The sequence below is a fragment of the Chionomys nivalis genome, chromosome 21 (assembly GCF_950005125.1).
Source record: "Chionomys nivalis chromosome 21, mChiNiv1.1, whole genome shotgun sequence".
Taxonomy (NCBI): domain Eukaryota; kingdom Metazoa; phylum Chordata; class Mammalia; order Rodentia; family Cricetidae; genus Chionomys; species Chionomys nivalis.
In genome coordinates this window covers 37,228,066-37,282,873 of record NC_080106.1, presented here as the reverse complement: position 1 = coordinate 37,282,873, position 54,808 = coordinate 37,228,066, and the positions used below count along the sequence as shown (strand labels likewise).

At 39.8% G+C, this 54,808-nt stretch overlaps 1 protein-coding gene and 1 pseudogene across 4 annotated transcripts; one reads left to right on the top strand and one right to left on the bottom strand.

The window, feature by feature from the left end:
* Positions 1-4,859: 4,859 nt before the first annotated feature.
* On the top strand, positions 4,860-53,535 carry Cyld (CYLD lysine 63 deubiquitinase). Of its 4 annotated transcripts, none has more exons than XM_057753533.1 (17): positions 4,860-4,927; positions 12,244-12,896; positions 14,025-14,327; positions 16,489-16,594; positions 27,087-27,185; positions 31,230-31,346; positions 35,723-36,102; positions 37,076-37,241; positions 38,057-38,198; positions 39,363-39,485; positions 41,289-41,380; positions 42,166-42,232; positions 47,207-47,339; positions 48,147-48,255; positions 49,002-49,120; positions 49,374-49,590; positions 50,941-53,535. In XM_057753533.1, exons 2-17 carry the CDS (start codon positions 12,393-12,395, stop codon positions 51,123-51,125), a joined length of 2,862 nt encoding a protein of 953 aa, XP_057609516.1. In that variant the 5' UTR covers positions 4,860-4,927; positions 12,244-12,392; the 3' UTR covers positions 51,126-53,535. The 4 variants fall into 4 exon arrangements, with proteins under 4 accessions (XP_057609516.1, XP_057609518.1, XP_057609517.1 ...); XM_057753534.1 differs by having other exon boundaries at positions 4,887-5,022; positions 35,729-36,102; XM_057753532.1 differs by having other exon boundaries at positions 4,887-5,022.
* LOC130863912 (40S ribosomal protein S7-like) lies at positions 29,036-29,613 on the bottom strand (annotated as a pseudogene).
* Positions 53,536-54,808: the final 1,273 nt, after the last annotated feature.

The following is a 54,808-nucleotide window of genomic DNA, read 5'->3' as shown; positions in this document are numbered from 1 at the left end:
TTCTTCCTTTATTGTTCTCTTTCCAAACTTCTCTTTACCTTAATTTTTTTTTTGACATTTTGTTATGATACCCAGGCTGGTTTCGAACTTGAGATCTTTCTGTCTCTGCCTCCCTACTGCTGGGGTGACAAGTGTGTACCCCCGGGCCTAGCTGTCTTCTATTTGACATCCTAGTTCCATGTGCCCTGATCTCTACCACTTCTTGTTCAGTACTTCCATTGCCAGGACACAGGGGTCCCTTGCCAATGGCAGCCTGGCTGGGCTCCTTGCTTCTGCCCCTGACCTGCAGATTGATCTAGTATGACCAGCACAAGTCAGATTAGCTACTGCTCAGCTCTAAGCCCTCTTTGACTTCCCACTTAGCGCAGAGTAAAGTCAGAGTCTCTTGCTGACCGTCCTGTGTCTGGAGTTCCCTTTGCCACTGACACCGTGTTCTCTGCTGCTTTGCTGAGGGCTTTTCTCCTTTCAGACCTGCTCACCTGCCTGATCATTCTTTTCTCTTTTTAAATTTTATTATTTTTTTCTATTTTTTATATCGAGCTATACATTTTTCTCCACTCCCCTTCCATTTTCCTCCTCTCCTTCTACCTTCTTCCATTACCCCCCCCCCCCATGCTCCCAGTTTACTCAGGAGCATTCTTAAGGTGCCATCATTCCCTGTGCTAGGCTTGCGCCTACTTCCTTATGCCCCCCCCCCCATCGCCTCCTTGAGGGAGTTCTTCCCTGATTGGTCTGCCCATTTCCAATCCTTCTCCTGCCTCGGGGCCTTCTCAGTGTCGACTCCTTATGTGCATTTGCCTCATTCTTCTTGACAGAGTTTGGATCTTGATATCCCTTAAAGTTCTGTGTTTTGAAGACCTCATTAGCAATACGTGGCTCTATTGGGATGCTGTGGAGCCTATGACAGTTGGAGTCTAATAGGAGGTCTTCTGTCATTTGGGATTGTGCCGCTGAGGGAGATAGTTGGACTCTGGTTCTCCCTCGTGTCTCTTTTAGGCTTCTCGACCACCTCAAGGTTAGCAACTGCCCCCTATGATAGTTCAATACCGTAGGCTCAAAGCCACTGGCCAAAGCAACGGAGAAACCCTTGAGCCAAAAGAAACCCTTCTTCCTTCCAAGCTAGTTTTCTCGGGGATTTTGTCACAGCAGCAGGCTTTAGCAAAGGCTGACGTACTTTCCCCGGAATGCCAGCTGCTTGGGAGCAGAGATGAAGCTCCCTCCAGTGCCCTCAGCCTGGGAAGGTATGCAGCACATGTTAGGTGTTCAATCTTTTTTCTTTTTAAACTAAACGAAGAGCTCACTTAACGAACTGCATTTAATGCGAGCAGAAGCCAAAGCTGGCACAGATGAGAAGAATGACTCTCCTTGCCCAGGGCACCACTAGAGCATCCTTCCCAAGAAAGGATGGCTATACCAGACACGAGGCACACTCGGTGCATGCGCTACCCCAAATGGGTCTCAGTGTGGCACAAATGTGTCAGAGGAGAGCACGGAACCTTTTCCTCTGTGTGCTTTAGAGTCGCCCACAGAAATCACTCATCACTACTAAGTACTGATAACAGCTCCAAGAGGGGAGCAGGGGCTCAGCTGGATTAGCTTAAAGATGTTTAATGCAATCCCTTTTATCTCATTGAAAGGAGCTCTTCGGTGGCCAGCGCAACAACTTCCAGATAGAGTGCTCAAGTCTGCCACAAGGCCCCTCCTCAGAGATAGATAGAGCTGAGGATACTCAGCTCCCCGGGAAGACACCATGCTGGGCTTCTGTGGAGAAAGCAATGGTGCCCTATCCTCATCTGCAAGGATACCTGGTCTAGGTGGCTTCTTGGCTCAGAACTCATTCTGGTTCAGAGCCCTGTTCACCGGGTTGGTGGGAACACAGCTAGATCCAGGGAGGCTGAGGGTGTGGCGGGAAGTCACCCATTCACTGTGGTGGTGGGGTATGGTAGTATCGCAGTGGGGCAGAAATACCATTTACTTTAGGTTGTGTTAAATATAGGTATGCATGAAATAAACACTGTGGGTATTTACTAAGTTTTTAATGAGGCATGGGGTAACCCCTGGGAGGCATAGTGCAGGGTCTATGTCGTGGCCATGCCAGCACTACTTAGAAATGTTTCCTTCAGTCCCCACGGTCTGTCTGAAATAGCTTCTAAAAAGCTACCTGGATTTACCAACATCTAGAGGGGGTGGCATTCAGCTCACTGGTCATGCATTAGGGATCCTGCACGTGCCTTAAGAGATTTGGGTAAGACAGCTTAGAATCGCGTTCACTACCAACCCTCCAGGGAGTCGCACTGCTGTGGGAATGAGGCCCTGCCTGGCCCTGACGAGTGTGCCACGCTGTCAGAGCCTTCTCAGTTCCTTCAGTATCTCATGCACTTTCTGTTCCCTTTGGGTTGCTCACTCAGCTTTTGTGACATTCGTCATTGCTCTCTTATTTTGCAGGAGCCTTTTCAGGCTGCCTCTGAGCTCACCCCTCCCTTCTTAGAGTACTTCTCAGGCTGTTCTTCTCCTAACTCTGACTGAGCTGTCAACAGAGACAGCACGGGGCTACCCTGTGCTCTGTGCTCCCTCCCTGCTGGAGGCAGGCACTCATTCCTCCTGTCCACTGATTTGACTCCTGCCAGCTCCTCAGCAGCTCAACCTAACCTGCGTGGAGCCAAGGGCAGGATGGGTGGGGCAGGCTGAGGGTAGGGAAGCAAGAGGTGAGCAGGCTCTGAAAAGACTTGGTAGAGTTTGGATCTAGGCTGGGTCCCTCGAGAAGGGAAGCTTGGAGGGATGATAACCTCTCAGTCAAAGAAACCATTTAAACACAGGTGGGGAGACAGCGTCTGTGCGACTGAGGGAATCCATTTTTTACCTCTGGACATTACTCTCCCTTCTGTAAAATGAGAGGCTGGAAGATAAAGAATTGCAAATAATATATAGGGTGATGACACCGTCTGCTCTCCTGTTTGAGGCTTCTATTTTTTTTTTTTTTTTTTTTTTGGTTTTTCGAGACAGGGTTTCTCTGTGGTTTTGGAGCCTGTCCTGGAGCTAGCTCTTGTAGACCAGGCTGGTCTCGAACTCACAGAGATCCGTCCGCCTCTGCCTCCCGAGTGCTGGGATTAAAAGCGTGCGCCACCACCGCCCGGCTTGAGGCTTCTCTTGAGCATCGTGTCAGCTCAGTTCTAACAGGGATGGTGACTAAGAGGAGCCTGGGTGTAAGGCTTGGCTTAGCTGATGACGAGGGCAGGCCCTAACCCCTGTTCGGTGAGCATATGGCAAGAGGAGTACTAAAGTAATTGTGTGGCCACTATGGCTAGGAGTGACAACCCAGCAAGGAGCACAAGGAGAGAAGATCTGAGGAGAGGAAACAATGGGGAGGAATTTGGCAAGATGGAGAAACTAAGAGTGCTTGCTTCATTAAAAGATCCCCCAAGTCCACTTCCTTGACTCCTTTCTCTTCCTTGTTGGATGGAAGGAAGCAAAACCAGTTTCCAGGCTGAAATGTTCTCCCACACAGCCAGATTGGATCTCCGGGTCCAGCCAGTGTCCTGGGAGAATCAGATCTATCAGGGAATGGTGTTGCGTAAGGCCACTCACTGCACGTCACTGTTGATCCGTATCATGTTGCTTCTTGCTAGAGCTCAGGAAGGTGGGAACAGGATGTATGTGTACCAGTGATTGAGGCTTAAGTTTACAAGTGATGTCAGTTTCACCGTGGGTGATTTCGGCAGAGAGAAATGGGGTGAGTTTACACTGTTGGTAATCACCCATGTGTCTGCCTGCTTTTATCTTCTCATTGGTTTCAGAAACATGCCACTTTCCACACTGGGGGAATTTGTGTCACGATTAACGACCACACACACACACACACACACACACACACACACACCTCCTTCTTTCTCAGTATTAATCACCTTCTCCCATAATTAGTAGTTAAAATGTCAAAGGAGAAGGAATTAATTAAGAAGACTATTCAGCGAAGCAAGGCATGTACTGCCAGGCTCTGGGACTGAATATAAAAAGAGTTTCCTTAAATATTGTGAGTACTTTTGGGAGTCAGAAGCCTCTCTTCTAATCGAAAGATCCTTAACTCTACCCCAAATCTGGCCGGTGGCCAGGGGTGCGGGCCTGGGTAAGGTGGAGGGTGGAAATCCCGTCTCTATCCTTAGGAGACTCTCTCCAACCTGGGACAGGTGGCCCCAGGGGTTCAGAAATAGCAGGCGTTCCGGACCCCATCCGAGGGCAGGAAGCGCCTCAACTTTTCCCGAGCGCCTACTGTTAGGGGATGCGGTGTGGCATTTCACAAGAATCTGGTAAGACAGGTGGTACTAACACCTTCGTTCTACAGATGAGGAAATGGAGGCTCAGCACGATCGGGAGTCCCCCATGTCACACGGCGAATAACTGAGAGAGAAAACATTGACTCTTAGGTGCGATTCTAAGCTTCGATCTTTCATGGAATTCTGAAAAACTATTCTCAGCTCTCCGCTTCCCACCCGAGTTTTGACAGCTAGGGCAAGAGCCCAGACTCGCGCAAGGGAGGTGGAGCTGGGAGCCCAGCGCCCCGCCCAGGTCTGGTTTCAGCCAATGGTGACGCGGCACCCACAGCCTTTGGTCCAATCAGCCTTCGCTCTTCGCCCCCATCCTTTCTCTTCTGTCCCTTATGCCCCGCCCCTTCGCTTTCCCTTTGGCTCCACCGAGCTTGACAGAGCGGAAAGTCCCTTCGGCCGACGCCGCGCCGGCTGCCATTGGAGGAAGAGCTGCTAAAGGAAGACCCAATCAGAGCGCGTACAGACACGAATCTCTGGATGCGATTGGCTGGCGCGGCGTCTGCCCTCTCCGCCCCCGTTCCTCCCTCCCCGCGGGCGGTTCGGAGGCGGGGCAGGTGGGGGCGGGCCCAGGTAGCAGGTTCGGCTGCGCGGGGGCCCGCGAGCCTGAGGTAAATACTGGGGTGGTGGGTGTGGGGTTCCGGGCCGGCCCCGGACACGCCGGCTATGAAGCCGGGGCCGGGGCGTTGAGCGGCGGCCGAGAAGGGTGAGTGAGTGCGGCCGAGTGGCAAAGGCATGGTCCTCGGCGTTGCTTCTGTGCCTCGGGGCTCCCTGAGCTGCAGAGGCGACCGTCGGGCCTCAGCGCCCGCCCGTTAGCTGCCCCGGCAGCTGAACCTCTGACAGCAGCCCCGGCTGCCCACCTCCAGCCTCCCGGGGGACTTCGAGTCGCGGGACTCCCGGGCCAGAGGGCTTGGGGAGGAGCAACGCAGGACTCAGTCTTCCTCTTTGGCCCGCCGTCGTTGACAGATGGGGAAACTGAGGCCGGGACCTTGGCTGGTCCCCCAGCGAGTTGCAGGAGGCACGGAGAGCCCCGGGATGTGGTACTTCATGCCTGTGCCGTTTTGGAGGCTCTTGGAGACTCCTCTCCCGGAAGAGCAGTCCGGCCTCGCTAATGGCGTGTTCTGCTTTTTTTTCTTTCAGTTTCCCTGGTCTGGGGTGGCGTGGGGTGGGGGTGGGGGAGAAAGGGGGGAGGAGAATGGTTTTGCACAGTTGTGTAGTTGGAAGGTGTGCCCTGTTGAGACGGATACCTCTCTTTCCTTTTATTGCCCATGGTCAGCTTTGGAGAATCGCGAAGTCGTGAATGAAGATCACGGTCTTGAGCTGCGTTAAGCTGGGTCAGCTGCCGGGTTGTTCATGTCCTTGGCATCTTTTTCTGTTCCACCCCTTGGCATTTGCATGTTTTAAGGGTTTGTCATCTAGCCATCAAGCCTTGCAATCTCCCAACCCCCCATTCTCGCCACCATCCTCTCTCTGATTTTCCTTGGAAGTTGTCTCCTTAGAGGAGCATTCATTCATACCTTGTTTTTTTTTTTTAATTTATTTATTTTGTTTTAGTTGGGGCTAATTAGGGAATCTTAATAAGATTGTTCATTTTTGTAATCGTTGGCTCCAGAGAAGAATGCAGGCGTCAAGGGGGTGTGCATTCAGGCGTCAGTCTCCTGCACACCCCCTCACACCTCAAGTAGGTTGAGTGGCCCCAAGAATTTAGCCTGCTGCTCCCCACTGGGTAGTGGGTGGATTTGCACTAGAACAGTATTAAGAGAAAATGACTTGCTGGAAATTCTTAGTGAGGTTCCTGTAACAGTACCCGAACATTCTCTAATGTTCTGCTGCAAAATTCTAAGGTATCTTTCAAAGAAATCCTTGTTTGGAGTGGTAACTTTTGAGATGAGCCGATAAGGCCAGGAACTTGTTATATAAAATACCATCGAACAGCAGATAGCTAAACTGTGGTTAAGTGATTTAAGGAAGTCTTTAATACACAAAGAGCAAGGACAGTAATTTATCCTGCTCCTCAAACTATACTAGTATTTTGTTCCTGGCTTGTATACTATCATCTTAAATTTCTTTCTTTCTTTTTTTTTTTTTTTTTTTTTTTGAGTATGTTATAGGTGGTGTGAGGCTACGAAACCAGTGTCAAATGAAGCTCAGAACAGCTTGGTTTCTTAAGTGTAACATTTCTCCTTGTTTATCCTTATATGTGTAGCAGTATACTCTAAAACTGATTGTGATTTCTTTTATCCAAAGAGTCAATGGTATTTTAGGTATTTTCCTTTTTCTTGATTTTATATTTTAACGTAGTAGAAACTTGAGTCACTTAAAAAGACAAGGATATAGTGTTTTGACTTTCACTGTTACCTCCTAAGCTAATGAAGTTTCCCAGCCTAGGCCCTGGGAAGACAAGGAGTGGGGTGGTCATCCTCCTGATGTGACTGTGTGTAGGGACCAGACTTTGTCTTTTTTTAAACCTTGTAAGACCCACTTGTTTTAGGGACTGTATCCTTGTGTTGTAAGTTATTCTGGTCTTGAAATCTCTGTATTTCTGTGTACTGTTTAGGCGTATAACAACTTGTTCTTTTAGCGAGGGTTGTTTTTTCTTAAACCGATAGTTATCCTAGCTGTCTTGAAGCATTTGGGAAAAGATGTGTTTCTTTTCTTGAGGATCCATGCCAGCCTGCTTACTTCTTTACCATTTATGGTTTGGGCAGTATTTAGTATTTCAATTTCTATGCTGATTTAGAAAACTTCCTGTGGTGTTTTAGAATAGGGAGGCTGCCTCAGAAGATGTCGGAATTTCCTGATTGACACCTGTTTTTGTGAGCCTCTTAGATGGTGCAACCTGATCACTTGAACTGATATCAAGATGTCTAATAGTCTAGAAAAGTTAGCAGTCACCATTTCTGGGTAACTGATGGCCATTTGTACTGTGTGTTTTAGAAGTCTGGTCTTTCATATTTGTGCTAGGACTTATATGTTGATCATCTTTTCGTTTCATTCATTGGAAATTGATCAACATTTCTATTTTCAACCCTCATTTAGTTTAATGGTTATTTTAATATGATGAAACCCTCCTTTACTCAACTTCAGGCCATCACTAAGCTCATATAAACAGATATGATTTCAAATCTCTGTGATTCTTTGCTGTTCCCTTGTCTCCAGTGTCCTCAAAAATAGAAAAGAAGAAGCCTCTGTTCATCCTTGTTTCAGGCTGAACAGTTTGAGGCAACACTGCTGTGTTCCAGCTCTTTGATACACTTCTTTGAATACTTCATTAATTTTCAAAATATACACGATCACTGTTAACCAGTCTAACCTGAGACAGTGTTTAGATGAGTTGTTCGTGAGATATACTCACTTTCACAGTGATTGCATTTGCCAAGGAACAAGAGAGTACAATTGAAAATTTCTCCCTTCATCTAACCCCATCCTCTTGACCATGGCCTTGGTGAGACCTATCTTCCTTCTATTACAGAAGTCATGACCTGTATTTAAAGCAGAAACTGAGTAGGTGGAAAGCAGGCATCATACTTAAAGTTGTGGATTTCAGTGTCTAACCCTGACTGTATCTGAATACTCCTCCTGACCTGGAAAGAACTCACAATGTGATTTTGATGTTTCTCTTTCTACAAAGAGAGAAGTCTTGAGGCTGTTCTTATTGCTTGGGGTTATAAGGCTTTATTTAACTACTATGAAGACCCCAGTGGAATGAGAATGTTAACATTATATTTATTACTACAGTGGGAAGAAAGATGTTAGTGCATTTCTTTTGTAATGCTGATATCTCGAGATGATAAATGATCATTTGGTTTATCATCAAGTGTATATCTAGAAAGAACCATAAAGTTCTTCATTCAATTTTATTATTTGTAATAAAGAAAATTAGCTGTAATGTGTTTCAAACCTATTCTTAATATGTTTCTTGTAAAGAGGGAAGGTCACGCATGTTTCATATATTTGGATAATACCTTAAAAAGTATTTTGTAATGTTTGCTTTGACTATTCTAGTTGTGACCTACCCTATTACTGAGTATAAACTCAGGTTCACTTGTGCAACAAGTTGGCAGACTTCATCACTCTCTGCTAGTTCACTTTAAAAATGGTGTTTTAAAACTTCTGTTTCCAGGAACCTTTTTACTAACCAAGAAGCTATCTTTTTCCTTTTTTTTTTTAACTGTGGACAACCTCCATTAATGAGTTGCAAAAGGCAATTTTGTAATCAAATTCATTTAAAATATAATATCGTAAAACAAATAGAATGATTTGTTTTGATTTGATAATTTTCATTAACACTTATATTTTTTATTTCAAGTTGCAGCATTAGTTGTTAAGTTAGAGAATCAATAGAATAGGCAGTTTCCAGCTTACTATTTAAAGATACCTGGTTTTAGAAAAAAATACTTTAAAAATAAAACCAAAAATTTTGCATTTTAAAGAGATCCTCAAACAATAACTCACTGCTTTTTACTGCCTCAACCTCTGGAAACAGTCTCAAGAATATCTTTGTAGCCGGGCGGTGGTGGCGCACGCCTTTAATCCCAGCACTTGGGAGGCAGAGGCAGGTGGATCTCTGTGAGTTCGAGACCAGCCTGTTCTACAAGAGCTAGTTCCAGGAAAGGCTCCAAAACCACAGAGAAACCCTGTCTCAAAAAACCAAAAAAAAAAAAAAAGAATATCTTTGTAATAAGGCTTTATGCACCTTCTATTTCAAGACCCTTCTAGAATTTGTCTCTTCCTTTTGTTTTTGTTGCTTTGCTTTTTCAGACACAGAAACATACCTCATCACCTCACTTCTTAGAACTGATTAGAAATAGTAAATTGGAAAGCAAGGAGGCCACAAAAAGAGTCAAAGACAGACTGCAGGAAACCACAGAAAATGGCTGATTGCAAGAGGGACAGTATAGTATAGACTATGATTTGTAGAAAACAGGAAAGGGAGTCAGAGGACAGGATGGAAAGCTTTTTAATGAAATAATAAACAGACATATATTTTGAGGCTCACTAATAATAATTTATATTCCTAATGATTCTTAGTGATTGAGAAAAAAGTAATTTCCTTTCTTGAAAAATGCTGACATATTAGTAGCATTTTAGTAAAACAAAACAAAACAACAACAACAAAAGACCAAACACTTTATCTTGGTGCCTCAGAGGCACAGAGCCACATTAAAGGGTTGTGTAGCTTCTTTGGTGCTTTTTTTGAGGGATTTTGTTTATGTGGGGCTAAGATTGAGGCGTCCACAGGTGTGTTATGTAAGTGGCAGTTATAGATTGATTCCGGTTCTGTTGAAGTAGACAGTGCCCTCAAGTGGAGTTAAAGACACATTACAAAAGGAAGCAGAAAGAGGAGCCACTCAAGCTGCCATGGCCTTCATCCATCTTCACCAAATATTGCACAGATGCTTTAAGTGATGGTGGATTGGAGGAGTGCTGACTTTATCCTGTCTTGGGTGATTTGTGGCTCTCATTCGGGCTTACAGAGGGACAGACTTGTGAAAATGTTACTGTGAAGGGACACTTCATCACCTAAAAGTGTTTTCTAAGAGAACTGTTACTGTGTGTTGAATTGCCAGGTTGCTTAATCATTGAGTCAAATAATGCAGTTTGATGCTTTAGTTTTAAGTTTATTTGATTTGAATTACAAGAATAAAATGCTTACATAGTATAATGTTATTAACTGCTGCTTATAAGCACGGGCTGGAGAAGGATATCTCTGTCTCAAAGAAGGATGAAACAAACAAGTACTGTATTTGGGAATCAAGCAGCTATATTCTTATGACAGAGATACATGGAAACCATTCTTTTCATGGAGATAATTAAATAAGTCCTTAATTTTAAGGAATGAAATTTAGTTTTGAAATTTTTTCTTTTCTTTTTTTTTTTTTTTTTGGTTTTTCGAGACAGGGTTTCTCTGTGGTTTTGGAAATTTTCTTTGGCAGTTAGCCTCTATGCCATGGGTTTCTGAACTGGTTTATAATACCTGGCATGGATTCCCTCTACCAGAGCAGGCCTCAAATTCAATAGAGCATGGTTGACTGAGTCCATCACAGTCTTGCCTGCTTGTTTAGTATTGTAGTCCATAGGATTCACAGCTGGACAAGACCACTGATGTCCTACTCTGCCTACCCAGCCTGTGTAGCACCTTTCAGCACTGTGAAAGCTAGTCAGAGGAGGACATGTCCATCCCAGCTCTAGCTTCATTTCTTGGCTTCTCTATATCTTACAGCTAATGAATGTGGTGTCTTAAGTAATAGAATCTCATCATCTAGTTCTGGTGGGTAACCAAGAGGACTGGCAAGAGTCTGGACTGTCTTGGGGGCATTTGGAAACTCCCTGCCTAACAATTCTTAAGGAGGTATTCCTACATCTGGCACTGGGATTTTCGTTTAATAATCATGACTTCCAGGGGTAGCATTATTTAGTCAAGCAGGATATCTTCCTTATAAAGCTAATTTTCTTTTAACTTATATTTCTAAATTGGCTTATGAAATAGTATATATATTTGACTGGGAAAATGGCTTAGTAGGTAAAGGTGCTTGCTGCCAACCCTGATGACCTGAATTCGATTCCTGGAGCTTACACGGTGGACAGAGAGAACCAATTCCTGTGTTGTCCTTGTACCTTTACATATGAACTGTGGTATTTGTGTGTAACAAGAGTGGACAACTTTGCCTTGCTCCTGATTTAGTGGGATAGCTTCAAACTTTTCTCCATTTAGCCTGGTGTTGACAATGGGCATGTCATTTACAGCATTTGAAATTATGTTGTTTTAAGTTATTAGTTAAAGTTGTCTTTAAAAATGAGGCTACAAATTGTAAAATTATTTTTCTAACAGTTTTAAATGCAAGTTAAAGCTGGAAAATAATCACTTGTATGTTCTTCCCTTTATACATAGTTAAAATTGTGGTATAAAGCCCACAATTTATAGTTATAAGCATCCATAATTCACTATAATTTATAGACATAAACATCAAAATCAGATTGGACTAAAAATCTTAGAGCAATGTAATATAGTCATATGTCATTATTGCATTGTCCAACTTTTGATGCTACAAATCATTTCCTAACATATATATGTGTATATATATACTCAAGATTATATTTAGTGCTTGTGATTGTAAGAAATTAAATAGTAGTTATAATTAGTATAGTTAATATCTCCTTGTCTAAGCACAAAAGGTATATGAAAATGAAATTGAGGGACTAAAGAGATTGGTCAGCAGTTAAAAGTGTGTACTGCTCTTCCAGAGGACCTGAATTCAGTTCTCTTCACCCATGGTGGGTGGCTCACAACTGCCTATAACTCCAGCTGCAGAGGATCTAACCGCCCCCTGTTGGCCTCTTGGAGTATACACATGTGCCATACAGTCACAGAGATACAACATATATATGTAAATAAAAATAAAATGTATAAAAAATAAAATTGAGGAGATAATGTTCCATTACCAGAATGAAGCATATAGATAAATGAATTGTGGATAAAGTTTTAGAATGTAATATTGTCATATTTTTAATTGATAAAAGATGTTCAATACTGTAATGTGTTACTTTCTAAGTTATATGTTTAGAAATAGCCTTTTTAATTTATAAGATTATGTGTGTTTTCTCAAATATTGCATCTTATCCATTCTTGTTAGACAAAAATGCTACTTTGTAAAGTTTTAAAAAGTCCCAGAGTCTGTATATTAGGGTAATCTTAAAGTTTTTGTTAGATTCTATCTAATTTTATAATTTTGGAAAAGTCGTTATTGTTTCTATGGATGCTTTGTAGCTGGAGTTCTTTAAAAATGCAGTTACAGTGGACACAAGTCATATGGGTCGTTTAGCTCATTGAGATATTTATATAGTCAAATGAGATTTTAAAACATCTTTAGTTTTATTTTAAGATTGTATTGAATAGAGTCTAAAGTTTGTTTTGCTTGTTTGCCAGGCACTTTGAATTGCTGTCTTTTTACAGCATGGACACCAGGTTGTTAACAACTTGCTTTGGGACTTCCAGTAACTTCATTTTGGGGGATTTTATGACAGATTTGCTAGTGGCTCCTTTTTGTGAGTTGATGTTCTGAAGTTACTGTCACAATGAGTTCAGGCCTATGGAGCCAAGAGAAGGTTACTTCACCTTACTGGGAAGAACGGATTTTTTATCTGCTTCTTCAAGAATGCAGTGTAACAGACAAACAGACACAGAAACTCCTAAAAGTACCCAAAGGAAGTATAGGACAGTACATCCAAGACCGTTCTGTGGGGCATTCAAGAGTTCCTTCTGCAAAAGGCAAGAAAAATCAGATTGGATTAAAAATCTTAGAGCAACCGCACGCAGTTCTATTTGTTGATGAAAAGGATGTTGTAGAAATCACTGAGAAATTTACAGAGTTACTGTTGGCAATTACCAACTGTGAGGAGAGGCTCAGCCTATTTAGAAACAGAATTCGACTAACTAAAGGCCTCCAGGTAGATGTGGGCAGCCCTGTGAAAGTACAGCTGCGATCTGGGGAAGAGAAATTTCCAGGAGTTGTACGCTTCAGAGGACCTTTATTAGCGGAGAGGACAGTTTCGGGGATTTTCTTTGGAGTAGAATTGCTGGTAAGTTTGATAGGACATTTGAGAGAGAGAGAGAAGGAGAGAGAGAGAGTGTATGAGAAAGCGAGTGTGCGCGTGAGCGAGAGACCACGAGCACATATTTTCCCCGTTATAAGAATTGTGTTTTCTGTTTGTTTGTTTTTAGTACAATTCTCAGGATGTACCTCAGGACCCTCTGCCTCTGAGCTATAGTTCAGCCCCAGAATTTATTTAATGATAAATTGAGAGGATATAAAGACAATTCTTGAAAACTTTAAAAAATTATCTCTTACAGTAGAAGCTTACAAGTCATTATTCTGGACTTCGTATCTTAGAAGTTTTTAAGTTACCTATATTAAAAGTTAACACTACCAATTGTAATTATAAACACTTAAAAAATTGTGAACTATCTTGTGATAGTACCTACAGGATTCCCAGTTCTTAGTGTATGCTACTAAGTATAACAGTTTAGAGGTAAAATTTTTGAAGTGTGTTGCAGCAATTTCAGTTTGTTCATGCTTATCCCCGGAATGTATAAACTGCCTTGGAACTTATGTGCCTTGGCAGCATATCTAAGAATTCTATATTCCAAACTGACTATTGGTTCACATTTGGACACTCTCATGAGTGGAGAGAGGTCATGCGTTATTTGCTTCTTGATTTGGCTTTTCAAGCAGTGAAATAATTAGGCTGTGACTTCCAATTATGGTATATACTAGCAGGGTTGCCAACTACTTAACCTACATCAAGTTCTCCTAATCTGTTCCTCATCTGTGAAGTGCTTAGAGCACACATGACTTATAGTAGTTGTACGGTAGATGGCTGTAGATGGTTACAGTTTGTTCTCAGTAAATGGAGCTGATGCTGCTGTTTGGTTAAAGTTGAATGTCTGTTCATGACAAAAGCCATGGTAGAACTATGTTGTAAATTTAATCCTCACTCTTTCTCAAAAGAATTATGATCTGAAATTATGAGTTAGTTTCATCATCAGATACAGCTTCTTTATTCTTTAAACACCCTAAACCCAACAGCAGCTGCTAGTCATATTTCATATTATGGATATAATTTAGAGTTTTTCCAAAGTAATTTCCTGAAATCTCTTTAATGGATAATCTTTTTTATATCTCTTTTTAAAAAAACTTTGAAAACTAGGAAGAAGGTCGTGGCCAAGGTTTCACTGATGGGGTATATCAAGGGAAACAGCTTTTTCAGTGTGATGAAGATTGTGGCGTGTTTGTGGCATTGGACAAGCTGGAGCCCATAGACGACGATGACAATGGATTGGAAAGTGATTTTGCAGCCCCAGGGGATACAATGCAGGCTGAACCTCCCCCTTTGGAAATAAACTCCAGAGTTTCTCTGAAGGTTGGCGAAAGTGTAGAATCTGGAACAGTAATATTCTGTGATGTTTTGCCAGGAAAAGAGAGTCTAGGATATTTTGTTGGTGTGGACATGGTAAGGATTTTTTGAGTTTTATTATTGTGAATATATATTAATTTTATTATCAATTTAGGTATAAATTGAACACTTTGTATTCTTTAAATGGACTAATTTACAGTATTTTAAAGAAGATATTCCAGTTTGTCTTTGATACAGGAACATTACAGTAGGAATATGAGCAGAAACAATACGTTTGCTACATTTTTTGTGTGTTTTAATTAACTGGGTTAATACTCTCAGTCTTTAAATTCTCCTTATTTTAACTGACCAGTAGACAAAAACAAAAACCAAACCAAAACAATAAAACAAACTGACATTTCTCTGACTAAGTCCAAATATATTGTATGATACTGTATTTTCCTTTAATTTAAATATACTTTTGATACTTTTTTGTATATTTGTTAAAGTTTAATTTTCTCATAATAATGAATGTAGAAAGTTATTAATAGAAAATACTCAGGAAAAGAACCATACTGCTTTTTGAGTTGACAGAGTATTCCCACAGGATTTTCACTGTCTAAAAACTGTTTTCTTATTGCGGCAAACTGTGTATAAGAAAGGTTCCAGTGTAACCATGGTTACACTAACAGTTCAAATCATTTGGCATATTCTCATCATGGCCTCTCCACTGTCTGTCTACAGAACTTTTTCACCATCCTGTGCTGTGCTCTGTTTCTATTAAATAAACTCTGCCCAGTTTGCCCATGCCAGGTAACTACAGACTGGGTGTTTGCCTGCTGTAGGTACTCAGAAGTGAGGTCATATGGTATAATATGACTCCTTTTGTTTGTGTCACTCATTTTATTACTGAATAACCATACTTGCTAACAATGGATGCATTCCAGTGCACATAATGAATTAACGTGGCCCTAAGAGAATGAGGAGAAAGAAGTTGAGAACATTTTTATCATAGACTGAAAGTATAGGCAAAAGTTCATTATGGATAAAGGAGATTCCTTCATAATTGTTCTTACCAGAGTGTGTTAGGAGAGGATTATGAGCAGCCAGACTCACACAGTGAATATTTTTAATAATCATTTTTATTTATTCATAAATGCTCTACAGAGATGGTTGGGTATGAATGTTCCAGTGTGTTTTTGTTGCCTTGTACTTAGAAATTGTGTAAGATGGCTCATTAGTTAGGTACAAAATAAGAATTTGCCAGACTCTCACTATGTGAAATTAGAGCCAGAGTGAGACCCGTGGGTCTCTCAGAATCGTTAATAATTAAGAACAAGAATTCTCTAAGTGAGAGTTTAGTGTTTCAGAGGAGTTGTAGACTGGGTAGAGAGAATGTTGGAGAAAGAAGGCCATTATTTTTTGGACTTAGTCTTCCCTTGCTATAGGTTTCTTGGCCCAGGCTTTAGATGTTACAGGAACTGTTTGGGTCCTCTCCCTTCTTAATGGTGACCTAGGGGGTCATCTTATTTAGCCCAGGCAGGCTGTCTTGAGACTTGCCTGCCAGCTCCACACAAGTTCTGTCCATTGTTTGATTTATGCGAGCATCAGTTCCAAACAATCCCGTTAGACTTATGGATAAGAAAGTTCGTCGATCCCAACTTTACTCATGGCTGTCTGTTTCCAGGGACACGCTAACATTCCACACTGGTTCTCAGGGCAGTTGTTTCATGGCCATCTGCTTGTGCCTCACGAATAACTCCTGTGGCTGGTGACACAGTAGAGAATAACTTAGAGAATCAAGACTTTCCCCATTTTTTGAGGAAAGTCTTGTATACCCACAGATAACAAGAGAATTCTGAAGTAACTGCTCTTCTGTTTATAAAAAGACTTACAGTAATACAGTGAGCAAAGTGCCCAGGGGATGCAGATGTGTGATTAACTTTAAGGGTAGGTTTCTGGGTAAACTAATGCAATCCTAGTAAATTTTCTTTTGCAGACAATGTCTCTTTAAACCTCAGCTGGTGTTATTACTGCAGACTAAAGTATGAAAAACACTTTTGATTCATTATTTTGTGTGTTTGCTGTAAGTTATTATTTTTATTGTAAAACGTTGTTACTTTAGCAGATATTTCTAATACAGCCTTTCTTTTGGGCAAAATAGTTAACATTTTTCTATGAAAGATATCTTAGGTAATACTTTTGAAAGAAATGTTGGTGTTCACATTTATATTTATTGACAAAGGTATATAAAGGTTTACTTTTTTGGCATTTCAAGGATAACCCTATTGGCAACTGGGATGGAAGGTTTGATGGAGTACAACTTTGTAGCTTTGCAAGTGTTGAAAGTACAATTCTTCTGCACATCAATGATATCATTCCAGGTATGTCTCCTTCATGTATTCAGAAGATAGTTTCTAACATGTATTTTGTTATGAGAATGCAAATATATACTAAAGATGGGTCTTTTGAAGTTGGCTTTATATTGTAGAATTGTCATTATATAGACTAACCTTTCTTTTCTCCCGAACCAAGGCAATAAAGGTTATTTCTAAAAGTATGTAAGTATAGTGAAGTTTATACATTATCTCTCTCTTTTTTTTTTTTTTTTTTTTGGTTTTTCGAGACAGGGTTTCTCTGTGGCTTTGGAGCCTGTCCTGGAACTAGCTCTGTAGACCAGGCTGGTCTCGAACTCACAGAGATCCGCCTGCCTCTGCCTCCCGAGTGCTGGGATTAAAGGCGTGCGCCACCATCGCCTGGCTCTATACATTATCTCTTACATTGTCTTCTCCTAGACATTCTAATAAAGAAAGAAATCCTGTCTTGTAATTGGAAGATTCAAAAATACAAAAAATGCTGTCTCTTGGAGTAAGAGATGAAGCTAGAAGCTTTTAAAAAAATTGTTTATCTCATCTAAACTCCACAGAGGATTCAGGATTCTTATTAAATGATGGCTGAAGTTCCTTTTTTTGTTGTTTTTAATTATTTTTTCATTTATTTTACATCCTGATCTCAGTTTCCCCTCCCTCCTCTCCTCTTGTTCCCCCCCGCCCCCGTCCCTGGTTGCCTCTCCTTTGTTTCTGTTCAGAGAGGGGCAGGCCTCCCATGGGTGTTAAAGTATGTCATATCAAGTTGAGGTAGGACTAAGCTCCTCCCTTTCTATTAAGACTGGGCAAGGCAACCCAATATGATGAATAGGTTCCCAAAACTTAGCTTAAGAGTTAAGGATCCCGCTGTTAGGAGTCCCACAAGTAGATCAAGCTATACAACTGCCACACGTATGAAGAGGGCTTAGGTCAGTCCCATGCAGGATCCTTCACTATTGGTCCAGAGTCTGTGAGCTCCTATGAGCCCAGGTTAGTTATTTCTGTGGGTTCCTCCCTTTCTTCAACAGGATGCTTGGCGTTTGGCCCAGTGCTTGGGTATGGTTCTCTGCATCTGTTTCCATCAGTTACTGGATGAAGACTCTCTAATGACAATTATTTATTACAAAATAATAATTAGGGCCAGCAAGATGGCTCAGTGGGTAAAGGCACTTGCGCGCAGCGTGCGCGCGCACACACACACACACTGCTGGGTATGTAACACAGAGTGTTTTACATTGGTATAATTGGTACAGTGGTAAAACACTTTACCATTGAGCTACAGCCCCTGAACTTAAAGAACAAATGAAAACAAAAACACCACCCAAAAATGAAAAACAAAAAACACCCCCCCCAAAACTTAAGAACCTTTTGTTTTGCCTCGAATAAGTATCTTCTTTGGCTGTTATGAGGTGATTGACAATGGTAGTAACACCAGCCACTGCTGTTAGAATTCCCAGTGATAGGGTGGTACATTGAAGCCAATAGAGGCATTCAGAAATAGGGATGTCCACAAGCCATAACCAGGGATGTGCCAGGCCTGGAATTAGATGGTTTATGCTATCTCTGTGTCCTGAACAGATTTATAAGATAGGTCAAATATATAAATAAATAAATAAATATATATATATATATATATATATATTTGCTGATTAAAAATACAAAACAGGGAGGTTGGAGAGATTGCTCAGTAGTTATTCAGTAGTTATGACACTGACTGCTTTTCCAGAGATCCTAAGTCCAATTCTCATGGTAACTTACAGCCATCTGTAGTGGGATCTGATGCCCTCTTTTGGCATAAAGTCATACATGCAGATAGAACACTCACATACATAAAATAAATAAATAAATATTAAAAATATATAAAGCAGAATAAACAGCAAAAGCAACAAAAGCAAAACAAAATAAAAAGCCTGGGGCTCAAATCAGACTTAAATTATCTATGATGAAAGTGAGTGGCAGAACCAAAGTCCAAAACTCATCTGATTATGAACCTGTGTTCTCTTTAGTCCCCAACAAATCCCGTATCCTACGAGTACTCTTGCATTGTGAACATCTGCATAAAAAACCTGTATTTCTTAGTGTCACATACTAGGGGATATTATTTTCATAGAGATGGAGATGTATTTCGTTTCTGGTTCTATAAAAGATGATTTTACTGTAACAAGAATTATAAGTGAGCAACACACTGTATTTTTTCTTCTAGTGTTTTCCCATTATTGGTAAGGTTGACAACAAAATGCTTTTGAATTTATTTCTATAGCTTATTTTAGGCCCTGAATTCCTTATTTCATAGAAATGGAAACTGAAGGCTCCTAACCTGTATTCTACCCTTCCTGTCTGCCTGTTGGTGTCAAGTCATAAATTGTTCTACAGTTGGAACATGCTTCCCACGCAGCTTTTAGTTTTGTAGCAAGAGGCATGAGGTTCATATGACAGCTTTACTTCAGATCTGCTCTGAAAAAGTCTGACATACTTTACTTTTGATTTCTTTTAAGATATATTTGTTATTGAGAATTTTCATACATGCATATAATGTATTTTGATTATAATACCCCCCCCCCAACTCCTCCTGGGTCTCCCACTCCTAATTCCCTTTCTTACTTTTTGGAAAAAAATGGTTTATATTCAGGGAAAACATATGTGTCCTTATTTTATTTAGTTGTGTTTACTTTTTCATCCATGTTTTATAGACAGCACAGTTTGGGATGTTTGTGAATTAAAATGCTTTTTTTTAATGTTACAATGAGTGCTTATTGTTTAAAATACAGCATTGTAAAAGCACCATTCATTCAGATAGTAGAAAGCCCTCACATAGACTTCTTTAGATATGGATATTTAGGAGGCAAAGCACATAAGCATTCTTGGGGTTGAGACTGTAGCTCCATGGTTAGAGTACTTGAGTGAAGCTGTAAGTTCCAGTCTCAGCACTGAACAAAAGTGATGATTAGGGCTAGCAAGATGGCTCAATGGGTAAAGGCACTTGCCCTCAAGACTGATTCCTGGAACTCACGTGGCAGGAGAGAATGACTCCTGCAGATTGTCATCTGATCTATACATGCATGCTATGGCACATGGGTGCATGTGCGGACACACACACAGAGTGATAAATTAACTAAAAATTTTTAAAATAAAGTAATTCCTGTGTAGAACTTTCATTTAATAAGTTGAAATATATAGTAAATGAACAGAATCTGTGGCCAGTAAGATGGTGATGAGGCTGGAGAATGGTCAAACAAGGGGTAAAGAAGATGGGGGGCTGCCCTGTCACATTCATGTGCTTCTACAGACCTCTGCAGGAGACATTTGAGCAGCACACACAAGAAATTATTTGGGAGCTGAATTAAGAAGGCCTGTTCTAAAAGTTGGAGAGTTATGCTGATTTTATAATGCTAACTCGCTGAATGGCTGGGAAGAAGCCCTTGTAATTCTTTCTTTTATTTATGAGTTTTTTCACAGGAGCCAATTCAGGGTAATACTGCTTCTCTCTAGTCATATCTCACTGATTTCACAATATCCCACAAATTTCACTTTAGTTAGCAAACAAGTATGTTTGAGCATTTTTTTAAGGATTTTTTTTTCAGGGAACTGTCCAATGGTGCTTTTGAAACCTTAAAACCTGTGACATTTTTGTGTAAATGTAATTGTCAATTTTTAGATATCTTAATTTGTGGTGGCGCAAATGAATGCAGACAGATTATATAGATATATACAGCTTTAATAAGGAAATAGACTTACAGGACCACAGGTTCCCGCGGAGCACAGCGGAGCAAAAGAAGAAAAAAAGGGGCTGCTGGGCTCACGCCGCCCGGCAGATTTATCCGTAAACATTAGCCCGAGGCGAACATGCCCCCAATGGGTGGGGCTATATCCCTACATCTCCCCCTTTTGTCTAAATAAGATAGAACTAAACCAAATACAACTATATACAATAATAACAAATAATAAATATAACAAACAATATTGAGAACAAAACTTTGTTAAACATTTTATCTCAAGGAGTCTAAATAACATAGAGAGTAACTACAATTATATAATCTTCAACTCCGTCAAAGATCTGAGAAGGGAATAAATATTACTTAACAATCGAGAGATATCCAAAATGTGTAACAATTGACAGAGACAACTAACTACCTGGGCAATCACCCAAAGTCTCGTTTGCAATGTTGAGTCAACCAACTTTGGCTAAGGCCTAACATAACTGGCATACCATTATTAAAGGCAAGGAACTTTCTTAGGACTATCCTACCCTGTCTTGGCAAGATAAGACAATCCTGTTTTATCCACTTAGGGATATTTTGTATCTTTGTCAGAAGTTGAGGTATGGGCTTTTTTTAACCCTAAGGCCAGTTCTGCCAAGAAGACAAGCTCCCAGTGGAGTGTCTTTGGTGCTCAACGTTCTCTCGGGAGTAGAGTGGTGTTGCCAGGAGTTAATTGCATTGTTTTGGGTATTACATTTTATAGCTGAATGAAGTATGTTGTGGGATTGGGAAAATCATTGTTAGTATAACCATTCAAGAAGGAAGAAGAGGGGCTGGAGAGATGGCTCAGTGGTTAAGAGCACTGCCTACTCTTCTAAAGGTCCTGAGTTCAATTCCCAACAACCACATGGTGGCTCACAACCATCTGAAATGAGATCTGATCCTCTTTTCTGGCCTGCAGGCATACACACAGACAGAATATTGTACACATAATAAATAAATAAAATATTAAAAAAAAAAGAAGGAAGAAGATTCCTGAGCTGTGAAGCCCAGGGATGCAGAGTTGGTTGTGTGTTTTCAGTCTTCTGTAAACTAAGGATTGATGTGTTCCCAGCTTTCTTTCTTTATATATGTATGTATGTGACTAATATATGTTTATATTCCAACTCTAAATTTGTTTGAACTTTAAATTGTCTTAGATTCTGTAGTAGCACATAATAAATAGAAAAAAGAAAAGTAAAACTGTTTTGGAATTGGGCTGTAACCTTACAAGGAAATTTTTTTAGCAGTACCCACCTTATAAACATTTTAATTATTTTCTATTTCAACACTGGTATAAAATTAAAATAACAAAAAACAAAACAAAACATGAGTTTCATGACTTAGGAGTCCCTTGTCAAGATCTTTAAGATTCCTGCTTGTCATTGATGTTATTGCTGGTTTAGAGCAGTGGTAAGAAAGGAAGAGAATGCTTTTTCTCTTTCATAGCTATTGATATTCATAAACCTTGAATAGTAGATAATTAAGAATGATACTGCTTTTATACACATAAATTACACGTATTTGCCAACAAAATAAAGCTTGCAAATAGACTTTTAAAAAGTAAAATTATTTAAATGAAAATTAATTTGGTGTATTTGAATAAGCCTTCATCTATATTTTGTATCATTAACATTCTTTTCTTGAGGGGAAAAAGTGTGATAGTGTCTCCTTTAGTTCCTTAGTTTATTTATTTTTTCTTGCCCAATTACATCCATTTGTGGGACAGAATTAACATTTCTAGCACGTAGGAAAGATTGTTTTTGGAGCAGCTGAACAGTTGGTGAGATTTGGGAAGAATTCTTCCCAGTGAAATATTTCTTACTGTTGGTATCTGGAAACCTTTGCTTCACCCTGTTGTAAAAGTGTCCCTCTTTGCGCTGCTGTTTCTGATGGTCCAAAGCATTAAAGCTGCTGTGACAGCACATCCAGGTTTGTAAAGTTGTGATGAAGTATACCAATTTCTGACACTCCTAAAGTATGCATTTCTTTGAGTAATGCATTGAGCTGTGTCTGTCGTTGTGAAGGTTAAGAGTATAATGCAACTATCAACAACAACACAGACTACACAGTATGTGCACAGTCACAGAAATTTGAAAAGGAAGTCATTTAATGGGACCCTTTCCTCCTGAGGCTGATCCCAAACTCATAATTTCTTTTTGTATCCTTCCCGATCAGTTTTTTTCTTTGTGTTGCATGGCTTCATAGTTTATAACCTTTAAAAAAGGTACCAGTTTTGTAGCAATATAATTGATATAATTGATAATATAGCCATAGACCAGTACATCTCAACCCTAAGAAAAGCTTCTTCCTGCAGAGGATGTCACACAGAGACCTTCAACTGGTTCAGGTGCAAAGAATAAGAGCCTGTGGAGTATGCAGCCTTAAGTGGGCACGTACGTTTGCACTCCTCCCACCAAGGCTCAGGGGCTTTGCAGAAGAGAGGGCAGAAAGTTCTTAAGAGCCAGAGGTAGAGGTCAACTTCAAGAAAACAGAATTTTCTGGATGCAGCAGGGCAGTTGTATATATAATCTTACAGGAATTGTGATGATGTGTTCACGACCTGTGCAGCTTCAGTCCAGACAAAATCCCAGCCTGTAGGGAGTGGGGAGTAGGTGTGAAACCCCACCACCAGCTGAAACTGTGGCTTCTGAAAGGAACTTGATCTACCCACACAGGGTACCACTATTTACAGTAAGATTTTAGAGAAACAGTTACACTGTTTTACAGCATGATTGTATGGTGTCACATAACCACTGGACATATATGAATGACCCAGTTTTTCCACATCCTCAGCAGCATATTCTCAGATCTGTAAAGGCACCTGAGGATCAGGGTACCTTTACCTGTCAGGGATATCTAAATTAGACATATATAAGTTAAATTTGGACATATAGTTTACCCAAACAGTTACATCTTACTAATGTTAGTAGAGGCAAGAAGATTAGAAGGAATATCTAGTTTTTTAGCTGTGGTTCTAAGACAGAGAGTATAATCCTAATCTGTAGAAGGCAGAACCAAGTTTTAACATTGTAAACAATTTAGTGTTTTAAATCAATATCAAGGGGTTTACTCTTAAGTTAAAAAATCTGACTGCCGGGGGCTGGAGAGATGGCTCAGAGGTTAAGAGCACTGACTGCTCTTCCAGAGGTCCTGAGTTCAATTCCCAGCAACCACATGGTGGCTCACAACCATCTGTAATATTTGGTGCCCTCTTCTGGCCAGCAAACATACAGACAGATAGAGCACTATACATAATAAATAAATAAATAAATAAATAAATAAATAAATAAATAAATAAATAAATAAATAAATAAATCTTTAATAAAAATAAAAAATCTGACTGCTAGCAACATGTGTTCTTGTACATGAATGTAGAGGTGCAGCCTTAATATCTCAGTAAATCTACATTGTTATAAACCTTGTTTTTTATGAACAGGACAGGAATTATACAGAAATACATTGTAAGTCAAAGCATATGGGAGAGGAATATTTCCTTGGTGGGACCAGTGCATGTGGATACCCTTAATAAGGATGGGACTGAGGTTTTGAACTTAACCAAAATGGTGGTTATCTATGTGTTTGTACTTTTTCAAAGCAGTTGTAATCTGGAGCTACAAGTTTTACAGATTTTAAAACATGCACACAAACACACACAGGCATAAAGCAAGCATACTGTGACCACATTATTTACATGTATTTATTAATGGATGATCAAAAAAAATTCCAGGAAACTGTGTCAGCTGACCAACTTAAAAATCCTAGAGTAGGCTGCAGGAGCTAGGCGAGCACACAGGTGGTCCCATTGAGGGCTAGATCAGCAGAGGCTATAAGGGAGAACAGAAACACAGCATAGGATGGAACACCTATGCAAGTCAGAGTAGTAGGGCGGGGGAACAGATCCGTGGCAGGGGGAACAGATCCGTTGCAGGGAGAATCCCAGCATGACCAGATCACATGCCAGGAATGAGAGACAGGAGTGCAGAGATGCAGACAAACAGCAAGAGAAGTGTGTGTGTGTGTGTGTGTTTGTGTGTGTGTGCGCGCGCGCGCGCGCGCAGTGGCCAGTGTCTCCAGCAACATGGTCGGGGCAGAACTTTCAGGATTCCAATTCCCAGATAGGTGGGAATCTGCAGGCGCCATGACCCTGGTAACTAAGACAGGTGCTGTGAGACACTGACCACTGAGGGAAGGGTGGGATTGCAGTAACCAGAAAGCATGGGCATATGGGAGTTCTGTCCACTGGTCCTCATGCCGGCAAAAATTTTTAGGCATTTAGGACATTGGTGTCAGCCCCAATTTAAAAAGATTTGTAAAAGGCAGTCCAATGATGTTTGGGGATCAGGCTTTGAATTGCAGTTGCCCATTTCGCAAGTCTATGCCGGGACCCAAAGCCTAATGCAGTGCATCCACTGTGGTAAGCGTTGGATCAAAAATAGGGGGTGTGGGAAATTCCCTTGAACAGAACGTCTTCTGAAAAAGGGGTCCCACAGGACAAGGCAGGTTCTTGTCCCGGTAACAGGTCGGGAGCCTGGCACAGCCATGTCTTTGGCAGGATACGCTGAAAATCGCAGGAGGCCCTGGGCCTCTAAGGCAGTGACTTGAAATGGACAGCTTACCCAGTCGAAAGTTGGTCTTAGCTGGCTGAGAGCAGGAGCAGGGGAGAAGGGTGTTTCCCACCATGAGGCCCCAGGTGGTGAGAAAAGCAGCCCTTTGGTGGAACCTCCAGATGCAAAGTTTCTACACCCCATAAGCCTTTCTACTGATGCAATAATCCAAATCAGACCAAATCAAACCGAATTAGAAAAAGCCCAGGTTTAATAGATACCATGTTCCCGGATGGCTTTCTAGTCCTCCAGAGAGGAGAAGGGAAAGAAAGACTAGAAAAGCACGTGTTTGTTCTCTGGGGAGCCGTTTAAAAACCCTGTGAGAGTGGTCTTGAGCATCTTTGGGGAGGGGTCATTGTTTGATGGGCTTTCTCAGGGGTGGAGCCTGTTCTGAGGCAATTGGAGGGGGAGGCTCGGGGTGGAGCTTCCATCTGAATATTCCAGACTCTTTGGATATATGGATGCTAGGGGCTGGGATGAAGCTTCCATCCAAACAGACCCTATTCCCTAAAGTCTTTAGTGGAGGGATAACTACAGTTTTCACACTCTTAGAACTTGGAGCATCACCTCTAGCATCACTAGCAGAGCTGGCATCATGCCTCATCCTTTTGGGGATAATTTGCTTGGCCATCTTGACAGAGTACAAAGGGAGGACCCCTGGCTGCATTTGTTATAATGACCCATCCTGTGTAATATACATATATTGTGGTATCCATATGGTTGTGGTCTCTTTTCAAATGGAGTTACATACTCTTAGTTACAATTGACAGTGGGCATTAGTTATCTTTGGTCAGTTTATATGCTCTAATTAGGAACCTTCCTCCAGTGATGGTTATTTTTTCTACAAAAACTGTCATAGATGACATTTGTAAATATCTGAATGGTAATGTCATAAAACATAGTATTTCTTTCATTGTATCATTTTTAAAATTATGGTTAGTCAGTATATTTTTAATTGAAATGATATCTCAGTATTCTATTTGATCATATTTTGAAGTGTTTAAGATATATAGTTTAATATATATTTTCCTCCTCCTCCAGTCATGAAAAGAAGATATCAAGCATTATTTACATACAGTTAATTCAGTATGACTCTTTTATTTTGTTACCTTTTATGTTTAAAATATAAAAATTCTCCTATTTTTTTCTTTTTGTCCTCAAAATTCCACTGTGTGTGATACTGTTTTGGCTGATAACAGCTTTATCAGGTATGGGCTCAGCAATTGTATTGCACTTCATGGATGTGCTGTTAAACTTCCTGAGGGGAAGCCTTTCATTTTGACTCTTCTGTTTTTATTTGATCAGTGTTATGAGTGTCAGATGAGTGTTACCAGGTTTTAATATTTAGGAAAATTGTTGAATTTAAAAGAAGTTTACCAGAATTTTTTGTTACCTGTGCTTTGAAGTGAAACTTGGAATGCTTCCTTCATAAAATTTAGTTCTGTGTCTCTGGCTTTCTGCATTATTGATTTGTGTGTAATTCTCTGCTTTTCCTGTTTGCATTTGTTTGTATACATATCTGTTATTCTTAATGCATGTTGTGTTTAAAGGTGGAAACATACTTAGTATTGAGTGCATTCCTAACTCTGATTTGTCTCCTACCCAGGTTTTTATCAAGCTGTGTTCTGTGAAATACACTGATCCAGCATACTTACTTGGGTGGCTGAGAAAGTTTTATCAAGTTAGTTTAGTGCATCGCATTGTTTAGAGGTTATCTAGGCACGTGGGCATGTAAAGGCTCTGGTTTTTACAGTAAATAAATTGTCCATGTTTATCTTGGCACCCTCCATAAACGCTTGAGTGTAAAACGCTGTAATGTGTAGGGTTGTGCTGGGCATGCTGATCTGGAAAATGTAACAAAAATTATGAATAAGGTTTTCTTTAAAGCTTTTTAAAACTTCAAATAAAATTGACTGCATCTGACTTTTCAAAAATTAAAGCATTTTGATAACTGATGATTATATTTTCTTACAGAAATTATATTTTTAAGTACAGTGTTGATTTTTTTTCACCTGAGAAATTACTTTTCAGTACTGTGGAGTCTTTAAAGAGAATCTGTAAGACTATAAAGATCGTGCTTTTTTTTGTTGGAAAGGATTTCTTTGTTTTTTTATGCTAAACTATGTTTCTTCCATATATATTTAAAAAGTATGTTTACTATTTCAGAGAGCATGACACCGGAAAGGAGGCCTCCCAAACTTGCCTTTATGTCAAGAGGTGTTGGTGACAAAGGTTCATCTAGTCATAATAAACCAAAGGTTACAGGTATGGAGGCCATTCTTGGTAGTTTACATGATAATATGATTCTTCAAGATGTTAAATAAGCTATATGTTATTGTGTGTGTGTGTGTATATATATATGTATATATATGTATACATATAATTTGTTCCTACACTTTATGTAAACTAAAATTTTATGTACATGATTTTAAGTGAGGATGTAGTAAAGAAACCACCGAAATGGCCAGCCTATGAGTTGTGGAGGGAGATTTTTATTTGGATAAGAGAGAGAACAGCTGGCGGTGTTACACGCCTTCAATCCCAGCTCTTAGGAGGCAAAGGCAGGCCAGCCTGGTTGATAGAGCAAGTCCAGCAAAAAACCCTAGAGGGGGAGAGAGAGAGGGAGGGAGGGAGAAAGGGAGGGAGGGAGGGAGGGAGGGAGGGAGGGAGGGAGGGAGGGAGGGAGGGAGGGAGAGAGAAAGGAAGGAAGGAAGGAAGGAAGGAAGGATTGGACATGACCAGGACTATCTGCAAGAGAAGTGAGAATAGTAGGGGCAGGGGGAAGTCTTGCCTTTATATGGAGAACAAATGGGTAGCTGGGGGTAGGGAAGCCCATGAGGTGGAGGGAATTTAAGGTAGGGAAGAGCTGAGAAAAGCTAGGATGGGCTGTGAAATGTGTAACAGGTACTTGTGATATTTGGTGGCGCCTAGAGGCCAGAATGTACTATTAGCTAATGCTAATAGATGCTACAGATAACCATGTCTCTTCTGCCAGTGATTAGGGAAATGACTCCTTTTGGTAGAGAGGAATTGACTTCACAGGTTCCTAAGGAGTGCTTTTTGTCCAACCACCAGAAATCCTATAGTCCTTTGGGGTTGGAGGAAGTAGTTTCCTTTGGACCTGATACTAGGGACATGGAGACCTGGAAAGTACTAAGACTTGCTAGCTATTACTAGCCAGCCAGCATGCCTATCTTAATTGGCAAATTTCAGGCTAATGGAGAACCTCTTCAAAAGAAAACAAAAACCAACAAGATGGCTCTTTAGGACTAACACACACACACACACACACCTGCAGACAAACCCACATGTCATACATGCAGAAAAGATACCTATAAGATCACTACTCTCAGATATAAAAAAGCTATAGATTTCTTGTTTGTGGATGAGCGCCTTGCTAAGTTTCCTTGCTGACTTTAAACTTCTGGACTCTGGTGATCAGCTTTCTGAGTAGCTGGCTACAGGTGTACCACATAAAGTATGAGTTAAGCTATGGGGTGCAGAGCTTTTTGCTTTCCATTAAAAATTCCAACTGATCACCAATGAAGTGTCTTTGTAGTTAATACAGAGGCAGGGAAGTATCTGTAACTGTTTGTGATGCAGGTGTAATTTCTCCTTATTTATCAGTCACCCTATAAACCAATGGTTCTCAACTTTCCTAATGTTGTGGCCCTTTAATACAGTTCCTCATGTTGTGGTGATACCCAAACATTGTTGCTACTTCATAACTGTATTTTGCTACTGTTATGCTCGTAATATAAATATCTGATATGCAGGATGTCTGATATGTGACCCCCAAAGGAGTTGCTACCTACAGGTTAAGGACTGCAGCTATAAACCTTTGAGGTATGTGGAAGCTAACAGAATGAGAATTACATGTTCTCTACTGGTATCATGGGGAAGTTTCTGGAAGAGAAATAAGTTTTACTTAGCGTTTTGAAATTCAGCTTGCATTACATCTAGTTATCAAGACCCACATAATTAATCTCTAGTATAATTTGTTCTGCAATAAATATAATTTGTGAGAAATTATGGTGCCTTGTTTTTTCAGACATGGGAAAATTATGAACTTTTATTATTATTGACTATGAATGACACTTTATTCACTTATTTTCTTATGACTGAAACTCTGGGAATTCCAGATTAACATCCTTGCCCGTGAGCTTCTAATACACACCAGAAAAAGTTTTGACCTGTGTTCTGCTTGTTCTGCTGAGCTTTGTCTAAATGAACCTTTAGGAGCTGACTACCATGCATTCACACGGAGTATCCACAGTTTCACTTGGGAAGAACAAGTCCCCAAGGATGGCGTCATGTACAGCTGCCAGGGTGCAGCTTTTGGGTGCTTTTGCTTATTTTTTTGTACAGCTTTTCTGAGTTGGCTTGGGCAGAATCTTCCTTGAGCAGTGAAGACTGCATGCTTGCCACTAAACTTTTTCTCTAATTCATGAACCAGCCAGACTTGGATTTTCTGGAAAGATTTCTGCTGAGAAACTGGTGCTAAAATAAGGATTGCTTTCTGACCATCACCAGCTTCAGTTTCCTTGGCTGTGGTGGGTGATACTGAGTTTCCAAGCTGTGCCTTGAGATCTGAGTTCATCTCCAGTTCGAGTAGTGCATGAGAGATGCTAGACTCGAAGTCATATGTCTTCTTGTCATTGGGCTTCATAGTCTTGGTGCTTGAGCTGATCATGGCCTTCTCCTGAAAGGAGGAAAGTACCACTGGTCATGTGGATCGTGGGCTGCATTGTCAGGCCGTTGACAGGCACAGGCTGAATATTCCACTACATCCCTACCGAGGGCACAGGGCCTCAGAGGTCCATCCTCCTAAACTACAAAGAACAATAAATTACGTTAATAAAATTCTAAGATGTTTATATTGTAAATCTAAAAAAAAATTAAATTATTTCTTTTGTAATGTTGGGGATCAAAGTCAACAGAACCTTATAAGCTAGGCAAGTACTTTATTACTCAGGTATTGTTACAGACACTGAAATTACTTTTATTTTTTATTTTTTTATTTTTTTGGTGCTTGCATCAAATCTAGCATCTTACACAAACTAATATAGGACTCTACTACTGAGCCACATACCCACCCTAAACCTGAATGTTTTCTAACTTAATTTGTTCATCAGTTTGTATTATCACATTTGAAGTTTATGAAGGGAAATTATAATCATGAATCACTTATTAATGGGATGAGTTCTGAGAAGAGCATCATTCGGCAGTTTGGTTTTTTGTGACTATTGTATGAGACCTCTTGTTTGTTCCCAGCTGCTCAGCTCCAAAATAATCACACAGAAACTATATTATTTGCAATACTGTTTGGCCAGTAGCTCAAGCATATTTCTGGCTAACTCATCTTAAGTTAACCCATTTCCATTAATCTGTGTATTGCTACGAGGTTGTGGCTTACGGGATAAAGTTCCAGCATCTCTGGTGGGGCTACATGGCTTCTCTCTGACTCTGCCCTTCTTTCTCCCAGCATTCAGTTTAGTTTTCCCCACCTAGCTCTGTTCTACTCTATCAGGCCAAGCCAATTTCTTTATTTACCAATGGTATTCACAGCATGCGGAGGGGAATCCCACATCATGTGACCATCATAGAATGCACTTCACAAACCTCGGTGAAAGAACTTTGTGTGTGTCTAGGCTATATAACACTGCTGGATGTTCTTTTGTTGACTGCAATGGGGTTTTATCCTGTGGATCGTGACCCCTTTGGGGTTTGAACGACCCTTTTATTGGGGTCGTTTAAGACCATTGGAAAACAAAGATATTTATATTACAATTCATAACAGTGGCAAAATTGCAGTTATGAAGTAACAACGAAAATAACTTTCTTGTTGGGGTTTGCCACAGTATGAGGTTAAGTTTGTAAGCCAGTAATTTCATCAAAGTAGAGGTGACATTGAAAAATAGACTACATGGAATGATTTTTTTTTTTTGAGTCCAGATTTCTTTAGATAGTCTGTAGTGCCCTGGAACTGCTCAATAGACCAGGATGGCCTCAAACTCAGATGTGCCTGCCTCTACTAAGTGCTGGGATTAAAGGCTCGTGTCACCACTGACCACCAGAATGGTTTCTTAGAGCTTTAATATAAACGGCTAACTTTATATTAATTTTATAACTCCTACTCTCTTCTGTGTTGACTAATTACCAAACTTTTAAAGCCGAAGACAATACAATACTATATATGTATATTAGTTGTGTGAGCAGTTGTTATACCATACACATGTTAATTTATTTATAAAATTTCTTTTTGTAACATATTGACTTTTTAAAAAAGGAACTTTTCTTGTTCCATAGGATCTACCTCAGACCCTGGAAGTAGAAGCAGATCTGAATTATTTTATACCTTAAATGGGTCATCTGTTGACTCACAACAACAATCCAAATCCAAAAATCCATGGTACATCGATGAAGGTAATCTATAATTTTAGTCCTCTTTATAATGATACCCTCTGTTTAATATGTAAGGGGAAATGACTTTTTCATCAATATTTGTTAATTTTGGAAACAGTGAATAGATCATAGCTAATATGACAATATTGCTGAACTAAAATATTAAACATAGTTTGAACTACACTGCTATCAGGGTTGAGGATACATTTGAAATATGTTAGTAGTCTGGGTTTTGTTTTGCTTTTGTTTTTTTTTTTTTTTTTTTTTTTTAACCCGAGACAGAGTTTCTCTGTATAAAAGTCCTTGCTGTCCTAGAACTTGCTCTGTTGACCAGACTGGCCTTGGACTCACAGAGACTCACCTGCTTCTGGTTCCTGAGTGTTGAGATTAAAAGTGTACACCACTATGCCCAGTAGTTTGTTCTTATCTCTTAATGCATCTGCTTAGGATCAACTGTTTCTAGAAATGAAGTGACTCATTTAAAGACTTGCATATCTTACTTTCTTTAAAACATACTACCTTTCCTTGTTTTCTAGGTATCATTCTCCTTTCATGTATTTATTTCCTTCATCTGTGCAGGTTAATTACCTGGAAATCCTTCTAGTTCCTCCAGTTCAGTGGTCTGACTGAATGCTCTTCACCTCTTAAACTGAAACCTTTCCTCCCGCTGTACTCACTTACTCTCTTAGGTTATGTGTCCCTGAAGTGTTTTTGGTTATTTGCCTGTATTTTCTATAAGTTCCTAGTGCTTCTACAGTGATTTGTATTCAGTAGATTCAGTAAACTAAATGAAAATATAGTGTTCTAAGTCTCTATGATGACTGCTCATGACATGGATTCAGTTATAAGCTAAAACACACAGTAAAATCTACAGTTGCATACTATAGGTTACATATATACTTACACAGAAAGTGACCTGAGTGGGTATTTGCCACATCTGATTCCCGCACTGAGTGGGGTTTTGTGAGCATAGGCAGCATGACCTGCCTCTCTCAAGAATTCATTCATCCTGGGCTGGAGAGATGTCTCAGAGATTAAGAGCACTGACTGTTCTTCCAGAGGTCCTGAGTTCAATTCCCAGCAACCACATGGTGGCTCACAGCCATCTGTAATGAGATCCGGTGCCCTCTTCTGGACAGCAAGCATACAGATAGACAAAACACTGTATACATAATAAACTAAAATAAATTTTAAAAAAAGGAATCCATTCACCCTTGCTCACATCAAGATGTGTGTCTAAATGGCGTTCCTTTAGGAGGAGGGCCTGTCTCCTGGTGTATTACTTTTGTTGGGATTAGTCTATGATACCAATTCTCAGCTCTCTAACTTCTGGAGAGTGTCTTTGGCCTCTTCAAATCCTGCTTGTCTCTGGATGTGCACGGGGACCATCCAGGATGATGTGAAGAAGAGTGGCCGTGCCCTGTCAATTCGAGCAGCTTCACAGATGTTTTCCAAGGTACTGATTGATTTTTAAGAGGCTTTCATAATCTAGACAATGTTGATTCTTCCAGTTTATGCTGTACTTTCATCTCTCTTTTTATTAATACAAATTCTGTATTGTACTAGTGTCTTAGTCACTATTCTGTTGATATGAAGAGACACCGTGACCAAGGCAACTCTTTTAAAAGAAACCAATTGATTGGGGCTTCCTTGCAGTTTTAGAGGAACATACAGCCATGACACTGGAACAGTAGCTGAGAGCTTTACATCCTGGGCTACAGGCGGCAGACAGAAAAAACGAGACTGAGGCTGGTATGAACTTTTGAAAGCTTAAAGTCCACCCACCATGACATGCCTTCTCCAGTAAGGCCACCCTAACCTTTGTCCTTCTCAAACAGTTCCACTTCATTGTGACCAAGCATCCAAATATATGAACCTATGGGAACCATTCTCATTCAAACTACCATGGCTAGAATATTCATAACTTCTTGATATACTAGAATCTAATGTATTGTTCAATGATTTCATAAAATAATATTGGTCCTAAAAGACTTACATGGAAAGCTGGATATAATGGTACATGCTTGTAAATTCAGCATTTGGGAAGTAGAGGCAGGAAGATTAGGAGTTCAAGTATAGCCTTAACTACGTAGACATTTGGAGGATATCCTGTGCTACATGGTACCCTGTTTCAAAATTTAAAATGCATGTATGTTGTTTTCTTCCAGCTCTTTCATTCTTTTTTTTTTTTTAAATTATATGGGTGCTTTGTCTGCATGTACATCTGCACACCAGAGGGGAGTGTCAGATGTTTGTGAACTGCCATGTGATTGTTGGGAATCAAATTCAGGACCTTCAGAAGAGCAATGGGTGCTCTTAACCACTGAGCCATTCCTCCAGCCCAGCTTTCTTTCCTCCACTCTCCTCTGCACTATTCCTTGAGCCTTAGAGGAGATTGTAGAAATGTCCTGTTCAAGGTTGAATCCTCAGCAGTTCTGCATTCTGCTTGTGGTGGGTAGCCATGAGTCTGCACTCACCCTTGCTCACTACAAAGAGAAGAGTCTCTGACAAAGGATGAGAATAGCATTGAAGACACGTAGCTTTTGAAATGACATCTCATGCTGGTTTGTACATTCACTTAACCTGTTTACTAGTAAGGGCAAGGATCTCTCATTGATTTATTGGTTACTTGAGTTTCTTCTGTGAATTACCTTTTCAGATCTTTCATCTTTATTTCCTGGTCTTATTGGAGTTATCTTTTGAAAAAAGTGTATTACAAGTATTCTCTTTGATTCAAGGTCACTTTAAGCTACAGCTCCTTTTCAAGAACAGGTTCTTAATTTTAATCAGATGATATTTGTTATCTTCCCTTACAGTTTATATTCTTACTTCTAATTACTCTCTTCCTTGAAGTCATAAAAACATTGTTCTATATTGTATTCTAGACAAGTATCGTTTGCCAGTCACATTTTTTAAATGCTCTCTGAAACTGACTTTTGCAGAGTATGAGTAAGATTCTGGTTTATTGGTCTGTTGTTATTGTTTGTTTTGTTTTTCCATGCTGGGAACTGAACTTAGGGCCTCACATTTGTCCTGCAAACTCCTAGTATATTCCTAGTCCCAGCATGTGCTTGTACTTGTGTAAGTTCATGTGTAACCCACACATGCAGAAGTCCACAGAAGCTAGAAGAAGGAATCAGATTTGCTGAAACTGGAGTTACAGGCAATTGTGAGCTGCCACGTGGGTGCTAGAAACCAGATCCAGGTTCTCTAAAAGAACTGTAAACCCTCTTGACTGCTGAGCCATCTCTCCAGCCCCTAATGTTTTTTTTTTTAATATTTATTTATTTATTAAAGATTTCTGCCTACTCCCCGCCACCGCCTCCCATTTCCCTCCCCCTCCCCGAATCAACTCCCCCTCCCTCAGCAGCCTGAAGAGCAGTCAGGGTTCCCTGCCTTGTGGGAAGTCCAAGGACCTCCCACCTCCTTCCAGGTCTAGTAAGGTGAGCATTCAAACAGCCTAGGCTCCCACAAAGCCAGTACGTGCAGTAGGAGCCCCTAATGTTTTTAAACATATGTATTATTGACTATCTCAACAATATTAAAAAGGTCATTCTTTCCTTCTGAGAAGCAGTGTGTGCCTGCCAGCTGCATTAGTCACTTATGGAAACAACTTTTGGCTGTTTTCTTTACTGCAAGTTTGTTTTTTTGAGTTATTTTCTTGGTGTTTATTTTGACTTAAGATTTTTTATTCTCCCCCCTCCCCTTTTTTTTTTGGTTTTTCGAGACAGGGTTTCTCTGTGGTTTTGGAGCCTGTCCTGGAACTAGCTCTTGTAGACCAGGCTGGTCTCGAACTCACAGAGATCTGCCTGCCTCTGTCTCCCAAGTGCTGGGATTAAAGGCGTGCGCCACCACCGCCCAGCTCTTTTTCCCCCTTTCATTCATCTTTGCTCTCTTTTTGTTCAGTCTTTCTGATATACCAAGCTATATGTAAGTTAATTAATACTTAACTTTTTGGGTTTTTTTCTAAAATTAATTGTCAATAGTTTTCTTTTAAAAACATTACTTATCTGTATTCCACAGATGTTCTTTTGGTTTCCTTTCTTTTTTTTCTTTATTTTTAAAACATTTTTCTCTTTTCTTTGATCCATGGGTTATTTAGAATTATTGTTTAATTTTTATATCTCTTCATACTAATTTTTAACTTAATCATATTATGGGAAAGAATATAATCTATGTGATACTGACTAGACTTAGATGACCAATGCCAGATTACTGAGACAGGAAAGTGTGGAGGTAGAGAAGAGGAGCAAGAACATTATTCAGAACCAGTGAGTTTACAGTGCTTTCAAGCAGACTTGTGATCAGTTAGACTAGAACTTTGTATTGTTTTTAGAGATGCAGTCATATTTAATGTTCTTGAACAGCCTTTTCTAATTAAGGACAATTTTTCATAGTTGCAGAAGACCCTGCAAAGTCACTTACAGAGCTGTCTCCAGACTTTGGACATTCATCACCTCCACCACAACCTCCTTCCATGAACTCCTTATCCAGCGAGAACAGATTTCACTCTCTACCGTTCAGCCTGACCAAGATGCCCAATACTAACGGCAGCATTGCTCACAGCCCACTGTCACTGTCAGTGCAGTCTGTGATGGGCGAGCTGAACAGCACGCCTGTCCAGGAGAATCCACCTTTGCCCATCTCTTCTGGTAATACATACGGCCTAGAGGTGGGCTCACTGGCTGAAGTGAAAGAGAATCCCCCATTCTATGGGGTTATCCGTTGGATTGGCCAGCCGCCTGGGCTCAGTGACGTGCTAGCTGGACTAGAACTGGTAATTTACTTTGGCTTGAAATCTACAGCTTTTCTTCATGAGTTTTAAAACTAGGTTTTCCTCTGTTAGATAATTTCTTGGGAAGTTATTTTTTCTCAAAAAAAAAAAAAATAAAAGCCAGTAGTAGAGGAAATATTATAGTATTGCTTACCTTCACCCTTTGCCATTCCTCAGGCTTCATGTTTGTTTGTGATCAAGGAATAGATTGATTATTAGGCTAGATCATGTAGTCACCACATACAAACAGAATGCAGCAAAGAAAGCAGTTCAGTGACCAGTTTTCCTTCTTATTTCTTAGCCTCCTCTCATTGCAGTCAGTTCAGGGATGTGACTGACTTTAAAATTAATCATCATGTTTGAAGTCTTTGGGAGAGGGGAAGGTTTTATTTTTGGGTCTTAAAAAAGTATATTGTGTGATATTTCATAACCAGGAGGGAGAACTTGAATAAATTTAGCTCTTACCTAAATATAGTTTTTAATTTTTTTTCACCTGTCTTCTTGCTGGTGAGGAACTAGGTAATTTATCTACTCCTACCCCTTGATTTTAATACTTTTGAAATGGCTCAGGGAAACTCAGTAAACCAGGGAAGTTCTAAGCATGTATTTTGAAAGGAAATGCATCAAATACTTCCCGGAGGGCTAAAGAATTATTATTTTTTTTTTTTTCCCCGAGACAGGGTTTCTCTGTAGCTTTGGTGTTGTCCCGGAACTAGCTCTGGTAGACCAGTCTGGCCTCGAACTCCCAGAGATCCGCCTGCCTCTGCCTCCCGAGTGCTGGGATTAAAGGCGTGCGCCACCACCGCCTGGCAGAATTATTTTCTTAAACCACCAGCTGAGGGCCAAAGCACCAGTTAGTCAGTCCCTTTTCTTTGGTGCTGTTCTGTTCAGAAAAAAATTTGAAAAAGAAATTCAGAAAGAGTGAAAATGCCATAGCTCTTCCCGGTGTAACACATACCCAACCTTTCTTTTTCAGGAGGATGAATGTGCGGGCTGTACAGATGGCACGTTCAGGGGCACGCGCTATTTCACCTGCGCCCTGAAGAAGGCCCTGTTCGTGAAACTGAAGAGCTGCAGACCCGACTCTAGGTTTGCATCCCTGCAGCCTGTTTCCAATCAGATTGAAAGATGTAATTCTTTAGGTAATTGGATACTTTTAATTTATTTACCCATCTGGAATGACTGTTTCTTGCTACTTTTCAGCATCTGAGGGTGACAGTGTTTAAATGATTTATTTACTTGACAGTGTTCATCAAGTTTTGAAGTTGGTAAAGATTCTTACTTGGTGCATAAGAGAGTTGTCCTAAGAGGAGATATGTTGAAAGAAGAGTTAGGAAAAATGTTTAGGATCTAAAGACTGAAAGGCAGTGTTTTTTCTTCTCTTTTATTGATTATAGACATTAAATTTTTGGCAGTGTGGGTGGTAGAAATGAAAATGTGGTCCCTTTAGCAATAACTTCCCCCTCCGCATCTATTTAAGTATCTCATTCCGGATGTCCTTATGAAGAAATCTGATAGTCTGGGGATGCAGTTGGCTTGACAGATGGAGGACATTTCTCATTGTCACTAGCTTGCTGATGCTGGCCTTTCCCTTAACAATAGTGAGAGTCAAGCAGGGGGAAATAGGGAAACCATCTTTATGAAAAACATTTTTCTTAATGTTGAAGAGTATTTTGGAAACTTGTTTTCTTTTTATACTTGAAAATGAAACATTTTGGGCAAGTAACAAAATATTCTTTGACAAATGCTTAATTGACTTAAATTTCTAAACTCTATATGACAGGAATGATGTTGAAAGTGAATAATCACATTTTTATAAGTCCAGATAAATATCCGTTAACTAAAGTAAAAAAATGCAGAGGATGCCAAAATATACTTTAAATGATATATATGTACATGCATATGAATATATACTATCATGATTTAAAAGAATTATTTTTATTTTTTATCTTTTCAGCATTTGGAGGCTACTTAAGTGAAGTAGTAGAAGAAAATACTCCACCAAAGATGGAAAAAGAAGGTTTAGAGATAATGATTGGAAAGAAGAAAGGCATCCAGGGCCATTACAATTCTTGTTACTTAGACTCAACTTTATTCTGGTAAGTTCCTGTTTTCTGCAGTAAGTGTAAATAGTGCTGTGTGGGGGAGAGGGGAGACAGGTATGTGTGTGTGTATATGAAAGAAGGTGCCAGATGCCTTTGAGTAGAGAAACTGACAGAGTTAGGAAAGATCATGAGATTTGGTCCTTAGTGACTAAAGAATTTCATATCCTATTCCTAGATCTAAAGCACTAAACTAAAAATACTGCAATGAATAATGAGTGAACAGATACTCTGAGGACATCTGCCTCCAAGGTAGATGATGGCACGTGTGCCAAGTAACCTGCAGCAAGCTATTGGCATTGCGTGCTGCGTGTGTTCTGGAATACCGAGATGGTCATAAAAATTCTTAATATTAAAAATTACTTTTCATGGGATCACTGTTGCCCTCCTTTGTGTAGTTTTCCCTAAAGTGGATCAAGTTGAACAGAAAGGATCATTAGGCTATGAAGATTGACTCTGAAGCCGTAAGGGTTGTGCACTGCCAGTTAAATTAAGTGGATCTGCCACTCTGTAGGCTGTGCCACAAGAGTTGGGAAGTTAGCATGGATGTTAGAATTTTAAAAGTAGAGAGCAGAATAAAGGTGGGTCTTTTCGTTGGTGGAATACTTTTGATTAAACAAACAAGCAAGCATTATATTATATAATATATTAATATCTATAATATATTATAGATATTATAGATATTCCTTAGATTTACTGATAAAAATTTATTTTAACTAAATTTATTTTCTTTGATACCAGCAAATTTTTATTGCTAATCACTCACAAGTTATTATAAGGAAATGTCTACCTTATGATAATGAGATGAATTTGTCCTGACTAGTCTGATCTGGTCTTGACCAGTTTCTGACTTTCTCCCTATATTGTCTGTGTGTGTGTGTGACCGATTTCCAGGCCTCTCTTGGTTTATGTAAACAATCTTCATTCATAATATTCTCTGGCATGTTTTCAAACTTCACGTGTGTGGTGCAGTCTTGGTGTTTCTGGTCCAGATCTGCAGGGTCTCCGGGTGCTGAGCACAGGGCCTGTGTGGTCTGTCCATAAGTTCTTATACCAGTGGTTCCCTACATTTTATCCCTTTGCCTCTTCCTACTCCTTTAAGAATCTTTCTCAAATATTATTGTTTTTATAACATGAGGAAAATATTCTTTTATTTTGCAGCTTATTTGCTTTTAGTTCTGCCCTGGATACTGTGTTGCTTAGACCTAAAGAAAAGAATGATGTAGAGTATTATAGTGAGACCCAGGAGCTACTGAGGACAGAAATAGTTAATCCTCTGAGGATGTAAGTAGAAGACATGTGTTCTGTTTACTGTTTTTTTGTATAGTAATTAATTTATGCTCTGTACTCACGTAGTAAAAAAAAAAGAAGAAAAGTTAGTTCTCATGAAATACTGACTTTTTAAAACCTTTATTCTTCGTCCTCTGCTTATGTGTTTTTTAGTCTGGGCAGTGTAGAGAACAGTGCGTTCTGTAAAATGATGGGACTCATTTGGAATTATGCACTACAAGGTAGCAATGACATTGCACTAGAAACAAGTGAGGTATATTACAGTGACATGGTATTTTGTTGTTTAAAAGAATTATTTAGGTCTTCTTTTACTCTTTTACTAAGGTAGTTGTAAATGTGCAGAAGACCATGTAGGAAGACTTTGATACATGATGGTGATGTGTGATGACCTCACAAGGCCTTTATGTGATGAAGAGTTAGGTTTCCAGTGATCAGGAAACAGGTCAGGGGCATAGAGAACAAACTATACAATTTAAAGTCCAACTGTGATCAATTTAAACTTTGTGATACACTTTTCTTAACAATGAAAATAAAAATTAACTTAATATATTTAAAAATAACAAAATATGGAACTATAAGGAGTATTCCAAATGACGTACTGTGACACATAGCTAAGAAGGTAAATTAAAAGAGAAACAAATTTCTCTAGATATTTGTTTGCCTTACTTTTCTAATCATCTTATCCTTTAATTGTGTGCTTTGATTTTAATATTAATTATTTTGTCTTACATAAATTTTAAACTCTCAGATTTTTCTTTCCCTATGTAAATGACACTAGAACAGTACAGGTCAAATCTTAACTACAATGCATATTATCACAACCTTCCTTCTTTTTAAAATACTGTCAGTCCATCAGTAAACGTTCTTTGCACACGATTGCCCAGCTGGTCCAGATCACAGTTGCCCTACTTTTGTCACCAGTCTATAGAAACACTTGCTCCATGGCCCATGAGACCAAAGTGCATCGTGCCAGGCATGGTGGGATGTCCCTGTGATCCCAGCACTTGATAGCTCAAGAGGCTAGGGCAAGATCAGTAGCTCAGAAACTTGAGATATATTTCTTGTGTCTGCAAATGTCATATTTGTTGTTTGGACAGAGGTTTCGCTTTCTGTATTGGAAGCACCCACAGGCAGAGATCCTGTTTTGTTTATTTGTTTTTTGTTGTTGTTAGGTTTCTTTAATCTCCTTCTGTATTTCTGGTGCCCTACATAAAGCATTACACAAGTGGTAGGTGTTTAGTGTTTGCTGATTGCAGAGAGCTACCAAGTAAGTGAACAGTCGCTCTAAAAAGCAGGTACACAGTATGAGTAGCCGGCTCTGACTTGTTCTTATAAGCCCATGGTCTCCTATAGTCAAACAAAGAGAATGTCGTAATTATGTTGACTGTTTGATTTCAGACTTTAGATTTTTAGTATCTCATCAGTTCCCTTTTCCATGTCCCTTATCCTGTGTATAAGAAGGGCTTTCTAAAATTTGGATATCCTATTTTATAAAATAAGTGTTTTAATATAATAAGCAAATGCCGTTTAAAAATCGCTTCACCCAGGCTTCATAAAAAGTTCGAAATTGTATTAGTACATAGTAGTTATTTTTAAGGTGTTTGATAGTATCTGGAAATAATTCCGATTCTCAGACTTTCACTTTTCAAACTTCTGTAAGAAGCCTACAGTTGTTTCTTAAAAATAAATGCCTTGTCTATTGTTTTTTTTAACATGTTAGAATTGTATGAAAAGTGCTTGATTATTAAGATGTGTCATATAACGTGCCAGTGTCAGTTAATTTATTTTTATCAACAGATATGGATATGTGTGTGCCACAAAAATTATGAAACTGAGGAAAATACTTGAAAAAGTTGAGGCTGCATCAGGATTTACCTCTGAAGAAAAAGGTGACCCTTTTAATTTATAATGTATGCATTGAAAATAACTTGAAAGTTTATCACTCAGTAATATGCTAAATTATTTCCTGAAATATACCTATTTAGTTTAGAGGATTAAATTTAAGTTAGAATTATTTGAGAGGGCTAGGCATAGTATACTCAGTGGTGGAGTATGTAAGAGGCCTTGGGTTTGATTCCCAGCACTGCAAAAATATGAAAAAGTTTCTTTCCTATGTGACATGCATATTCCTCCTGATTTTGTGATTCTTCTAACGTGATATGATGTGAAAGAAGTCTCTAAGAGGCCAACCGGCTGGCTCTACAGAAGATGATCGGGAGTGTCCCCAGCACTCAGTTTCTCACTGTGCTCCCTGTTGAAAGGGGCTGTGGAGCAGCTGGCCAGCACTTCTGTCTGCTCACAACTGAAGAATTTGCTCAGATTCAACTCCTGAATTAGTTTGTTAACAGTATACTATTAACCAGCTGTGGCATTTATACACATGGCTATTGCTTAAATAGAAGAAAAAATAGGGCATATATCAGGTATTATTCTACTGAATCCCCCAAAAGACATAAAAATGATTTCACTGTGTGTGAATGAGTATATTCTGTTAAAAAGGGCAGCATGACAACAAAATGAAAAAGTAATGTTTTATTATAAGTTTTCCCTTGTCAGGAGAACCTGAAATAACTAAACTTTTAATTAATATGTCTCTCTTAAATAATAGAATGGTTTTTAAATTTTCTCTGTGATTCACTTAGGTTTTTTTGTTTGTTTGTTTGTTTTCTCCTAGATCCTGAAGAATTTCTAAATATCCTGTTTCATGATATTTTAAGGGTTGAACCATTGTTAAAAATAAGGTAGGTCTCAAGCTGTCTAGAAGCATTTCAGAAGTAGACCTTTTTCACTGCCATTGCCCAGTAGGAATGAAGTCCTTACTGATGCTTCCATCAGTGTTCTCCGAGTGTAGCTAAATGTTGCTAGCATAGATGTGGGTTTCACTAGCTGCTGTCCTCTCCCGGAGCTACACTTAACTTCCAGGGCACAAGTGAACCTGTCCTTTTAATTAGCCCTAGTGAGAGATGTGCCCACAATTTAATTACTTATGAAACTGAATGTTAATATTTTTGAAAGTTCAGTTAGTGAACTTTTAAAAGGAATCTTATTCTAACTGAATTTAAAAAAAAGAGAGAGAATTGTTTTTGACTTCCCATAACTTAGAGTTAGCCTTAAGTTAGCTCTTTCATTCTCAGTTTAGATCTTCCTTCTCCCCATGTTGAAAGAATACCTGAGTTTACTGCGATACAGTTCTTAGTGAGATGTTTGAAATGTCTGCGCTTTCCAGGTCATTTGAATGGCCACAGTCTGAATGGTGGGCCCCTCTTGATTTCAGTCTTGGTTTCTCTGGTGAAAATCTTAGGAGTGTGCTGCCTACTTCCTTAAGAGTCCACACTGATGAGTTCTCTGTCCTCTTGTGTCTAAGCAATGCAGTTTGAACCAGGGTTAAACTGATTGTGGGAGCAAGGAAAGTATCACAGTTAAAGTTTGGTACTCTTCTGAAATCTCTAACTAGTGAACTGGCATGATGCATAAGCATTGGGTGTACATACTTATTAGCAAGTCCAAGTTGGTAATCGCTTTCTATGTGCCTAGAAAATCCTAGAGAATTATCTACAAAGATTTAACAAAAGAATTTATAGTCTAGCCATGTAAAAATTAATCATGGAAAATCAACAACATTTTTTTTATTTCTGCAAGCATATAGAAAAAGGAATATTTTATGTTTTAGGAAAGAAAAATAAGCAATCATTGTTTTCAAAGATAGAGTTAAAGATTTACACTGAGCTGCAAGGCAGATTTGATTAATTAGTGAGAAAGAGTAAATAATTAAATATGTTAATTTTTGGTTTGTTTTATTCTTTTAATGATTTTTACATTCCAACTACAGTTCCCCCTCCTTCCTCTCTTCCTAGTCCTTCCTTCCCACCTTCTCCCTCTCCCCCCATCCTCTCCTCCTTCACTTCTATTCAGAAGAGGGCAGGCCTCCCATGGATATAAGGCAAACATGGAGCATCAAGTTGCATATCAAGACTAGGCACCTCCCTTGTATTAAGGCTGGAAAAAGCAATCCAATAGAGTTCCCAAAACTAGCAGAAGAGTCAGAGACAGCCCCTACTCCCATTGATAGGAATGTGTATCGACAGAATCTTAACCTATTGTCTTTACTTTTTCTAAAAACTCAAAAAAATGATTTTAGAGTTTTCTACAAAATGAAGTGGGTAAAAATGTTGGCGGGTTCTTTTATTTAAAAAAATAATTCTACTGTAATTTGTAAAGGCAAAGCAATAAACATTAAAATAGTATATAATTAGAAGTATTTATCAGTAGACTTGAGTAGAAAACTCAATAGCGTTGAAAGAAAAAATAGCATGATATAGGATATATGGTAGTTAGTTTGGGAAGAAAAGGTCGGGTTTTTGGGGGTTGGTTTATTTTTCTTTTTTTTCTTCTTCTTAGTTTTGTTGTGAGATAAACCTCTAAACATACCTGTAAACAAGTTTTCTGATTGGGCTGAGGCTCAGAGTGTGAGGTGCAGTCCATCACGGTGCAGTTGTAGTGGGACTGCACCTCAGCCGATGTCCCTGCTTCTGCAAGGGGAGCAGATGGAGATGAATGCAGGTGCTCAGCTCACTTTCTCCTTCTGGGGCCCAAACTTGTGAAATTGTGCTGCCCACATTTAGGGTGGATCTTCTCACCTCAACCCAATCAGAAAACTTTTTTACAGTTATGTTTAGAGGTTTATCTCATAGATGATTCTAGATCCTGTCAAGTTAACAATATTAACATCACAAGTCCACTTATTGTCAACTTGATACCCAAATTTATCATTTAAAAATACATTTAATTTTATTTTTAATTGTGTGTATGAGTTCAGTGCCAACAGAGGCCAGAAGAAGATGTCAGATTTCCTTAAGCTGGAGTTACAGGCAGTTGCGAACTACCTGTTGTGGGTTCTGGGGACTGAGCTTTGGTCCTCTGTAAGGGCAGTGTGCTGTCTTAACCTCTTGATAGCTGAGATATTTCCTACCACTTTTGGTTATGAGCCTTAGATTTTTTTAATGGCTGAACTCTCTTTCTTTCTCTTAGGCCCCAAGTTTTTTGAGACAGGATTTCTTTGTGTAACAGTCTTGGCTACTGGCTGTCCTGGAATTCACTTTGTAGACCAGACTGACCTCAGACTCACAGAGATCTGCCTGCCTCTGTCTCCTGAGTGCTGAAATTAAATGTATGCTTCACCACACCCGACTTAAACATATGATTTTAAAGCTATTGCTTTCTACTCTTTGTCCCGATAGCTTCTTGGTCATCTTTAATGCAGAATACATTCATTCTAACTTCAGAAGTTTACATAATTTTTAATGTTCCAACACTGTTCAAAAATAGTCTTTTAACTATGAGTTTCTGAAAAAAACAATCAACAAGTTTTGTACTTCTAGCTTACAGTGGCACAGGGTTGGCTTCTCATCCCAAAAGGAAGGAGTTGGGGGCAGAGCAAGAAAAGAAAGGTCAGAGCAAAGCAAGAGTAACAAGAACATCAAGGCAGGGCAACCCAGGCTCCTTGTGGCTGGGCAGTGACATCACAAGCTTCACACGCTCATCATGGAGCTGCAGGATTTTGGAATGAATATAGGACCTCAGGACCCACCTATTATGGTCTGCACCACACCAATCCATAAATGTTTTTAAATTAATGTTTGTAAAATGTCAATATCTACTTTTTAAAAGTTACCAAATTTGTATTCTTGTGCCCTCGGATTGTCCCTGCTGGAAAGTACAACCCAACTAGCATGGCTTGGCACAGTTTCGCAACTTGGTTATGATTCTGTAGGTTTCCAGACTTCTAAAACACTGACCGTGGGGTTATTTAATTATTTTTATCATTTTCTAAAATTTTCATAAACCCCATATTGTATATTGAGTATGTTTCCCTGTACCTCCATCCCTCTGTCCCTTTCCATGTCTCCCTCCTCAGAGTTCCTTTGTTCCTTAGGCAGCATCACGTCTACTTTCATGTCATATACAAATGAATACTTTTTGTCTATCTGTAGAAGATCCGAGGAACCATAAATGAGAAAAAACATACATTGTTTCTCTTTATGGGACTGGTTTAATTTGTTTAGTATGTTTATTTCCAGTTGTATCCATTTTTTATGACTGCCATACTTTGTTCTTTATGGTTGAAAGAACTCCCCTGTGCATATGATTTGAGGAATGATTTTTGTTGTTTTGTTTTTCGTTTTAGGTTGGGTTTGATTTTTTGAGACAGGTTTCTCTATATAGCCCTGACTGTCCTTAAACTTGCTTTGTAGATCAGGCTGGCCTCGAATTTACAGAGATCCACCTGCCTCTGTCTCCTGAGTGCTGGGATTAGAGGTGTGCACCACCATGCCTGGCCCTGGAAGTGAGTTTTGAGTGGCTGTTGTTCCTCCCAGTTTTCTGCTACAGTGTTAGGACACTATGTATCTCTTCCTCCATTAACTAGCTGACATGCCTCCTCCTGGCCATCCTTGATTTTTCTGTGTGTGATTTTTTTTTAACCTCCATTATTTTTGTTTTCTCTTCTAAGCTATTTTTAACTATGAATTTTTTCTATGACTTTTTTCTATGAATTTTTCTATGATTTTTTGTAGTCCAACAACCAATTAAAATGTTATTCTAGAATAACTGCTAGTTTCTTGGATTATAATCTGTTCTTATTAGCTTTGAGTTCTCAAGAGTGCTCTAGCTAGTTACCAGATTTTATGTTTTGTAAATTCAGGACATAATTTGCTTGGGGCAGCTGAAGATCACAATAGGCTGCTCCCTGAATTACAGAAGTTTTGTGATAAAAACTGCTGATAGTTTTTTTTCTAAAACTCTTGAAATCTAGACATACATTTAAATAATCTGATTCTAAAACCAGACACTTGCCTAAAAAAGATAAGCGGTAAGCTGAAAGATGAAAAACAATTTCCTCAGTAGAGTTAGTTTTAATGGTTACTAGTAAGCTGGTAAGGGAAGGGAGATGTTGGACCCTCATGTTTCACCGTGACCATTTACCTGGTGTTTGTCAAGTTGGTGGGTGAGCACCTAAAGAGCTGCTGGTAGCTGAAAGCCTAAAGGATAGTTGTTAGGTTCCTGGGAGTCACACCTTGCCCTGCTTTGACTTGCTAGGAAAGTATCCCTCCCTCCCTCCCTCCCTCCCTCCCTCCCTCCCTCCCTCCCTCCCTCCCTCCCTCCCTCCCTCCCTCCCTCCCTCCCTCCCTCCCTCCCAGGGCTTTTATTTTAGGAAGTAAAGAAGTCATTTAGAAGGTCTAAGAGTCCATCACTGAGACATTGTAGCATTTGTTCTAGTCAGCAAAAGCAGTGCTCACAACTGTCTGTAACTTCAGTTCCTGTGAACCTGACGTCCGTGGCAAAACGCCAATGTACATAAAATAAAAATTATTTTTTTTTAAAAAAGTAGCTGCTACTTTCTAGATTTGGAGGGAGAAGAACTGATTATTGTTCATATAGTGTTTCTTGACTGGAATATTATTCTACATTTTTCTTGTGATGGCAAGAGAATTTTCGAATAATTTATAAAGAAGGCAGAAGAAATAATTTATGAGGTCTTCTGCATAAGTGCATTTAATTATCTCATCCAACTCATTGTCTTTCACCTGGTGTGTGGACGATCCAAAGCTGGACATGAGCATTATGATGTTGTGTCCTCAGGTCTGTCAGACGGCTTCATACTTTGACTCAGGCATTTGGTAGATGGCTTATGTGCATTTCTTCCTGTGTGCTTCCAGATCAGCAGGTCAGAAAGTCCAAGACTGCAACTTCTATCAGATCTTTATGGAAAAAAATGAGAAAGTTGGAGTTCCTACAATTCAGCAGTTACTAGAATGGTCTTTTATCAACAGCAACCTGAAATTTGCAGAGGTTAGTGATTCTAACTGGACTTGTATTGCTACTTTATTTTGTTTCTTATCAGTGCTAGAGCTTAAACTCAGACCTTTTGTACACACGACCCCAAGTGCTGCCCCACTGAACCACACCTAGCTATCACTGTGCTTTAACCAAGAATAGTTTGAAGAAACAGCTAAGAAGACACATTTTTTTAAAAAATGGTATTCTAACTTTGTTCTTTTTAAAGACAGCCGCTTAGCTTAAGTTGGAATGTTTTGGATTTGGGTTGCAAAGGGAACAAAAGCTAATTTTTAAGTTTAAAGTAGCTTAATGACAAAGATATGTGTGCATACATGTTTATGTTTTCAGTTGTCATTTTACCCATGCATAGTAGCTAAACATGTCAAAGGTAATGCTATTTTTTCTCCTCTGTTAAGAGATAAAGTGCCAATAAATTCTTGTGTGTGGGTTTGCTAATGACTGCAATAGAAACGTCTCTTTGACTGTCAGAACGTGTGATCTCTGCAGTGCATGCCGTGGTCTGTTTTATCATGTTTGTCTCTGGGGAGTCTGGAGAATCTGTAGTTTATTGCTGCTCTGCATCCACACTGCACATTCACAAGTGGACTCTGCTTCACGGGCCAGCAGCACTGCTGAAACCACTACTGGCTTTGACAGCTATGACTGTTTCAGTTTCATAGGGAAACCCATTAGTACAGGGGTTAGGACTCAAGGCTTTGGACATGCTAAGTAAGCACTATAGTGAGCTAAGTCCCCAGCTCCTTAGGACTTTGGTTTCTAAAACTATGTGTCTTTATTATTATTATTATTTTTTTTTAGGCACCATCATGCTTGATTATTCAGATGCCTCGGTTTGGAAAAGACTTCAAAATGTTCAAAAAAATTTTCCCTTCTCTAGAATTAAATATAACGGATTTGCTTGAAGACAGTAAGTATATAGTCCTTTCTTTGTTTTTTGTTTTGTTTTGTTTTAGAAATAGTTGGCCTGAACTTTTCATTAGTTATGGGTATAGTACTTCTGACAGGTAATTCAGTATTTGAAGAGCTTAGACATACTAACTCAATAATTTGACTGCTAGAATTTATTCTAAAAAAAAGAGGTAAAAATAAATAATTTAAATACAAATTTACTTACTATCTGACAAGAAATTAGAGACAAGAAATGTTAATAAGAGGGAAGTGGTTAACTGGATTATATGTCTGAACAATAGACCTATGTGAAGACGGTGTGTGGTAGTAACAGTGGAAGCGAAAGCATCGAGAGGCTAGATGAGAGAAGCTTGAGATACACATGTACCTGGGTGCACATACTTATATAAATATTCAGACATAAAATTGTTAGAGAAAGTTCATAATGGCAGTGATTGTTACTTACTGACTTAAGATCATATGTGCTCTTAGTCTTCAATACTTACTTTGTATCTTTGAACATTTCATGACCAGAAGAACAATTCTAGAATAGGTTAACAAAAATGGTTATATGGAAAAAAAATCCTTAAAAATACTACAGATACAAAAAAAACACAAAAAAACCCAATGAAATTTTAAGAGGGTCAGAGAGGACTAGGCCTTTCTTCTTCCCAACCCCCAAGCATTCTTGTTTTCAAAGTATAGCTTTTATTTTTAATGACAGAATGTCTTTTTAAAAGGCTTCTTCCTTCCCTCTTTGCGTAGCTCCCAGGGAGTGTCGCATCTGTGGAGGACTTGCGATGTTCGAGTGTAGAGAGTGCTATGAAGACCCTGACATCTCAGCAGGGAAGATCAAGCAGTTCTGTAAGACTTGCTGCACTCAGGTAATCCACACTCACTGTATCAGTCAGCTACTGATAGTCCAGATGGCAGGGTGAGTTTGAAAGCCTTTCAGAATCAAAGGGCATTTTAAACATTCACAGTAAATGTTATTGCCCATGTCTCTTCTGCCGGTGTGTGTGTGTGTGTGTGTGTGTATAGAACTTGGCTGTGGTGGCCAGTGAAAGTGATTAGAGTCTGCCCTTGAAACATGGCATTTAGCTCACTTGTGGTTATTTTCTTCATGGTCCATTTTAGGTTCACCTCCATCCCAAGAGAATGAATCATACATATCACCCAGTATCACTTCCCAAAGACTTGCCTGACTGGGACTGGAGACACGGCTGCATCCCCTGCCAGAAGATGGAGTTATTTGCTGTTCTCTGCATAGAAACGAGCCACTATGTTGCTTTTGTGAAGTATGGGAAGGATGATTCAGCCTGGCTCTTCTTTGACAGCATGGCTGATCGAGATGGTATTTAAAACTTGTCTTTTGGAGTGAGATGCTTCCTAGTGAGAGCACGTGTTTGTGGTAATAGGGTATTTTTGTGAGCAAATTCTTTAAAGGATACCACAGTGTGACGGACTTTAATCTTCAAAGGGTATTACTCATTCTGCTCCTCAAACTAAGGAGCAGTAATGTTGTGCCATCTTGGTCCTTACGTGGATTTGTTAAAGAATCCTAGCCATAATCCCAGACTTGGACAGTAGAGGATTGTGAATCAGAGGTCAGTTTGTATTGCATAGTGAGAACCTGTTTCAATTTGTCTCACCTCAAAAGAAAAAAAAAATCCTAAAATTTATTTAGAGCTGATTTTACCATCTTCTTCCTTGCATTTTTATATACAGTAGAGTAGCCATTTATTGAGGACATAAATGCCAAACTCTGTGGGAATACTTTGGTCATGGAAATCATGCCTGTTTTTCTATTGTCTAAGCTAACGTTAAAGGTGGTGAAGGTTGCATGGTTTGTATTTAACTCAGTCTTCCTGATCTCATGCATTTTATTTCAGGAAGAAACCTTTACGCATTGAGATGTTTTTAGGAAGCTTAGTCATTACTTAGTACACACTTGAGTGACAGGGGTCTTGGTAGTAAGGTACTTGTCACAGTACCTGTACCCCATTTCCTCTACAGCTCTTCTTCCAAGCCCTAGTTCCCCAGGTCTTCAGGTGTGACACTTTAATAACCAGAGACACCGAATGAGGCTTCTTGACCAGAGGCCCAAGCTATAGACCAACAGTTCTTCATTTCTGCGTAGCTCTGATGCCTGGGGGCACAGCCCACCCCTGTGTGTGCTTCACTCAGTTAGCATTAGCAGCATGACATTTGGGAAAGCACCTGGGAGAGCAAATCCAATCATCAGAGCGCATGCACGTTCTGATGATTAGTATCTAAATCAGCCGTGCTTGAGGTATGCAAGTATGTTCTTAAAACATGGGGAAACAGTAGCGCTCAAAATTGGTTTCTTGTGGAAAAGAGTCAGGCTGCTAGTGTCTGGGAGGGACAGAAAAGTCTGAGGGGCCTAGAGTAGCAGCCTGCAAATTGAGACTGCAGCTTTTCCTAAGTGTGTGTCCTTTTACCAGGTTTTTTTTTTTTTTTCACTTTTCTCTGCTGAACCCTCTCAGAAGCCAATAAAAGGAGACTGTAATTCTAGAAACTGAAAGTCAAACAAATTTTTTTGTTTTGTTTTGTTTTGTTTTTGATTCTGGGAGTCAGTCTTCACTAAGTTCTAGGATAGTAAAATTGTTCTGGTGGGACAGGTTGCCAAGAGGACTTAGAAGTTTGCTGCCCTAACAAGAGCTCTCTCTTTCTCTCTCCCCAGGGGGTCAGAATGGCTTCAACATTCCACAAGTGACACCCTGCCCTGAAGTGGGAGAGTACTTGAAGATGTCTTTGGAGGAGCTGCACTCCTTGGATTCCAGAAGGATTCAAGGCTGTGCACGCAGACTTCTTTGTGATGCGTACATGTGCATGTACCAGAGCCCAACCATGAGCTTGTACAAATAATACGTCATCTGAAATGGGCAGAGGCCAAGCACAAAGCTTAACACCATGTTTCTTCCAGCTGGCACCCATTGCCGGCAATGGGTGTCTTTTGTGTTGATGGCCCTTTAGCAAAGGATTCCTGTGTTTTTAAACAAATTACTTTTGTGTTCTTGAAGTATTTAACGAACATTTTGCACTCTAGGAAATATGTTTTGTTGGTTTTTTAAAAAGTTTAAATGAAGTTTAGTTTAAATGAAGTTAAGTTTAGTTTTCTTTAAGTTTATTGAGTTTATTGCATTGATATTATAATATTTTTGGAAAGATACAATTTTAATTGTGACGTCTAAAATCTTTTAGTCCATTGAGGATGTAAGTAAATATTTCTTCTTATGGACCAAGGATATTAAATCATTTTTCTTTTTTGATTGCCTTGAGGAAGAAATAATATGGTTTTATTGAGTCTGCCTTTATTCCAGTTCTTGAAGGTGTGCTGAGTTTGTTAATTTTTCCTATATAGTGCTGATTTCCTGCATGTCTGTATTTTGCCGAGTTTCTGTGTTCCTGCAGCAGTGGTCAGAACATGCTGAAATTCCTTTCATGGTGTTATTTTCTATTTGTTCTGGTTTTGAGACAAATGAGTAACTTTGTTATAAAATGTCCATTTTTGGTTTCAACTTGGAGGATTAGGGTAGAGAGCAATTGGAACATCTCAGTGATAACTGTCACCAGGCAGGTTTCCTATAGGAGCTCTTAAGTATTTATGGAGCAAGGCACGGTGACTTATGTGACTGGAGTGGTAATAGATAATGTATTCTTATACAGATCACAGTACAGAAAAAATAAAGTTGGCTTAGAGATATTACTAATATTTTCCTGAAGAGATCTATTAGGTTTGAAGGCTTCAAAGACAACTTCTCTTTGTGTTAATATGGGATCAAACAATGCTATTGTCTGTAGCAGTCATTCTATTTAAGTGTGAATAAGTGGATATTGACTCTGTGTTTATCTTTGTTTACATATGAACTTATATATTAAGTACATTTGGTATGTGTACCTCAGCACTATATTCCTAGAGGGATTAGCAGTCTTTGGAATGTGCATAAATCTTAGAGGGTATTTGATGGTACTTACTTGGATATTTCCTTCCACCCTATTTCTATAGAAACAGAGGCTCTGGGAGCCAAAGAAATAGACAAAATTCTCATGTTGAAGGGGAAAAAAAATCACTGAATTGATTTCTCTCTACTACTTAATAATGTAAACATTTAACTTCTGAGAGGATTTTTTCCTGCACCACCACACTACCAGATGACAGGTCTTTATGTCAGAAGTAGGATATCCTTCTCAGAATATATAGGTCATGAGACCTCTGTTTAAAAACAAGACTGCCCTCCTTGGGCTTGGTGATTCCGGCACCACTCCCAGTGCTTCATCAGGGAGATAGTTGTTTAGTGCAGCTGGGATAGGTGGAGAAGATGTAACGGTGGAAACTGGTGAGCAGAAAGGGGCCGGAGGAGGCGATGAGCCACCCGTCACAGCAGAGGACAGGACTTGCGTGAAGGCAAACTTCTGTGGCTTTGGGCCTTGGCCCTCTTATCAAGATGTCAAAGTGTGACTTCCTGGCAAGGAATTAGGCTCCTGTGTGAGCTGTTGTGGGTTGTCTCAGGTGGGGGCCTGGCTGGAGTTGTTGAGGATCTATGCTTTGTCTTATTCTAGATCCTAAAGGGTTTCTCTTGGGCCCAAATGTGGTGACAAGCTGAGCAGCAGAGATGGCCAGGAGTAGTGAACAGTGGGAATTTTGGGGATAAACCCTTGCTGGTGGGTGGCCTTAAATGGCATTACTTTATCCTGAGGACTCTCCTGGCAGTGCTGACAGTTGACTGTCGTCAGATTTTAGTTCTCGTTTTCTTCCTAACGGATTTGAGGGAGAAGGGCTATCGATGGAGGGGTTGTCCTTCCAGGCACCATAGGCCTCTGCACAGTTCTCTTGTGCTTTTAAATACTGTTGATGTTCACTAGTTATTCATTCTAAAGGGATTATGCGGGAGACGCAACTGTCTTTGGTTTTATATTATGAAATAGCCTTGTATTGTGGAATGTTAACTCTGGAGAGTCGCCCTCATACTCAAAGTATTCATTAAAAAAATCCCCTGATACTTCCTAGGGGGGTGTGGCTATTATCAGGCTGACCCAAAGGAACACATTTTGTATTCCATTTCCTTTACTGGTATCTTGTTAAAAAAATTTTTGCCTGAAGAATATTCTTTTGTTTATGAAAACATGAATAACATTGTATAAAACAGTCCCTTTCTGTCAGAATGCTCCAATGTAGCCTTAATTTTGTTAAACTTAGAGACAATTGAAGTGCTGCTGTGGAAAGAAATGTACCATGTACTATTTCTGTATCATTAAAATGCAGTTTTTATGGTTCTTTCTCTTTGATTTCTTTAGGGGAAGGGTCTTGTGTTGGGGGAACATAGATGTTGGTTCTTCATCAAGCTTCCAGGCACACATTGTGTCTAGGGCATGTTTTAGGGTGTCGCCATTTGACTCTGGGCCATAGCATGGCCTCTACCCACTCTGGATATGTGCTAGATATGGCTCATCACCACCATCTCTAAGCCTCCAGACACAGCTCACTCCTCCCAAGATGCCGTTTCACCTGCAGGTATGTGGCCCAGAGCTGTGCATTCCACAGGCTGCATGCTGGGCCTAAGAACTGCCAAGGATGTGGCTGCTTCTCTGTAATGCCCAAGGAATGATCACATGACATTTTAGGAACTGAATTTTTACTCCAGGCTTCTTTTAGATAATAAAATGCATGAAAAATCCTCCTTCCTTGGAGACTAAGCCCCTCACTGCGTACAGGAAGGGACACTAGACTGATCTGAGTTTTATTGCTGCTGTAGTACATCAAGGTTTCTGTTTAGAAAACCCACAGCCTACAACATAACTATGCTGGTAAAAGCATGCCACAGCTCTACTTTTTCTTGCTGAATTCAGAGGTTGGCAAACACTTTCAGAGATTTTACTCTTGCGTTTGGGCATATTGATGTGACAGGCCCATCTGTGTATACGAACAGTCAAGTGAAGACCAATCTTTGCTGAAGAAAGCTGACCTAGCCAGAGGAACTCCGATCCTACCCTTGACCTATGACCAGGCTCCCTGGACACAGTCTGAAGGATGGGACGCACTGTCAGTAAGGGTTTTCCATCCTGGCTAGAGGTCGGGTCTGCACAAGGATGTTTTTCCATGGTGCTCACGGCTGGACGTAGGCCATTGGGAATATCCGAAGGTGACTCAGAGGTATTTGTCCCATGTGCAGCCAAGTAGGAACCACTTACGGACAGTTTTTTTTTCAAGGGAAGCAATCCTCATCATCATCCCTACTGGGAACCTTCTGCTCCAGTGGAAGATAGGCTGTGGATGCAAGTTCCAGAGGGGAAGTAGAAAAGTATGGGAAAGCTGCTGACTCAGCCTTTGAAGAAAGGCAGGGGAGGTGTGTGTTGGATGTAGGAGAGAGAGTTTAGAAGCAAGGTGGGAGAAGGTTTGAATAAAGAATACTGACAGGGCAGGAGAGATGGTTCAGTGGTTAAGAGCACTGGTTGCTCTTCCCCAGGACCTGAGTTCAAACCCCCTACACCCACATGGTGGCTCACAGCCATTGGAAGTTCCAGTCCCAGAGAAATTTTCTGGACTCTGA

Coding starts and splice junctions, on each gene's coding strand:
- Cyld (XM_057753533.1), top strand. CDS start 12,393: ATGAGTTCAGGCCTATGGAGCCAAGAGAAGGTTACTTCACCTTACTGG. Junction 14,328..16,488: donor ATTTTGTTGGTGTGGACATG/GTAAGGATTTTT, acceptor TGGCATTTCAAG/GATAACCCTATTGGCAACTG. Junction 37,242..38,056: donor TGAAAGATGTAATTCTTTAG/GTAATTGGATAC, acceptor TTATCTTTTCAG/CATTTGGAGGCTACTTAAGT.